This window comes from Megalobrama amblycephala, linkage group LG7 (assembly GCF_018812025.1).
Source record: "Megalobrama amblycephala isolate DHTTF-2021 linkage group LG7, ASM1881202v1, whole genome shotgun sequence".
Lineage (NCBI taxonomy): Eukaryota > Metazoa > Chordata > Actinopteri > Cypriniformes > Xenocyprididae > Megalobrama > Megalobrama amblycephala.
In genome coordinates, this window is record NC_063050.1 from 55,237,692 (window position 1) to 55,309,780 (window position 72,089).

The following is a 72,089-nucleotide window of genomic DNA, read 5'->3' on the forward strand; positions in this document are numbered from 1 at the left end:
AGATGCATAACATTTCACTAAACTCACTCTGGTCAGGTCAGTGCCGTATTTGCGGTGAAGCTCATCCAGCGTCAACTTGTGGTCGTCCTGCGTAAAAGAAAAGATCCTTGAAATCTCAGTTTCCCACATTATGAATATTGGATTATTGGATCAATGTGTATTTTCTAAATGCATTCATATATACACACCAGATCGACTTCTTTTTTAAGATCGTCCATGTCCTTTTGCTTTCTTTTCCCTTTTTTTGGCGTTTTGGCTCCATCTTCTGAAGTTGCCGCCAATTTGTACTTATCATTCCCCGTCTATCAAAAATAACAACACTTAAAATAATCAATAAACACATTGCTGATTTTTTAAAAGAGCAGAGCAAAAGATTAAAAAAACACAATTAATGGAGCAACAAGAGCAGGAAAGCAAACTGGCAGTATAATAAAATATGGTCCACTCACGCCAAGCCCCATTTTCCTCGTTTATTCCAAATAAAACTCTAGAGATTTTGGATTTTGGTTGCCGTAGTTCTCCTGATAGCCTCTCCGGAGACAAAAAGCTCCTGTGTGTCCTAGCCAGGTTCACAAAATTTATACCCTGCCAACTCACCTGTTTCAAGGAGGAGTTTTAAGGAGATTAGGGAGGAGTTTGGCTGCTGTTATGGAGCTTTAACATTTATTCAACCTTCATCCATACAGGTAGGTCATGTCATTGACACCAAGATAGCTTACTCAATATTTTAATGTCTTCTTATTAGATCTGTGGTAGTTTGCACTTAACAATTTACTAGTATTAAAAAAAAAAACTTTCTTGTGCACTGATTTGTCTTTAACATCAAGTTTCTCTGTGCTTGTGAATCATTTATTTCTTGATAATCGGGCACCACCTCACTTTTATGACCTCTGGCCACTTCATTTCAAAGGTAAGCGAGGAATGACTGTAAATTGTGTCCTTTGGCATTCAACACCAAGTAATAAATCTGATAAATCAAATTGCATTTTTACACTGCCGCAGACATATCTCAAGAATTCTGAATGTGGGTTTTGCATACGCTTTCTCTGTGTTTTGTAAACGGCTTGCTATCTTTTCTCTGTCAACAGTGGATTAAGTTTAGTCTATATTTATGCTTTTCAACAGCTTGGCACCACTTATATGTCTGTGAGCATGCATTGCACATTTCCTTTTGAATTTGCATCCATTTGTTTGGTAAATATTCCAGGAAAACCATGAGCAGCTGGTGCTCCTGTTAATGACAGCATGCTTTAGGAAGAAGGGGATGAACTGTGCAGATATTCAAGGTGAAATCAGGGTTGTGGGAATGTCAACAGTGACGATCATCCTCTCTGACAGTTGTTACCAATTCAAGCAGAAATCCATTTTTGTGGTTACATTTTAATATCTTTTTCCTCATGAAGGTCTGGCACTCATTAACTTGGGATCATGAAATGGGGCTTTAAAATAGCTGCCTAACCTGTTTTAAGGAAGCAGTCCAGTCTCTGAAAGGAAACATTATATACTAAAGTAGGCGGTGTGTGACTTAGGAGAGCGACCGCCCTTGTGTTACTCAGAATTCAGGTTAATAATAGAGAATATATTACTTTGCAACAAACAAGTCCAAATAGTGCCTGAATCAAATCAGGTAACAGCTAATAATATAGTCTTAAACAGTGAAAACTATCATTTAGGAAACAGGTTCCAGTGCTTCATCCCATAATTGGTCTGTCTGATACAGGGATTATTCGCTAAAAGAAAGGCCAATGTGTTGAAGTCGCTCGATCTGCAGAGAAATGTGAAGGGGGAAGGGCTCGTACTGTATCTCTCTGACACACATGATTACAGCAGGGGGCTTCATGGACGTTAGCAGAAATGGCAAACGAGCCTCGTTACTCGGAGTTCATAAAGGAAGAAAATGTCATCTACTGCCATTTTTGGGTAATAAATGTCTGGCCCATACAAAAATATAATATGATATTATGAAACTCGAGGGATGCAAAATAATATAATATAATATAATATAATATAATATATATAATATAATATAATATAATATAATATAATATAATATAATATAATATAATATAATATAATATAATACATTTTTGTCTGGGCAAAATGTTGTTGTGAAGCTGAAATAAATATTATTTCCTAATTGAAAATGTCATATAAAATATAGTTTAACCCCACAAATGTTACAATTTGCAAAATAAAATCTACTTTATTGGCAATAAATTATATAAATTTTAATAATAAATAATAAACACACACACACTACCATTCATAAGAGATTTTTTAAATGTTTTTTTAAGTCCCTTCCTGCTCACTAAGGCTGCATTTTTTAAATTAAAAATACAGAAAAAAAGAAATATTCTGAAATATTTTTACAATTTAAAATAGCTGTTTTCTATTTGAAAATATTTAAAAATGTAATTTATAGCCAATGGTCAAAGCTGAATTTTCAGCATCATTACTCCAGTCTTCAGTGTCACATGATCTTTCAGAAATCATTCTAATATGATGATTTGCTGCTCAAGAAACATTTATGATTATTATCAATGTTGAAAACAGTTGTGCTGCTTCATATTTTTTTCGACACGATGATATATTTTATTTTTCAGGATTCTTTGATGAATAGAAAGTCCAAAAGAAGAGCATTTATTTAAAATAGAAATCTTTTGCAACATTATAAATGTCATTACTGTCAATTTAATGCATTTTTGCTTAATAAAAGTATTCATTTCTTTCAAAACAGAAAAACACCTTACTGACCACAAGCTTTTGAATGGCACACACACACACACCAAACTGAGAGATTTCAGTCTTTCTGCCGTCTTTTTATTTCCACAATATGGATGTCAGCGTTGTAAGTGTACTCTTCTGCTCATCAGTGTGCAATAAGCACTGTGGAGTGTCTGTAAGAGCGGCTCGCTCTCTCAGGCACGCAGCTGTGAGCGAGGAGGGAAATGTCAGCCGCAGACACTGGGAGAGAGAGAATAATAAACATGACAACTGTGAAAGAAGGCAGTGTCTCTGTCTCGCACGACTCTCCGTGAACAACGCTGCAGAAAGCAGCAAGAATCTGATTTTAGAAGCTGGATGTCACTTCTAGTATGTCAGTGGCATTATGAGTCTATTCATATTCAATAATAGTTAGGAAAAAAATTAAAATAATTCACTCGCCCTCATGTCATTCCAAACCTGTATGATGTTCTTTCTTCTGAAGGACATTTTGAAGGACAATTTAACTTGCTTCATATGCTCTTGGTCTTCTGGAGCCATACCTTAGCTTTGTGTTGTACAAGCTTTAAGATAAAAAAAGTAATTGTTTTATGGGTATAATATAATATATGAGCAATGTGATATGGCTATATATCAGCATGGCTGTAATTCGACTGCAGGTAATCACAGTGTGCTGATATACAGCCATATTGCACAGCTATGAGTGTGATATTGCATTTATACAACAGTTCGACGGCACGAGTGTGTAAATAAATAAGAAACAACAAAGGAGTGTCTTTAAAACCCTCTTTTGTGAGGAACTACTTCCTTCCGCCACAGATTCAAATCTCAAGTTGACAGTTTTACAGTTGAGCCCAAGATCCGTTACTAATTCTAAAACGTCACTGTAGAAATACTAACGAAGGAACGTTGAGTCGCTTCATTGAAACTCACTGTAATATGTAGAGTATTATGAGAGAGCGAGTGTGTTTCCTGCATCTAGCTGATAGTCTTCAGGTCAATCTTATATTCATAAACACAAAATCAGTTTAAATGTCTGCTGAGGAAAGCGATATCTTTGTCCTTTTAACATTTACGAGGATTTCCCATGACAGCGCTAGTCAATGCATTTGTCAGTTGCGTCTCGTAAGTAAAAACAACGTCCTTGTTTCCTTGTTTCAGTCCATTTCAATATAAAAGTCTTTGTGACTGACTGACTCACTCATAAAGACAGTCTTTGCTGCCATCTAATGGCGTATTAATGTAACCTTCACTGAAGACAAAATCACTAACAGACTCTTTCTCAATACCAAAAAATACAGCATGTAATTTATATAAAATATTATTTATTGAACAATAATTTTTAACTGAACAACAATAGCCATTATAACAGTAAAAAAAGTAAAACAGGAAATAAACACAAGCAAACAGTTCAGTCAAACGTACAAAAGCAGCGCTCTAGTTAGTACAGGATTTAATTTCAATTTAAATATAAAGTTATTAAACTTAATATAGCCCTTATGCCAAATCTATTAGCTCTGAAACAAGTAATAGATTAATAAGACCAAAGATTGCCGTTTGATATACCCAAAATGAATTATACCTCATGTTTAAACACTATCTACACAAGAGCCAGCAGCAAATTCCCAAAGGACAGGCAGAGATGAAGCTGTTCTCGGCGGGTACACGAGCTCTGAACGGTCGCTAACAGCCTGGAGCTCACATCTCCAACAGCGTCTAAACAAATTTTCAAATAGACGCTATATGTTTACATATAAATCGCATATCTGAGGTCTAAACAACTACATTCTCACCTAAAAAAAACTCTTAAAACTACATTTTGTGACAAAATAACAGTGGTATCTATAAAAATATGGTGGGTTTGCTCGTCCGCCATGAATATCACATGGCTGGAAAGACCTCTCAGCCAATCAGATTCGAGAACCAGAAAGAACTGTTATATTATATTATATTATATTATATTATATTATATTATATTACATTATATTATATTATATTATATTATATTATAATTAATTGTAATTAACTCTGAGATATTGTCATATTTTATTTCTATTTTTTTTTTTAAACCATAGTGAATAAACTGTATTAATGAAATGTTCAAGGTGTCTGAATACATTTTGGTTTGACCGTATAATATAATATAATATGGGACAAAATATATTTGTTGTTGTAAACAGAATAGCTGAAATAAATATATTTTCCAAACTGAATATATAAATATAGTTTAAACATTCCTTACAATGCGCAATTAAATCTTTACAATGTGCAAAATATTTTGGCAATCATATATTATATATTTGTTGTTCTTATCATTCATAAGAACTAAATCTGGCATCAGTGGCAAAAACAGCCTCACGTTACATAACACTTGACTCAAAACAAAATTAATATTATAATAAAAATGTTCTAGCACTTTTAGGGTCCAAATTATTTTGTAAAATAAATATTTTGTATAAAATGTTTGGTTCAGTATATTTGCTTTACAGTAAACTTTTATGCTGAATAATCTGCTGAGTGTCTTCTTTAAAAAGAGGTCTGTATTCCAAAGCATTCATGAACCATTTAAAGGGGCAGTTCACCCAAAAATGTCATCAGTTACTCACCCTCAAGTTATTCCAAACTTGTAAGAATTTCTTTCTTCTGCTGAACACAAAGGAAGATATTTTGAAGAATATGGGTAACCAAACAGTTGATGGGCCCCATTGTATGGAGAAAAAAATACTATGGAAGTCAATGGGGCCCATCAACTGTTTGGACCATTTTTGGGTGAACTGTCCCTTTAAGTTCAGATCTATGCTCAAAAAGGGGGTTACAGTTACTGTGCTGATTAGATAAGCAGTGTTCAGCAGCCGTAAACATCTAAAATCTGCTTTGTGCCTAACAAACACTCTTTAATAACAAGTTCAGCCTCATCTTGGCTTGTTTGGGTCATGTCACACTCCATCGGCTGACACATTTTTACTATTGCACAATGATGAGTGACAGAATTGTGTTTTTTGGGGTGAAGCTACTCCTTTAAACCGTCCATTCTAAGGCACCTGTAATCACACCCCCCTCTGGGAAGCCCTCGAGGAAACTCAGCACATGATGTCCTCGGCTGCGCTCCGTCCCCGGAGAACCGACTCAGTCAGACGAGTGACTCGCTCACATATAAGGGATATTGTGTGCTCGATGTGAGAGAGCATTGTTCCCTCTCAGAGCCGTGGAGAGAGAGCGATCGAGAGAGGCAGAGTGAGTAGATTTACCTAAGATTGTGTCTCCAGGGTTCAGGTTACCAGACATCGCCCCCCGCCTCTGTCTGCCCACTTTGTCCCTGAACAGAATTTTCCACTCGTCTTTTTTCCTGGGAAGACACCTACATTCATCCGCTGCACTTCTCATCCTCTCATTATACACTCGCCTATAGCAAAAAATAGACAGTAATTGTGAGGGATTGAGTGTAAACTTAGAAAACCCTCCAGAAGAGTCAAACAATTCATTCTTAGTGATGAAGATCTGGTTCATTGTTGCATAAATGTGTATAAAACACATGTTGCACAAAGCTAAATTACATCTGACCTCTTGCTGCAAACAAACATCTTTTCACTAATTATATCCTTTAAGCAAAACAATTAAAATGTCTTGTGACGGTGTGCATTCTGGGCCAAAAATAAGCCCAAAAATGTTAACCAGAAGCTGCCCACATGCAAAAGTTTGTGGTCAAGATTTGTTTTTGTTTTTTTTAATAAATTAATACTTTTATTCAGCAAGGATGCATTAAATTGATCAAAAGTGTCAGTAAAGATGTTACAACATTGCAAATCATCATATTAGAATGATTTCTGAAGGATCATGTGACACTGAAGACTGGAGTAATGATGCTGAAAATTCAGCTTTGATCACTGGATATAAATTACAATTTACTATATATTCACATACAGCTATTATAATTTGTAATAATGTTTCACAATATTTACTGTATTTTGATCAAATAAATGCAGCCTTAGTGAGCACTTCTTTTTTTTTTTTTTTTTAAACATTTTTACTGTATTTTTAATCAAATAAATTCAGCTTTGATCACGGAAATAAATTACATTTTACAATATATTCACATAAAAAACAGCTATTTTAATTGGTAATAATATTTCACAATTTTTACTGTATTTTGATCAAATAAATGCAGTCTTAGTGAGCACTTCTTTTTTAAAAAACATTTTTACTGTATTTTTAATCAAATAAATTCAGCTTTGATAACAAAAATAAATTACATTTTACAAAATATTCTCATAGAAAACAGCTATTTTAATTGGTAATAATATTTCACAATTTTTACTGTATTTTGATCAAATAAAAGCAGCCTTGGTGAGCACTTCTTTTTTTAAAAAACATTTTTACTGTATTTTTAATTAAATAAATTCATCTTTGATAACAGAAATAAATTACATGTTATTATATATTCACATAGAAAACAGCTATTTTAATACGTAATAATATTTCACAATTTTTACTGTATTTTGATCAAATAAAAGCAGCCTTGGTGAGCACTTATTTTTTTAAAAACATTTTTAAAAAATCATACTGAACCCAAAACATTTGAATGGCTGTGTAAAATAGTGACGTTATAGTTAATAGTGAAAAAACAGCCCTTTTTAAAAATTAAAACAATTAAGAAAACAACAACAATAAAAAGATGAAAAAAATGCATGTGCAAAAAAGAAAGATACCTGAATCAGCTTAAAAGAACTTGAGAGATAATATATTAATTGTCTGTTAATATGTTACAGTTTTTATTATTTATTCTTTCCGTCATTAATCATTTAAATATCTAATCTCTTGCCAGCTAATTTATTTTCGTCACCCATAACGCTTCGCTGTGAACCTTGAACAGTTTTGCCCTCAAGACGTCTTTGCTTACCTATAAACAGCAGAAGAAAGCAGAGATGTATAAAAAGAGTAACACGAACGTCTAAACACAAAATGGCCAGTGAAAGTAAAGATTGTGCGCTAGAGCTGCAGGTTGACACAACAAACGCAAAATGTCACACGGGGTCATGAAAAAGCGCTCTACCGAAACCATTGTGAAACATTGTCCCATATGGGCTTGACAAAGTTCTCTGGTGAAATTGTTTTAGCCCTGATAGCAATTAACACCAACATTCCCCTGTTAAACACTTTATTTCAATAGTCCGCTAATAAATAACTTTGCAACTATACTGTATGTCAACTAATTATTTCCCATAACCTAACAGTGAGTCTACTAATACTTTAATGACTGCTAGTTGACATGTAGTTGCAAAGTTACTTGTAGTAGAATGTCTAAAGTGAACCTTCAAAATAAAGTGTAACCCTAAGCGGCTATAGCATTAGGCCTACAAGCACCATTAATGATTGATCTCATCCAGAACTTCTTGACTTGCCTAAGTCTTCCAAGCAGCAAAACCTCCTATATTGGTGTAGATATGTGGTTGACACCTGGCTGAAGCTTAAACCCATGACTGTTTACAGAACACAATGACCATAAACATGTAAATCAGGTTCACACGGGAACACATACAGGACACCTATGAGAATGAACTCAAAACATAACCCAACAAAACACTGTGTTAACAATGAATATATATTTTAAATTGATCAAAAGTGACAGTAAAGACATTTATAATGTTACAAAAGATTCTTACAAATAAATGCTTTTCTTTTCATCAAAGAATACTGAAATAAAGATGTATCAAAATGTATCACCACAAAAATATGAAGCAGCACAACGGTTTTCAACATTTTAATAATCATAAATGTTTCTTGAGCATCAAATCATCATATTAGAATGATTTCTGAAGGATCATGTGACACTGAGGACTGGAGTAATGATGCTGAAAATTCAGCTTTGATCACAGCAATGCATTACATATTAAAAAATATATTCATATAGAAGAGAATTGTAATAATATTTAATATTTATTTTTGATCAAATAAATGCAGCCTTGGTGAGCAGAAGAGACTTATTTCAAAAATTCTTTACAAAATATCTTACATAATTTTCTTACATAAAATATATACAGTGGGTACGGAAAGTATTCAGACCCCTTTAAATTTTTCACTCTTTGTTATATTGCAGCCATTTGCTAAAATCATTTAAGTTCATTTTTTTTCCTCATTAATGTACACACAGCACCCCATATTGACAGAAAAACACAGAATTGTTGACATTTTTGCAGATTTATTAAAAAAGAAAAACTGAAATATCACATGGTCCTAAGTATTCAGACTCTTTGCTCAGTATTTAGTAGAAGCATCCTTTTGATCTAATACAGCCATGAGTCTTTTTGGGAAAGATGCAACAAGTTTTTCACACCTGGATTTGGGGATCCTCTGCCATTCCTCCTTGCAGATCCTCTCCAGTTCTGTCAGGTTGGATGGTAAACGTTGGTGGACAGCCATTTTTAGGTCTCTCCAGAGATGCTCAATTGGGTTTAAGTCAGGGCTCTGGCTGGGCCATTCAAGAACAGTCATGGAGTTGTTGTGAAGCCACTCCTTCATTATTTTAGCTGTGTGCTTAGGGTCATTGTCTTGTTGGAAGGTAAACCTTCGGCCCAGTCTGAGGTCCTGAGCACTCTGGAGAAGGTTTTCGTCCAGGATATCCCTGTACTTGGCTGCATTCATCTTTCCCTCGATTGCAACCAGTCGTCCTGTCCCTGCAGCTGAAAAACACCCCCACAGCAAGATGCTGCCACCACCATGCTTCTCTACTGGGACTGTATTGGACAGGTGATGAGCAGTGCCTGGTTTTCTCCACACATACCGCTTAGAATTAAGGCCAAAAAGTTCTATCTTGGTCTCATCAGACCAGAGAATCGTATTTCTCACCATCTTGGCAAACTCCATGCGGGCTTTCATGTGTCTTGCACTGAGGAGAGGCTTCCGTCGGGCCACTTTGCCATGAAGCCCCGACTGGTGGAGGGCTGCAGTGATGTTGACTTTCTACAACTTTCTCCCATCTCCCGACTGCATCTCTGGAGCTCAGCCACAGTGATCTTTGGGTTCTTCTTTACCTTTCTCACCAAGGCTCTTCTCCCCCGATAGCTCAATTTGGCTGGACGGCCAGCTCTAGGAAGGGTTCTGGTCGTCCCAAACATCTTCCATTTAAGGATTATGGAGGTCACTGTGCTCTTAGGAACCTTAAGTGCAGCAGAAATGTTTTTGTAACCTTGGCCAGATCTGTGCCTTGCCACAATTCTGTCTCTGAGCTCTTCAGGCAGTTCCTTTGACCTCATGATTCTCATTTGCTCTGACATGCACTGTGAGCTGTAAGGTCTTATATAGACAGGTGTGTGGCTTTCCTAATCAAGTCCAATCAGTATAATCAAACACAGCTGGACTCAAATGAAGGTGTAGAACCATCTCAAGGATGATCAGAAGAAATGGACAGCACCTGAGTTAAATATATGAGTGTCACAGCAAAGGGTCTGAATACTTAGGACCATGTGATATTTCAGTTTTTTTACTTTTTTAATAAATCTGCAAAAATGTCAACAATTCTGTGTTTTTCTGTCAATATGGGGTGCTGTGTGTACATTAATGAGGGAAAAAAAATGAACTTAAATGATTTTAGCAAATGGCTGCAATATAACAAAGAGTGAAAAATTTAAGGGGGTCTGAATACTTTCCGTACCCACTGTATATAATTTAAATCACACATTTCAGAGAAAGAATAAACTTGAACCCTCTGGTGCTCTTCTGTCATCTTTGACCAAAAAATTCAACTTTTTTTTTTTTTTTTTAGAATTTGTTACTTCATCTGAATGGTACGAAGGTTTTGGCACTTGCTACTGTATGTGAAAAAAAAAATCATAGATATGTTTTGAAAAGTTTAAATGGTCCTGAAAAAAATATGCGCACATTGGAAATGATTAGAAAACAAATTTCATCTAGTGGAAACATTTGGTACTGCGGCCAAAAAAAAAATCTCACTCAAAGCTCATTTTTTGAGATATCAACCTCAAATTTTGGAACATAACTTGTTTAGATTAATGGCTTTGGTTTTCTCACAGTTTTAGAGTAAAACATATTTTGTAAAATATATAAATTGAAAATAGTGTTTTTGTGCATTTTTCATAACAATAAATGTAAAATTGTACAACTTTTTAAGTTTTTTGTTACTTTTTTCACATCTGCAATAATCTACTAAGTGTCTTCTCTAAAAAGAGACCAAACTTCAGTCTTTGCTCCAAAACATTCAAGATTTACCACAGTTTGTGTTGTAAAATTTAATTTTCAGGTCTATGTTTAAAAAGAGAATGAACAAACTATAACTATTGCATAAATATAATTTAGTACCATAAAATCCCCTAAAATACAAAATATTAAATATAAAACATTATAAAACTAAAATATAGTAAATTCTTTTCATTGAAATAAAGAAAAATCGATCGTTATTGAAATGTATATTTAACATACTGTTTAACTATAATCAAAAAAGATTAATCTGATGAATCTGTTAGCATTTTATATTATTAATTAAAATTATTAATGATCTTCAGTGCCTTATCCATCTAATTTTTGTGTAGCACTCATTATGCTTCACTCTTGAACAGTTTTGCCCTCGAGACGTCTTTGCTTATCTATAAACAGCAAGGAAGCAGAATTACAAAAGAAGAAAGAACACAAATGTATAAACTCAAAACAGTGAAAGTATAATTGCGCTGCAGGTTCACACGCGGGATCATGGTGGACACGCTGAGCACACTGAATGATGAAAAATCGCTCAACTGAAACCACTGTGAAACAATTTTACACACTTTTTTAGCTCTTTTAGTGCTAAAAGGTTACAGTAGAAGACAGTGTCTTTCAGTAGGCAACTAGATCAGATGCTTGAATCAGCAAATGCTGAAAGACACTTTTTAGGTTTCGACACGAGATGGTGCAAATCCAAAGTAGCACAGAAATACCATGGAAAGCATTTATTGTGAGTTTTCAGAGTTGGTCAGGACAGCTTTGGCAACCAAATGCTCTCAGAATAACACAGAAGTAAAGTCTGACCACTTCATAAGATTCAAAAGATGTATTTATTCACTAGACGGGCATTCCTGTTATACAAACTACTAATTTTTCGCAAAAATAGCATGCACAAAAAGGCTCAGTGCCCAATTAGCATAGCAGATTACAATCAGAACAAAGGTAGCTCAACATTTAAAGAGCTTTGTGCTTAAAAATGACTTTATTCATATGTTGAGAGAAAGGCAGAGAAACAAGCTGCATTGGGTTCGTTTAGGGACAGGTCCCAGCTAACAAAACTATGTTCTTTCAACGTTTTGCTAACGTTCCCATTAAGTTATAAAAATGTATGTTCTCTGAACATTCAAAACATCCAGTTTTTTAAATGTTTTAAAAGGGTTATGAATTGAGAAATCAACTTTTCTTTGAGCTTTTGATATATAAGAGGTCATTGTACTATAAGAATATCCTGTAAGTTTCAGAACTGAAAACTTCCTTGTTATTCCATTAAAAGCTTTTACTGACACCAGACCCAGCGAATTACTGATCCTGTCCTAGATAGGTGAAACTCCGCCTCCGCAGAAGAAATCAACGCCTACATCATCATTGCAGTGTTAACCCCGCCCACTGGTGTGTTAGTGAGATGAGGAGGAGAGAAGAGCGATACAGGACTAAAATAACATTACCTTTCAAAGGATCGTAATGCTAAGAATATGGTTATTTATTTTCAACAATGTGAATGTCTCAGTTGAGCTTTATTTATTAGTATTTGGTACATTTCACTGTGGATTCTGTTATTTACACTGTGGATTCTGTAAATAATCTGTTATTTAAACGGAGATTAAATTATAAATAGAAAACGATCAAAGAAAGCTCCCTTTACAATCGCTGGGGCTGTCAATCAAACAGCATGAGTTTATCAGTGACTGAGTTCTGGACTCAGACCAAAACTCCTGTTTTATTCGACAAAACTCCTAGTTACATCACGTTTGCACTGTTAGTTATGATGAAAGCATTCGTTAGTGTGCAGAAATTGAGTTACAATGACGAGATCACTGCTTTCATGAGATCAACAACATGTCTGTGATCAGCTACATGTTCATCACTGCAACCTTTAATGCCACAATCTAAATATAACGCCATAGATCTAAATGTAATGCAACACTTTTCATGATTAGTTAACCTTGAGAGCTGTAATAGTAAAAACGTGCTAAAAGTTTTCGAGAGAGTAATAATTAGCAATTTCATATTGCAAAGAGGACAGCAGTGAAATCTCACAGCAGACACGCCCCTTAAAACAGAGCGTTCAAATCAGAGGGTTAAAATCAAGGTAGGTAAAATGCCTTCTGTTTCAAAATTATTAAAATTTTTGATGTAAAAAGCATACTAACATTATAAGTGCACCCGGGGAAACATTATAAAACAGTAAAACAACGCAGTTCACGACCCCTTTAAAAATGTTTTTTCTTATATGTGAACATTCCATTTTATTGTTACTTTTGAATGTTCTCTGAACATTCTAAAACAAGTAGTTACATTTAAAAAATGTAAAAATGTTATATCATCATCCAACTAAACCGTTTCAGGAGAAAAAGTTCCATGAATGATGTATAAATGATGCTTTTGTGCTAACGATTTGAGAACATTATTTAAAAAGACCAGATTAGATCATTCTATTAATGTCACTGAAAGAACTTTTGTTCATAACTTGCCAGAACATCAGCTAAAGTTCTGAGAACGTTCCCTGTTAGCTGTGAGGTAGTGGACATGTCTTGTGTAATAGTTGGCAAAATCTGCATTCGGTGGGCTGGGCTGGTAGTTTACCCTCAGGCGGGAAGTTACTGAATGACTTACTGAGGGAACAAACCAGTAAAGCGAAGGAGAAAGGCATGTGTGTGTTTGTGGTCACTGTGAGTTTGCCATGTAAGACATGTTCCTGGTTCAATTTTGTTGATCCTGGAACAACACTCCTGTCCAAACATTTTGTCCTACCCCTAATCCCAACCCTACCCATGACTTAATACTTAAAATCAGAGGGAAATGATTGGTGAATAACACTGATGTAGAAGCACCTAACCCTGGTTGTAAGCCTAAACTTGGCATAAACTCAAATCTGATTGGTTGATTGGAATGTTGTTCCAGGATCAACAAAGATGTTAATCCAGGAATTTGGAGTACTTGGTGAAATCAGGTTCACTGCATTGGTCGTACATAGTTTCCACAAGTGTTTTTGTGAAAGAAGGCACCCTGTTTGTCCATGACATCATGAGCTTCAATCATGTCGAGGCGAGGCAAAGCCTGACTGCTTTCGATGAAGACTAGAGCAAACAAAACATTCAAAAGGTGAGCCGTTTGTTTACTTAGGCTTGCCTGTGTGATTCTGACAAAAAAAGCATTGTGTATTATCCCATAGGAAAGAAAAATCACACTTTTTAATATCTCAGTTGTTTCTCCAAGACAGCAGTGACAGTAAATGGAGAGATAAATCCTGTTTCAGGACTTTTTAATGTTACATAAATGTATACAGTCTATAATAAAGTGTATTATAAATGTATACCAAAATGTTTATTTCTCTTAATGAATTTTAAGAGAAGCAGCTGAGACAATCAATCTAAACAACTAATAAATTAATGAACTAATGTTCTTCTGACACTTTATCAACCCAAAAAGCAACATAAAGAACAAAACATGTCTAAACAGTTCTCCGGTACATGAAGTACGTGACCTTCACTTGCTACACTGTCTTTGTGAGTCCCTGTGAAAAACTCCAGGCCGGAGACACTGTGAGAGGGAGGAGGACGTGGAAAAGTTCCTCACAGGGGATCAGGAGGAGGTCCGGCGCTCACAGTCCTTGATCTGTAGAGGTCATTCCTCTGTTCCGGCACACTCTCGTTCAGCTGCGGATCTTTTCTTTCGGGATTGTTTACTCACTCCTCACGTTCCCATTTGTGCTTGAGGGGCTTCAGATTAGCGTGGCCTTCGCGGCCGTTTGACAGACGGGTGAGCTGTCATTGCACAATGTCATTTACAAACATGCAGCTAAAGTTACGGGAAGGCCAGTGATGTATAAATGGTTTTAGGAGATAATCCCTGACACATTCCAGGACGCGCATTCACCTCCAAACAGATGGCACTCTTATTAACATGCCTGTGTAACCGGGAAAAAGGGACACTGGGAGAGTGTTGACTTTATACGTCACAGAGGACACAATGAGAGAAGAAAGTTACTCTTAAAAACCAGTGAGACCCAAAACTATTCAGCTATAACTATAACCCAGCAAATGGGTTGTTTTAACCTAGCGGTTGGGCTGTTTTAACCCAGCTGTTGGGTTGTTTTAACCCAGTGATTGGGCTGTTTTAACCCAGCGATTGGGTTGTTTTAATCCAACAATTGGGTTGTTTTAATCCAGCGGTTGGGTTGTTTTAACCCAGCGATTTGGTTGTTTTAATCCAACAATTGGGTTGTTTTAATCCAGCGGTTGGGCTGTTTTAACCCAGCGATTTGGTTGTTTTAATCCAACAATTGGGTTGTTTTAACCCAGTGATTGGGCTGTTTTAACCCAGTGATTGGGTTGCTTTAACCTAGCGGTTGGGCTGTTTTAACCCAGCTGTTGGGCTGTTTTAACCCAGTGATTGGGCTGTTTTAACCCAGTGATTAGGTTGTTTTAACCCAACAATTGGGTTGTTTTAATCCAGCGGTTGGGTTGTTTTAACCCAATGATTGGGCTGTTTTAACCCAGTGATTGGGTTGTTTCAACCCAACAATTGGGCTGTTTTAACCCAGCAGTTGGGTTGTTTTAACCCAACAATTGGGTTGTTTTAATCCAGCGGTTGGGTTGTTTTAACCCAGTGATTGGGTTGTTTTCACCCAGTGATTGGGTTGTTTTAACCCAGCAGTTGGGTTGTTTTAAACCAGCAGTTGGGTTGTTTTAATCCAGTGGTTGGGTTGTTTTAACCCAGCTGTTGGGTTGTTTTAACCCAGTGATTGGGCTGTTTTAATCCAGCGATTGGGTTGTTTTAACCCAGTGACTGAGTTCTTTTAACCCAACAATTGAGCTGTTTCAACCCCGCAATTGGGTTGGGTTAAATGTTTGCCCAACTTGGTGGGTTTAATTTAACTTAACTATTGTTTAAAAATATCTTTTTAAATATTAAAATATTATTAAAATATTAAAAAAAATATAAAAAAATATTTTTTAACCCAGCATTTTTTTTAAATATAAAAAAAAATATAAAAAATATTTTTTAACACATTTAAGTGTATGATTTCCATACTAAAATGAAGACGGATGGGAGTTTCATCTTCATCATTCACTCACTCACCCTCATGTCTTTCCATCACTTTCTTCTACAGAACAGAAATTATATTGATGATGATCAAATAAATAATAATGTGCACTTCAATCATAAGATCAAGAACATGTATAAAGGAGGGTCAATTCTGACTTCATGTTGACTTTAAAGACTTTACAGTTTTGATATAAGAAATAAAGCTGCACCTTCACAGATTCAGTCCATGTGTTTGGTTCAATGATAATCCAGGTATGTGTAATCAGATTATGGTTCATTTTAATGTGAACTGTCGAACACTGTGCTAGCAGTGACATGCTGGTGTGTTAATACTCCTAATGACATGATTAACAGACACCTGCAGTCCCTGATCAGAGAGAAAAACACCATGGATGTAGTAATACTGATCACAAACATATTAATATGTGGCTAAAAAGTCCTGCAGATGAAGAATACGATGCTCTGAAATACACATAAATGAAGATGGGCATAAAGATGAGTCTGAATAGCCAAATTCAATGATTATAAGTGCATTTATACACCTCATGAACAGATATATATGACTACTGTTTAAAAGTTTGGGGTTGGTAAGATCTTTAATGCTTTTGAAAGAGGTCTCTCCTGCTCACCAAGGAAAAAATGTGAAATATTATTACAATGTAAAATATCTGTTTTATATGTAAATAGATTTTAAACTGTAATTTATATCCTGTGATCAAAACTGAATTTTCAGCATCAATACTCCAGTCTTCAGTGTCACATGATCCTTCAGAAATCATTCTAATATGCTTATTTGCTTATCAAGACAAATCTATAAATATGCATATCTGCAAATGAGTCAATAATTGTCATACAGTACAATCTAAAAAATGCTGGGTTAAAAACAACCCAAGTTGGGTTGAAAATGGAAAGTGCAGAGCCATCGAGATCACAACACATTTAGCCAAAGACTGGAAGATAAGAGAGAGAGGCGCAACTGCCCCCTTTGCACCAAACACTCCCGCCAACCTGCTGTTGCTAGGCAACCTGCGTGCATGCCAGAGATTAATGCGCGCAATCCATGAGACTCAAATGTCTTTACAATTACAACACGACACAAGAGGTGCAATCGGAACATTGTTTTCCTCGGTGAATGTAAAGGGTGGCAGAGAATGAATTGAACAGCTTGCTGCTAAAACAAGTGCAGATTGAACTTTTCCACGACGCAATGCCACATTCCACCGTGCTAATGCTCACAGATTAGATACGCATGGAGGGCCTCTCCTGTCATGCATTCGGGGACCGGGGGAAATTCCAGCCTCTGATACAGTGGACACAGTCCAGTGGCTATTGCATTACCTCAGTTATTATGCAAAGCTAAAGGAATTCCAGGCACATTGGACTAATGCAAAATGACATTGCATTGGTTCTTGCACTTTTAGCGAGAAGTTCAAAGTGAAACGCGAGATGCGTTAAAATCGCGTTCAGTTTCATAGATGAACAGATGAATCTGACGGGGAGAAAGTGCAATGCGCAATATGATGGAATGAGTCCCGCCTTCTAAATAAAAGAGCCAATCACTAATTGCTAAAGTCATTGCATCACTGCGGCTTCCTTTAGAAGTTCCGGTTGATATAGAAACAGTCAGGCTGTGTCCGAAATCACCCCCCTATACCCTCATTTCCTATTCCCTACATTACTCCACTAATATAGTTAACTTGAAGGAGTGACACCCGATGGCCAAGTAGCATGTCCGTTCTGCGCCTGCGTAAGATGAAATGCCTTTCTGTACCAGCAGGTGGCAGTAGCTGAACAGCCAATCAGAATGATCAGATGGCCTGACGGGCCGACGAGCTCCGACGCCGATTCATGTTGAATCGGCCGAAAAAAAGCCGACGAGGACCAACTTCAGCTGACGGTGTGGAACACACTGAGAAAACTTATTCGGCCGACGAACAAAAACTGCCCCGATGGCCGATCGTCGGCTTGGTGTGTTCCGGGCTTAAGATTGCTTTTTCAAGTTTTTTAGCTCTTTTAATGGGACTCGTACTTGAGTATTCAGCATATACACGATGAGCTATTGAGCAAGTTAACTATACGTTGAAAAAGTCATACGGAGCTGAATGTGATGCAAACGTCAACATGTAGCTTTTAGTATACAAAATCATGCACTATGGTAAAAGGGTTTTCTTGTACAATTAAGGGACTGTGCGAAAACAAGTCCTTTCATTAATCTATAATCTGCCACTGCAATCATGATTTGTGTGAAAAGTAATAAAAGTTGTTTCCTCTAGTGTTTATTTTAGCTGCAAATCACAGGTAATTTTATTTTTTGAGTTTTGCACATTTTTCCAATGAGCCTTTACAAGTTTATTTAAAAGAGCATCATGATTTACTGCCAGAATTCTTGCACGTTGCTATGCAGTTGGTTTATTGTGTTTATTTAGCATGTTTGAGTGGTTTGTTCAAATCATAACCCTAGCAGTACATGTGATGCCCTTTAGCAAACACCACTAATTATGGTCATTTTCAGCTGTTCTATCCATAAATGCATGTTAAAAGTGAAGAATGCATCATAATAACCAGTTGTGCCTACTTTCTGTTTTCTTGCTCCTTTTAATGGGCACTTGTTAGTCGCAGCTTTCTCAGTGTGTTCTGTTCACTCGTTCCCTCGCGATCACACTCAGTGTTCAGTACTGCAGTCCTACAGCTGTTCGCGCTGCATATTTTTATCTATAAAGATAGCATGAAATAACCCTGGTGGTAAAAAATAGACATTCTACAATCAGCCTGACTCTTGTGTTCACCTTAAAGACCAGAATCAAAAATTGGACTCTTGTGGTTTTTTGTTGCATTCATGCATTAAGCTCATCTATACTGCACTTCTAATACAACCCGAATCCCGGAAATGTTGGGACGTTTTTTAAATTTAAATAAAATGAAAACTAAAAGACTTTCACGTTACATGAGCCAATATTTTATTCACAATAGAACATAGATAACATAACAAATGTTTAAATGGAGAAATGTTACAATTGTATCCACTAAATGAGCTCATTTCAAATTTGATGCCTCCTACAGGTCTCAAAATAGTTAAGGCAACAAATGGCTGAAAAAGCAAGGAATTTTGAAAAGATTGTCCCTCAGACGACACCGCTTCACTCATTGGCATGATTGTGTCAATGACTTTACTAAATGGGCCCAGGAATACTTCCAGAAACCACTGTCGGTAAACACAATCCGCCGTGCCATCTGCAGATGCCAACTAAAGCTCTATCATGCAAAAAGGAAACTATATGCGAACATGGTTCAGAAGCACCGTCGTGTCCTGTGGACCAAGGCTCATTTAAAATGGACTGTTTCAAAGTGGAAAAGTGTTCTGTTGTCAGACAGAGTCCAAATTTGACATTCTTGTTGGAAATCACAGATGTCGTGTCCTCCGGGCTAAAGAGGAGGGAGACCTTCCAGCGTGTTATCAGCGTTCAGTTCAAAAGCCAGCATCTCTGATGGTGCATAAGTGCATACGGTATGGACAGCTTGCATGTTTTAGAAGGCACTATGAATGCTGAAAGTTATATAAAGGTTTTAGAGCAACATATCCTCCAGACGACGTCTATTTCAGGGAAGGCCTTGTGTATTTCAACAGGACAATGCAAAACCACATACTGCAGCTATTACAACAGCATGGCTTCGTCGTAGAAGAGTCCGGGTGCCGAATTGGCCTGCCTGCAGTCCAGATCTTTCATCTATAGAGAAAAATACGCCAAAGACGACCACAGCTGGAAACCTATATCAGGCAAGAATGGGACCAAATTTCAACACCAAAACTCCAGAAACTCATAACCTCGATGCCCAGACGTCTTCAAACTGTTTTGAAAAGAAGAGGAGATGCTACACCATGGTAAACATGCCCCCGTCCCAACTATTTTGAGACCTGTAGCAGGCATCAAATTTGAAATGAGCTCATTTTGTGCATAAAATTGTAACATTTCTCAGTTCAAACATTTGTTATATTATATATGTTCAATTGTGAATAAAATATTGGCTCATGTGATTTGAAACGTCCCAACATTTCCGGAATTCGGGTTGTAGTTGACTGTCAGATGTACTTTTATACATATTTAAAAATGACTTTTTCTTCTAAAAGAATGAAAAAAAATATTGATGCACCCAGGATATGCTATCCAAATGTTTGTCTAATAAACACAATGGCTGTGGTAAGTCTCTTGAATCACTCCACGCTCTTTCTTCTCACATAATAAGATCAATAACACTCAAATCAATATTTCATAATGACCGGCTAGCTGTACAATATGAGAATAGTACTGGATATTTGGAGAACAGGTTGATTTGAAGATCTAAAACAGAACTGTCAGTCAGAAGAGCGATGCTTAAGGTCAGTCGTGTCATGTCTGTGAAGCAGCCGAGAGCTCAATGAGACCCAACTGTCAGTCAAAATGATGGGCGGGGTCAGAGTGATCACGAGAGTCTGGCGTTTTAAAACAAACCGCTATTCAGTTTGATAAAGATGAATTCTCAAATACTGAGACAAAATCCCACCAGAGCAGCTTCTCTCCTTCTGGCCGGGTTGCCAGGTCTGCACAACAAAACGCACCTAGTTGCTAAGTAGCCCAACTCTGCGGGAAAACCGCAGACTCGGCAACACATCCGTTACTGTATCTGTGTCAAGGATTTCATTTTTTTTTTTTTTTCTGTCAGTTTACGGCTACTTCTTCATAATTTACAAGCCTGTCCTACTTATTGTTGTGGAATTTATAGGCCTATCAGTAAGCGGGGAGACTTCATGACTGTTGCTTATATTTAGGACCCCAAAATTCTTTTTGCAATGCAAAAAAATCTCATTTTTATTCATGCAAAAAAGGCATAAAGGTTTTATGTATCAAAGTAGTTAAATAAAAAAGTGCTATTTGGTAGGAAAATATGATTGACTGTCATTAAAATAATAATATTCAGTAGTTTCCTTCAGATTCTCCTACATGAACATTCACAGTCAAACTGTAGTTGAACTCTGTAAGAATAATCAATGTGTTTTACTGGAACGCTCTCAATGGAGTTACATAACCCAAACATGTTTAATTTCAACACTTGTGCATCTAAGGCTGAAATCATTACAGTGCTGCTGCGTTATTCACCTGGAACTAACAAAAATTAAAGATTAATTATCATGCATTTAATAGGACGCATATTGTTCTGTGACTAAAAATATCTCTCTCTGTAGATCTTGACCTCAAAGATCAAATGCAACTGGAGAATGTTAGATGATCTAAATGTCTTAAAAATGTAAAAATAGTGGATGTGGATGGAATGAAAAAATGGGAACAAAACGTTACATATTAAAAATGACCAATTACCTGAAAATAAACACCATCTATAGCCTGATTCCACCTCAATAAAAAGAAATTGTGGTTTATTTATCATAATTGCTACTTTATTTCTCATAATTGTGAGTTGAGTTGCAAATCAGTGTTGTTAGTATTAACTAAAGCTATTAAAAATAGTTTCCGTTGATTGAAACAATGCTGAAATAAAATACAATATAAACAGATAAAAACCTTAGGTGAAAATAAAAGAATACTGCCTCGGCAACAAACTGAAATAAAACAAGTTTCTGTTTACTAAAACTGACATTAAAAATAAATTAAAGCTAAATATAAATGAAAATGTATTATTTTATTCATATTTAATATGACTTCCATACCAAATACCTAAACATTTAATAAAATTAATAAAAACTTGAGAACTACTGCTCTAGTCAACTTCAAAAACAGAGCTCAAATAAAACTGATAAGACTGATAGACGTCATTTCAGCAGTTTTAGCAAATGCTTTTTTGAGAAAAAAAGTCTAGAATTTGATCTCATCAGCGATGGACACTCATCCATCCCTTCCTTACATGAACGTACAGAATTATAAGCACCATAATTTCATTTTACTGACATTTATACTGTATTCTCTCTCAAACACACACACACACACATATGTGAACTCTTTGTAATTATGGCTTAATGTGCCTCTCCAGGGACTCAGTGAAGAAGATAAAGGAAGTAAATATCGTGTCATGTCCCTGAAGTCATTTCACATCTGTGGGAGCTTTGTCAGCACACAGCCCTCTTGACCTGCGGCTTCTACTGGCTCATCCTTTAGGGAATCTAAAAAAAAATAGTGTGTTGTGGTTTATGTTTGGCTTATCATTGATCTGTTCTGCTGCATGTCGCGACCGCCTCGATGAGAAAACGAAAGTGGCTTCAGAACATGTGACGGAGTAATAATCTCACACATCTCAGCCCTTTTTAAAAGGCTTTCTGGTTTTGGACTTTGTCCAGAATAATGCGTTCAAATCCCAACATTTACTATTATAAAGTAATCTGCAAAGCTGGTTTCAAATCCGCTTTCAGCATCATAATCTGTTCCATATACAAAGCAAGGATGCGTTTCTTTAAATATATGACGACAGTCATTAATGTAACCCAGAATGGGGTCAAGATGATTTAAAGACACTGTGAATCTCCTGCTGTGGGAAACCGTGACCTGTTAGAATGAGTAATGAAAGACGCTTCCTCATGGATGGAGCAGCATCTAGTGGCTCCAGACCTCTTTAAATCATCTCTGTTGTTTAACATGTCTGCTGACATCTGTCACAATTGCATGACTTCTGATGTTCTGGCACTGCATGAACAAACCGGCATATTTTGCTCTCTCCCTATCATAGTTTTCACTTCTTTAAAGTCAACATGAAATTATAACTGTGGATAATTCATCATTGCACATTATTCTTTTTGGTTGACGTCATCAAACCCTCGTATTTTACAATAACCTGTCATATTTACATTTATTATGCATTTGGCATAAATTATCCAAAGCGACTTACATTACATTTATTGCATTTTTATATGCATTTTATCAGTTCATGGCATGCATTGCCTGGGAATCAAACCCATCTTTTCACTGTCCAATTAATTCCAGATTTATGCATGGGGAGATAATTACAATGAGATGAAATAATATTATATTTTAATCATTATTATTATTTCACTCTAATGCTAAAACTCTGTAAGACAATTACTTTATAAATTAATAACATTTAAAATACTGTCGCAGTCAGGCAGAAACAATCTCCATATCGTCATTTTATTTATGTATCTTTTTATTTTTAAATAAATCAATACTATCGGTCATATTTTACACCCATCTGTGGGTTTTGCAAATATTTAACCAATGAAAAGTATTAAAAAGAGCTTGTGACTAAACCTCGCAACTTCATTGGCTCCTCAAACTGTCAGTCAAACCGCATAACTCCACCCCCTCTATCGACCGTCGCTGCTTGTTTGCAATGCAAAGGCAAATAAAGAACTTTTTTTTTAATAAGTACAGCGTTTTCTTTGCTCAAGAAACACTATATGGCTAACGTTTTATGTATTTGAGGAGTGGAGAAATCTAGCATTTGCCGTCGAGTTATAGCCAAAAGTGTCTTAAATAGCTTGTGTGTAGCAGCTTCCTTCTTTTAGCCTAACATGAGACCGACAGAATCTCAAATGACAGAAAAACAACGTGCCCCCATAGCTACAGCTAAACTTAATAACCCAACATAATGCAATGCAAAAATTTCTTTTGCTTATGTCAAAAGAATTTAAATCCAGCCCTGCCTACAATATCACGTCTCACTTAGAAATAGGTCACATTTTTGGATAGAAGTGGGCTGTGAACACCATATTCATCCTCAAAGATCAAGAACAGGGTCTACATTTGCCAACGTTAGATGCAAGTCAGCTTTGATCAATAATAATAATTATAAAAAATCTACTGTTTCTGAAAGGTATTGGAAAATAATGCAAAGTTTAAATATCAATAAGAAGTCTGACCTTTGCAATTGACATGAACAAATACGCTACCAAGGTTGTGCATCTTCAAACTATTTTTACTGCAATTGCCTTAATATATGCCACTGGTGCAACCAAACTTGGATGGTGAGACAAAATGTTAATTTTGGACCTTGAGTAAAAATATTAAATTAATTCTGTATTGCAAATCCTTCCAAATAACCAACAGATACTAAATATATACTGTCATTTACTGCAAAGCAGCAATATTAGCAGTTGTTTTGTTACCTGTACAACAGCAAAGCTGCTAGACGGTTGGAGTTAATGAGCAGCAGGAGTTTATATTGTTTATGTTGCACTAAAAATGGTATGCAGAACTGTACACCGTAAACAGCTAATTAAAATTGCAATGCGATTCAATTAAAATTGCACACAGAAATGTATGCTGTATGCTGTTCTCACAGCTGACATGCAGCTTGTGTTGTACACTCTAAAAAATACTGGGTTAAAAACAACCCAAGCTGGGTTGAAAATTTATTTAACTCAACTGTTGTTTAAAAATGACTATATGTCTGGCTTAAAATGAACCTTAAATATGATGGAAATTAAAAATCAGACACATAATTACTAGAGGCAACAATAATAATCAATAGATGAACATTTATTAATAAGCAATTTAATAAATGTTTATTGTTTAATTATTATCCATTAAACGTATTAATAAATGTTCATTTCCAACATACTTTGTGTTCATTTTAAGCAAGCAGTACAGTAATTATTAAACAATAGTTAAAGAGTTAGAGTTAAATAAAACCCCCTAGCAGGTTGGGTAAACATTTAACCCAACCACTGGGTTAAAACAACCCAATTGCTGGATTAAATTAACCCAATTGCTGGGTTACAACAACCCATTTGCTAGGTTAAAACAACCCAAATGCTGGGTTAAAACAACCCATTGGCTGTGTTTGTCCATTTTTCAACTCAACTTGAGTGTATGATGTACTGTCACTTCATATTATGTGTTTTGTAACTTTTGATGCAAGTTTTGAAGTTTAAATCCTTGTTTTCCTCATTTTGCATTACATTAAATCATCAGTCACAGTGATTTCTGACGGCACTCATATCACGGCGATCATGTATGCTTTATGACTTATATAATATTCCCACTTCAGTGCACAGAACGTTTCTAGACATGGCCTGAATAACACGTCATTAAGGCCACTGCGTCACACGAGATGCTCACGAACATCTGTTTTACTAAAACACAAGATTCATTTTTTTTAAACAGGATTTGCCTGCCACAACTCTAATTAACATCTACTCCACAACGTTAATTATGCGCTTGCGGCCTAAAGAAAAAGCGGGATTGTGTTAATTAAGTTTTTAATCACTTGAATGCTCCTTGTACAATATATTCAAACAACACAGCTCAGATGAATGAAGCTAATCAGAATCAAACCGATAAAAACAGTGTTTCAGAGAACATTCAAAAGTAACATTCCCATAATGATTGCAAAATGGAATGTTTCCTTAACATCTGCATACTTTTAAACATTTAAAAAAAAAACTGTAGAACATTCAGAAATAACATCATTGCCTAATTGGAACATTCATTGAACAAAATATGTTCCAATAATGTTTGGAATGTTCCAAATGTTATTGGAACACATTTTTGTTAGCTGGGTAGTTTGTTCACTTGTTAGAGAAAGTTTATTAGTGGTTCTTGGTAATATTAGTTCAAAATCTTTTGACTTAGCAACCATCCAGAATCCAGCGACGTCCTAGAAACCCCCCAGAACACAAGAGCATCATTGGAGCTTTATCACAACAGACCTGTGACCCATTTTCAAGTTTGTGACCCTCTAGCCACTGTAATAGATCACCTGTATTTGTGTTTGCGTCTGCATGTGCTGGTGTTTCTCTCTCTCGTCTCATCTGTCTGCTTCCTTCTCTGAATGAGAGTATAGATTGGTGCTGGATGTGTCTGAGAGCTCAAGGGTGCTCATTAAAAGCAAACTAGCATGCTGCACTTCAGTCTGGAGATGTCTGGAGTGTGAATGTGGAAGGATATTGATAGATCTGTCTATAATGTCCTCAGTCTCGATGTCTGTGTAGCAGGAGCTGGTGTGTGATGAACAAAGCTGGATAAACATGATGAGAAACATTGCTAGGGATGACAAATGATATTCACAACCCAATGTACGGCCATAACATGATGTATTTTGAGTGCAACTGGATATTTAACACATACACACACAGCAGGTTGGGACTTTTATCCATGAGGAACTGACAGGATCGTGCAAAGACTCTCTAATTGTTTGGTTACCAACATTCTTCAAAATATCTTCTTTTGTGTACAGCAGAAGAAAGAAATTCATACAGGTTTGGATCATCTTGAAAGTGAGTAAATGATGACAGAATTTTCATTTTTGAGTGAACTATTCCTTTAAATATCTGAATACAGCTGTTTTGTTGAAAGCACTTATATTGGGATTTGATTCCCGTATGTGTGCACACAGGTTAACGTCAGCGTCTCTGGCCGTCGGATTGGTTCGTGCGCAGAGCTTATGACCCATTTTGGTTCAGTGGAATTCCGAGACTCATTGCCCTTCCCAACAGAGCACAGGTGCGGATCAGAACACGCTCCACAAACACTGGATCATCAGGGGGGAATCGCAGCCCCTCAGCGCTCTCGATGTGTCAATGCCACACGTGCAACATCAGCCTCTCGAAACTACATTTATAATGCTAAAGTGGATGATTCTTGTTTTAAGCATGATTTCACTTCATTTTTATACATTTTTCAAAATCAAGATTTGATATTTTCAGTCATATTGCCTCTCAAGAAAATGTATCTTGATGTAAAAATGTTGTATTGGGAAAACAAGACAAAAATATCAAATAATAAAATATTTTTTTAGCAGTGCATAATCAAGGCAAAACTGTGATATAATTCCCTATTACCAGTTTCCCTGAAATTTCACAACATTTCCATATTATCCACACAAAAAGGGCCTATTTTTGCACCAATACATCTAAGAAACAAATACATCCCATGGGCAAAAACAGTATATCAAAAGCATAATTCAGGGACAAAAGAAAGCTGCTCTGGGCCTGTGAGTGGTTTATTTAGGGTACATCAGTTTTCGAATACATTATCAAGTACTATCAAGCTCACTTCAAAGGCTTCAGGTAAAATGTTGGAGCACCTTATGGTTTCAGTACACAGCTAAAAGCTCTGAAGCCTAAAATCACCATACATTATGCAAAGTACTAAAGAGGCCTTTTCTCATTATCAAACATAAAACAGCCCACATATATGTATACTGATGCAACACTGGCTCGCTTTGATCATGGGGGCCAGTCACACAAACACACACATTTACATATTATACTTTTATAGCACATTTATATATAAATACTTGCTATTTTTTTGCCTTATGGTCCATCAAAATCTCTTTAGCTCCAAAAACTAGTGAGCTGCATAATCAGTTGCACTGGGTTATTATCATTAACTAAAATTAAAATAAAAAACTGTGGTGTCTGTCAGGAGTAAGTAAGCATTGAAGCACACGAGACAGGGATAGCAAACTTAATCCATTTTGTTTACTCCTTCACTTCCATTCTCACACATGACATCACTTCAACAGTTCTGTCTTCCTCAGTCAATAAAATATAAATAAGTGCTTCAAGTGCTTTAAAGCCCTTAAGCACATGCATAGGTATTATGTTTTAATTAGCAAATCTGTAACCATCTCGATCATAGATGGAAAAGACCATTTACAGACAATTTACCATAGGAAATATATGGTTTATAAAGCTTTTTAGCAGTTATCGACGATTCAGCCAAAAAACTAGGACTTCTTCGCCAAAGTTGGTTTTTGAAATAATCTCCAATATTTATCGAACGATGGATAGCGGCATTCCTAGAGGCAAAGATGTTGAGAATGAGTAGTTCAACCATGTGGTATGAATGTTGGGGGCGTGTGCAAAAAATTGCACAATATAAAATCCTTTACGCACATAAAAAAAAAAAAACTGCGGTGGCCAATTTCTTTCAAATTTCTCACAGGCCTCTAGGGCCGTGAGTCAAACAGGCCCAATCGGCCTCCATTAACCTTGCCTGATAGCTGCTCAAACTTCATTGGCCACCACCACCCGCATTTTTTGAGATACCCGAATATCCTCAAAAGCAGTCTTGGCACCTTGGTCAAAGGCACCGCGTGCCAATTTTCAAGGTAATCAGACTTCGGGTTGCATAGTTATAGCCATTTTTAAGTTTTTTCCATGTTATAGCAACACCAAGTTGCCAGTTGCCACATCCTTTTTCAAGTGACCACAGAATGAGCTCTTACATATGTGTGCCAAGTTTGGTAAAAATATCTAATTCCGTTCTTGAGTTATAGCCATTTTAGTAAAAATGGCTCCGCCCACTTCAAAAGTTTTGGCGGCCCTTAGGGACCGTGAAACGAAATTTCAACTTTTTTTGATAATTATTGACAATCAGACTCCAGAGAATCTTGCTGCACTGGTTTGGTTCCAATCAGGCAGGAACCTAGGACTAGTTTGCAAAAGTAGGTTTTTCGAAAAAATCCAAAATACCCGAAAATTTAAACCTTGAGCCTTGAGCCAAGGATTCCAACGATATAAGACACTTCAGCCTAACGGTTTAGGAGTTAAGAGCCATTTGCCTTGGTGACGTTGTAGACGGTGTGAGTACTACCAGCCCTCAAAGTTTCAAGTCTCTACGACTTATGGTTTGGTCCGCCCGATGACCTTTAGGGGAGAATGCCAATCCTTGGAAATTTTAACAATTACGATAGGGTTTCAGCGCTACGCACTTGAACCCCTAAAAATCACTTCTGGTATTGAACAACATATTGACAATCAACATTTATCTCAAATCTGTTTCACAATTGTGTCACAATGCATGTGGTGCCGCCTAAAAGCAAGGGTTCTTACAACTTTAAAATGCAGTCTAGGTAGGTTGCTCGCTTGGATGGAACAGAGCTTGAAAGTGAATGTCCGGTTTGCTATGAGAACTTTATTGGGATTTTAAGCTGTCAAAACGAAGACCTCCAATCTCCCATCGCTCACCCTGACAAAACAAAAACAGCTCAGCTGCACAAACTGGCAGATGTTGTTTTGCAAAGACTCAAAAAAGGCCCCGGTTTCCCGGAATCCAGTGTTATTTCACCCAGCGTGCCGAACGCTCGTCTCCCTGTGGAGCGAAGGTGCCTGTGGAGTGAAGGGGGCGAGGGAGGTCACGAACGGAGAATGCAAGACACTCTACACACACCTTATCTCGCGCTCGCTCACTCGCTCGCTCTCTATGTTTGTTCAGATGGGCCGATAAACTCTTCCTCCCACATGCACTCCTACTGATATTCATTAGCGCTTCACTTTATGACTCGAGCTGCTGAGTGCTTCAGGCCATCGATGATAATCTGAATGCATTTTAAATTTCCTCAACTATTTAAAAAAATATGAAACGCAGATTGATCGATCTTCATGTGGACTGACAGAAAGGCATCTCTCAGCTAGAATAAGTTTTCAAAATAAATAAACTGGGTTTCTGAATGCTGGATATTTTGTAAGTTGCATAGCAAATGTGCTTCAGTTTTTAAAAGGATGCAAGTGTGTTTTTGGGTTAGAATGTTCTCGGAACTTTAGCTAACGTTCTGGCAAGGTTCTCTCAAAGTTATGAACAAATGTTCTTCTAGTAACATTAATAGAATGTTCGTTCAAAGTTATTTGGTCATTAATAATGTTCTCAAAAACATTTATATATCATTCATGGAATGTTTGTTTTTTTTCTGAAATGTTTCGCTGGATGTTCATCTAAAGTTTTTTAAATGTTGCAACTTGTTTTAGAATCTTCAGAGAACATTCAAAAGTAACATTCCATAATGTTAGCAAAATGATAAAATGGAATGTTTCCTTAATGTTCACATAAAACCAAATGATACATTTTAGGATTTTTTGAAGGTTCAGAGAACATTCAGAAATTACTGTACATTTTTATAACTTAATGGGAATGTTAGCAAAATGTTCTTGGAACATAGGCGGGATTGTGCTGCTTAAATTGAAAATTAATTTTTGCTCTACATGCAGATCTCTGGCTGACTGAAACTGGTCTGTGTTTTGGTCTATCCATTGAGTTCAACAAGCATTCAGGTCTCTGCAGCTGAAAAGAAACTTCTGAACAGTGTTGCCACTACCACACTAGACAACAGAGTTGATTTTTAGGGGCCAAGCACAGAAGAAGCGATGGCACCTTTTGTATCCGTTGGCGTTATTATTAGTCAATGCATATATTAGACTATGGCGTATATTAGTCTATGGCAGCCCATAGAACCACTTGCGGGAAAGTTATGAAATTTGGCACACTGATAGAAAACAGTCCCAAAATTAACTACAGCAAATTTGGTGTCTTTAGATCAAACTCTCTAGAGCCACCACTTGTCCAAAATGTCACTCATGTGTTTTGCAAGCAAAACTGGAGCAAAACTTGGAGCAAAACTGTGCAGAGCTGTGGCCCTCCAGGAATTGAGTTTGAGACCACTGCTTTATCGTATTCAGACCAAACTTGGTACATGTCATCACAAGCATGATCTGAGGTTACATGCTGCATTTTGGCTTAGCACCACCTACTGGTCCGGAGATAGCAAAAATGGCTATTTTTGCTTAAAACTTCCAAATGGTTTGGCCAAAAATGATAAAACTTCAGAGAAGCATGTGGAGTTGAATGATGTCCAATCTTACCATATAAGCCATTTTGCAATTTGTAGCAAAATGCTATATTTTTTTAATGCATTAGTATATCATTATGAAACTCAGTATGGGTCATCAGCAGGATGCCCTGAAGGAGCCTGAGAAGTTTCCAGACAGCGCCAACCGAATGGTGAAATCAAATATTCATATGCTCATAACTTTTGATGTGGTTGACTTATTTTCATGGGAGTCATCTCCTAAGATTCCTGAATCCTTGCGGAGTCAAACGATACCTAACATGCTAGGTTTCGACTAGCATGGTTTGTGCGACTTATGGTTTGAAACCATTAGTCTGATTGAGACGAAACCACCGTAGGAAATTCGGAACAGGTCATTGGCGATAGGTTAAAGCCCAAATGCCAAAATTTTGACAGTAAGTGGCAAGAAAATGTAATCAAAGTCAATGCATGGGTCATTTTTATGTACTCAAACATGTCTATAATAGATATTTTCACCAAATTTGACACTTTTTGGAGGATATATAAAAAAGTGGTGGGATTGTGCCTGTTGGTGGCGGTACACACCGAACAAAATATTAAATTGCCACTAACTAACTACAATAAAGTATATGAAATAAAATGCTGTATTTTACTTATGATATACTTCTTGCTTGCTTCTTTGTGTTTGGCCCCTTAATGGCTGCTTGCAGCTGTATTTTACCTGGTTATTGCATTATAACATTTTGGTTCCAGGCCAACTCTCATTTTCGCTCAAATGCTTGTCACATGGCTTCAGCACACTGTCTGTCTGCCTTCATGTTAGCTTTTCTCAGCAGTGACGTCCTTCTAGCCGCTTCCCAAGAGGTGAATCTGTGAAGTGTTAAAGACACTGTTGATATCTGGACAGTTTTGGCCATTTCAGCCACTTACATGTCAAATCTGTCTCGAAAAATGTCAGCTTTTTGCTTCTCTGAGCAAAAACAATTCAGGGAAGAACTTCCAGTTGAGTCAGTGTTTATAATAGACATTATTTTCACTGTTTATCACTGTGAAGCTGCTTTGAAACAATCTGTACTGCATAAAGCACTTTATAAAGGTGACGTAACTCTTATCTTTTTACAACCTTCTTTCGAAGTTCATCTCAGCTCACTGATCTTTATAAAAGCAGGACTGATCATTCACTCGACATGTGAACTCAAACAATAAGTCTGTGCAACTCAACTGGGAGTTTTAATGATTTTAAACTATTTAAAGGAACTTATTCACAATGTTTCAAAGCAGCTTTACAGGAAATCATGATGTTAATCTTTATAATATCTCAAAATCTTATAGTCGCATTTAGCAGATCAGAGCTGGATGATGATAAAGTTTACATTTTGCAGCAATACAAGCGATCAAAGATTTGCTATATAGTATATATATATTGCTTTACGTGAGTGCAGAGTACATATGCAGATAAAGTTGGAGCGATTATGTAATTACATTTTGTGACTAAATAAAAAATCAGGTAGTTGAGATAAAGTGCAAAAAATAAAGTGTTTTGCCCATGCATTAACGTCTTCTTAGTATGTTTTTGGCCTGAAACCTCACACAAAAACAACCAAATATTAATTTTAAAATCATATATTAAGGATAAATCCAATTGGATATGCTTTAATTTACATTTGTTTTGCCAGTACTTCCAGTTCAGTAGCTGTGTCCTTTGGGTAAAGGAATTCACATTTTAAAACATTCGAGTCCCTCAGGGTCAAGATCTCAGTGCTGAAGTGACCAGTATTTCCAGCTGAGAATGTACGTGTACAATTACACTTACCATCTAAACATCTGACGTCAAATTCACATGCACATGACCCTATATATGTATGTGCAGAAGGCCTATTCTCAACCTCAACTCCCTAAACATTTCACAGCTAACAATAATGCTGTAGTGCCACCTGTAGGGCTCCGCTCGGCTCTTGCTTGGGCTTCCTCATAACATTGCAGATGAAAACACCCAGACGATCATCAACCGGACATCATAAAACACTTCAGTAATTCATTGAAACTCTGAACAAATGTAACGCCTGTTCCTCTCTGCCACACGCACTCGCTCCACCTTACAGAAGATCTATTGTATTGAGACATGATGACTGGAGGAGGATTCAATTAAACCAGAGTAGGTGGACGGTCTACATCATGACAGCACTTCAAGGGGGCGAATGTTTTACAGTTTGCATGTGAACGTGACATTTTCGACCCGTGCAGATTTGTGGGTGTTTTCTGGCTTGTTTTGTCTCTGCTGAGTCAGTCGACACAAAGACAATAACTGATGATATCACTTGTAACACACAGCGGGACTAAATCCAGATCAGTGAAGAATCAAGGGCCTGGTGTTGGTGAAATGGAAACCATCATTTGCATGGCCAAAATCTTTTTTTCCAAGCAGTGCTGACATCATGGAAATTCAGAAATGTGAAAGGTCACACTAACCATCTAATACTACACATATTTATGGGTATGAGCAAAAACATAACAGATAGAGAGAGATTTGCAATATCCACAGCTGTTATCTATATATTTACATAAATAAACACTCACAAAAAAACCCTTTCACAGCCAAGTGTAATGTTGTTGCGCCCTCTAATGGGGACTTTGCATTTGCTATAAAAATGTAATGCATTAAAACTGACATTTGAATATTATCATAAACCATTACACCAATATAATATAATTTTTCAATATTTTAAAATGTCTTTTATATTTATGAGTTATTGCACATAAAGATCAAGGATATATATATATATATATATATATATATATATATATATATATATATATATATATATATATATATATACAGTACAGTCCAAAGGTTTGGAACCACTAAGATTTGTAATGTTTTTAAAAGAAGTCTTCTTCTGCTCACCAAGGCTACATTTATTTAATCAAAAATACAGTAAAAAAACAGTAATATTGTGAAATATTATTACAATTTAAAATAACTGTTTTCTATTTAAATATATTTGACAAAGTAATTTATTCCTGTGATGCAAAGCTGAATTTTCAGCATCATTACTCCAGTCTTCAGTGTCACATGATCCTTCAGAAATCATTCTAATATGATGATTTGCTGCTCAATAAACATTTAATGATTATTTTCAATGTTACAGAACAGTTTGTGTACTTTTTTTTTCAGGATTCCTTGATGAATAGAAAGTTCAAAAGAACAGCATTTATCTGAAATACAAAGCTTCTGTAGCATTATACACTACCGTTCAAAAGTTTGGGGTCAGTAAGAATTTTTATTTTTAATTTTTTGAAAGAATTTAAAGAAATGAATACTTCTTATTCAGCAAGGATGCATTAAATCAATCAAAAGTGGCAGTAAAGACATTTATAATGTTACAAAGCTATTAGTATTTCAGATAAACACTGTTCTTTTGAACTTTCTATTCATCAAATAATCCTGAAAAAAAAATTGTACACAACTGTTTTCAACAATTGAAAATAATCATTAAATGTTTCTTGAGCAGCAGAATCATCATATTAGAATGATTTCTGAAGGATCATGTGACACTGAAGACTGGAGTAACGATGCTGAAAATTCAGCTTTGATCACAGGAATAAATTACTTTGTCAAATATATTTAAATAGAACACAGTTATTTTAAATTGTAATAATATTTCACAATATTACAGTTTTTTACTGTATTTTTATTAAATTAATGTAGCTTGGTGAGCAGACGAAACTTCTTTTAAAGATCATCTAAAAATCTTAGTGGCTTCCAAACTTTTTGGACTGTAGCCTACTGTATATATATATATATATATATATATATATATATATATATATATATATACACACACACATATAATCCTTCTATAATGTTCATCAGCTTTCTAGAACTGGTCTATATATATCCTTGATCACACACACACACACACACACACACACACACACACACACACACACACACACACACACACACACACACACACACAATCCTTCTATAATGTTCATCAGCTTTCTAGAGCTTCTCTGTGCCTTTAAAGGAGTTATTTCGTGACCTGGATGCGTTGCGGGATTGGTCAACTGGAGAAATGCGATTATTGGGGGAAAATGTTGTCAGCTAAAAATTATTTCGCATGAAATAAAGTTTATTCTTCTAGGGGGCGCTATATGGCACAAAAACCACTGAGCCGCATTTAAATCTCAAGACGTATTTTTGATAATTGGAACCTAGAAAGTAGAGTATTATAAATATCTATATAATCCCAAATATTGAGATCGGATTATATGCAATTAAAAAAATAAATAAATAAATAAATAAAAAATCACAATTTTACATTATAATTAATTAATTCTCACAGCGCTGAGAAAAGTAACATGTACCACGTGACAAATGTTGTTGATATTCCTATTATATCTAATACTAGTCTATTAAATGAATAATTGAACATCATTACAATCTTTTTATAGTTTAAATATTTAGACATGTAACATTTAAATTAACAAGTATTACATTAAAGCTGGTTGAATACATGTAGAGTGAGCGCAGAGAGCTCCGCCTCCTTCGGAATTCGGTTTCACACGCATTTCCGTTCTACTCATTAATTCGGTTCGTGTGATGTGGACACGCCTCCAGAGGTCATTTCACCGTCTCTTGTGGAGATTAAATAGAAGCAGCTCGAGCTGAGTTCAGATTTACCTTCACTCTACAGAAGAAATCATCATGATCAACTGGCGGGTAAGACGCATGCAGTTATTATGATGCATTTCAAAATAATATTATGCCAACTTTTTCTTACTTCGTTTGTAATAGTCTTACAATAAGTACCATGGTATTACTATAGTGTTTTGAGCGTGTACTGTGGTAATACTGTTTTTAAGAACATAGTACGATTATGATATCATAATATATAATTGTTTATAATAATAATATATAATATTTTATATAAATAGATAGATAAGTATTCTTGTATGTGTACCACTTACAAGAATAACATGGTAAAGTTAGTTCAATGGTCCTTGTCTAAATACATGTTATTGCCACAGTAAACCTTCAGAAAGCTGATATTGTGTTCAGACATGATGGTGCAATTCTTAAAACAACAGTGTTTTGCTCCGGGCACTGTATGATCCTCCAGTGCTTCAGCTGCTCTTGTCATGCAGAAACACTCTCAGGCCACAGACACTTCTATAACCTTCTATAACCCACTGAACTGCGCTGATGTGGGGGAAGGTCTTCTGTCAGTCTCATCTGTGAAGTGACAATGCTTTATACAGTTCCTGATGTCCACAGAGTGCCTTACAAACATTTACCATGGTAATCATAGTATTGCAGTACTTCTTAAACTTTAATAACAACAATAATAAACATGCTTGTGAAATATGATCTGGTCAGACTGAAGAATTTCAAGTTTATAATGTAAGTTACGTTATAATGAATAATGTCAAGAAAATGAAAACATATTTCTAACTATCTTACATGAGCACATCACAAAAACACTGTAAGATCCGCTGATGTTTGTGCAGCTGTTGATTTCCCTCTGATGAATGATGTCACTTCCTGGAGGTTTGTTTTTTTTGGGAGGAGGGTCTTTAAAAAGGACAAACAGGATGGAAAGTGAAATTAAGGATTAATGAGGAAAGGACAATATTCACAAGTAAACATTTTGTTTGATTTTTGCTTTGTACGTTTGGAGAAAGTTACCAAAGAAATTACAAGCCTTTAATTTTTAGCAAAAAAAAAAACTTCACCTCTGTGTTCACTTTATTATAATTTTGTCATAAATGTAAACAAACTAATATGATTTACTACTAAAGTTTTTTTTTTTTTTTTTTTTTTTTTTTTTTTGTCCAATATTTTAAAACATTTATCACATTATTATCATTCATCACTTCATTATTTATAAACTATTATGGTATTAGTACTTGAGATATATATACTTTTTTTTACATTTTCATTTTTAGTTCAAGTTTTAGTAATGTTATGTGCTTCTGCATCAGAGAAATATTATACAATATATATATATAACAATATTTTTTATATTAGTATTATTATTATTAGTAGTAGTAGTAGTAGTATTTTTAGTATTATTTATAAACTAAAGCTGATTCAAAATATTAAGAAATGCTACAATAGTGAAAGTTTAAGTTTTTATACCATTTTATATAGTTTTCATGTGTGATATTTTTATATATAGGTTTTTTTTTTCAAATAAACTTTTAATATTTAATTATTTACAGTTATATAACTTGAACTTAAAATGAAAACGTTTTAGTAAAGTTATGTGCATCTGCATCAGAGAAATATACAATATTTAGTTTTATTATTAGTAGTATTTTAGTATTATTTATAAACTAAAGCTGATTCAAAATATTAAGAAATACTACAATAGTGAAAGTTTAAGTTTTAATATTATATTTTTATTTTATATTTATATTTTTATATTTTTCATTTTATAGTTTTCATGTGATATTTTTATATATATAGGTATTTATAGTTTTTTTTTTTCAAATAAAATTTTAATATTTAATTATTTACTTATATATAAAATGTTTTCATTTAATTCGTTTTAGTAATTTTATGTGCTTCTGCATCAGAGAAATATTATACAATATATAACAATATTTTTTATATGATTATTATTATTAGTAGTAGTAGTAGTATTTTTAGTATTATTTATAAACTAAAGCTGATTCAAAATATTAAGAAATGCTACAATAGTGAAAGTTTAAGTTTTTATACCATTTTATATAGTTTTCATGTGTAATATTTTTATATATAGGTTTTTTTTTTCAAATAAACTTTTAATATTTAATTATTTACAGTTCTATAACTTGAACTTAAAATGAAAACGTTTTAGTAAAGTTATGTGCATCTGCATCAGAGAAATATACAATATTTAGTTTTATTATTAGTAGTATTTTAGTATTATTTATAAACTAAAGCTGATTCAAAATATTAAGAAATACTACAATAGTGAAAGTTTAAGTTTTTATATTATATTTTTATTTTATATTTATATATTTATATTTTTTCATTTTATAGTTTTCATGTGATATTTTTATATATATGTATTTATAGTTTTTTTTTTTCAAATAAAATTTTAATATTTAATTATTTACTTATAATAACGTTTTCATTTTTAATTCGTTTTAGTAATTTTATGTGCATCTGCATCAGAGAAATATACAATATTTTTTTCTATTATTATTATTATTTCAGTATTATTTATAAACTAAAGCTGATTGAAAATATTAAGAGATACAATAGTTTAGTGATGTTATCTGCTTTTTGTCACTTTATTAGTTTTTTTTATATTCCTATTTAGTAATTTTAGTACTTAAACTCAACTTAATACTCATTTTAGTCAATTTAGTCAGCTATTTTTTAATAGTTTATAATTACAACACTGCATCAAACAGAGAAATCAAACAGTATCTTCTTACACAATTTATTTTTTCAATGAGACTGCATATTGAGTTAATATGATTTTATAGTCGTCATAATTCTATGATGTGTGCATGTAAGGTTTATCATGTTAAAGGGGTTTCTTGTGTGCTTCTTGTCATAACGGTGTGTGTAATTGTGTTCTCAGGCTTTGGACAATGTGCCGTTGCTGCTGTACATCCTGGCGGCGAAGACGCTGCTGCTGTGTTTGGCGTTCGCTGGAGCAAAGATCTATCAGAGCAGGAAAGCAGACGCTGCTCTGAAACAGCAGATGGAGATGAAGAAGAAACTCGCACAGCAAACGCAGGAGCTCATCGAGAACAAGAAGGACGACTGACATGACACGGGACTCGTGAGGAGAAAAACAGGTGATGAAATGATGGTGAAACGCACACGTGAGCGCAGTAAACGAGCGTCTCTCTTTAACGCTGTGTTTGTGTTGCAGGAGTGACGTTTGATTGGCCTGTTGTGGATTCAGCTGTTGAACTTCTGTCTGCTGTTTACAACATGGATTGCTGCACAAGTCTTGTTTTTATACACAGTTTTTATTTATTATCTCAGACGTTTGTAAATAAAAAAATTTTGTATGTATATCCATCCTTGCTGTGTGTTCATAATTTAGTTTAAATAGCTCAGAATTTATGATTAAGAATAAAACAAAGTAGGTTTTTTTTTTTCCTTTGCTGTAAATGCAAACAGCTCATAATGAGTGGCAGGTGTAATATAAAGCATTTTGAGCCTAATAAACCAGGTAAAAGACTTAATGATATTTTTTCTGTTATGCACGTGCGTTACATAAAAAGTTGCATGTATCACAGTCTCACCAGCAGGTGGCGCTGTTAAAAGCCTATTGTGAAATGAATCGACAGAGCTGCAACACTGAAATATGACCAGGACAAGGTTACATCGACCTGTTAACTAATACACACACATCGCTTTCTGGAAAAACACCTGCTATAAATGACACTTAATTTAGAAGAAACGGAGTTAAACATGTTTGAGGTTATCTTATGATTATTTAACATATTATAATTAACATATGATACTTGTCTTACTGCCTTGTAACAATGTCACAATGCAAAAATCTTGAAACTTGTATATCTTTACATATTATAAAATATCTTTGATTTGGGGTGAAATATCAGGCAGAGACGGGATTTCCTCTTGTAAGAGTGTTTAACTTTTTAAGCAAATTCATAAGTAACTCTAGAAAGTTTACAGCATCCCTGCCTGATGTATTTTGCTGTCCTGACGTCATTCAAAAGCAATTTTAATTATGAAGCAGATCATTCTTAAGCTGCTGATCCTGCATTATCATGCAGAAAATAAGCAACAGCCATCGACACAGAGCGACTGTGAGTCTGTCCTCGTCTCCTGTGGAAAGTAGATTCGTTTGGTTGCTTGAATTTAGAAATCATAAAATATCCCATTTGGAAGATATCCCACTGTATTTGCATACTATATTTGATTGGTCTTTAGTCCTTTGACAAATCAAACACATCTGCTGTGGTTTAGGTGTACACGTTTGTTGAATGTATATGACAAATACAAGACTTTACACACATCTAAATGATTTTAGTACATATCTATCAGCTGCTGTATACGACAACCATCTTCTGTTGTCAAAGACTGGACAGAAATAAACGTCAGATTCCGTTCTTTGGTCAAGATAGTTTTATTAAAGGTAAATGCTTTTCCTCCCTCCATATTCTTACTACCTAATGAATAAGATTTAATTGTTGATAGAAATCCTGAAGCTTTTTTTTTTGTTTTTTTGTTGTTGTTTTTCTTAAGATATTGGCTACATTCAAACACATCAAATATACACAGTATGTTATAGTTGCTTAAAATCACTGGATGACATTAGAACGTCTCCTACAGTAATGGAAAAGAGGACAATATCTCCAAAGACAGTAGAGCACAACAGAGCGGTTCATTTGACAGGTCAAAGAGCGCAACAGTAAAATCACATTCATTTTCTCCATAGTGGTTGTTATGATAAATGTTTTTATAGAACTGCAAGTCAGTTTTTTTTTTTAAATTCAATTTAAGAGCTGAATTCTGCACTAGCTGAACAGAGATTCACCAATCAAGAGTTTTATGGAAATTGGAATCATCACAAAATCATTTAAAATCAACAGCTCTCTCTGCGAATGACCTCCTACACTCAAAACAACTTACATTACTCATCTAATAAATATATTTCATTTCATTTATACACGCAGCCAATGATTCATAGTCAATATTTAATTTTATTTCACTTTATTTTTACAGTCAATATTTTATTTTACTTTAAAGGGGTCATGAACTGCGTCGTTTTATTGTTTTATAATGTTTCCTGGGCTGCACTTACACTGTTAGTATGATTTTTACATCAAAAATTGTCATAATTTAGAAATAAAAGGCATTTTTCCTACCCTGATTTGAACGCTCTTTTTTAAGGGGCGTGTCTGCTGTGAGACTTCACTGCTGTGATTGGCTGAGATCTTTTCATTTGAAATACTTCTTTCGAAAACTTTTAGCACGGTTTTACTATTAGAGCTCTCAAGGTTAACTAATCGTGAAAAGCGTTGATTATTATAGCATTACATTTTTATCTATGGCATTATATTTAGATTAAAGGCATGAAAGGTTGCAGTGATGAACATGTAGCTGATCACAGACATGTTGTTGAGCTCATGAAAGCAGTGATCTCGTCATTGCAACTCAATTTCTGCACACTAACAAATGCTTTCATCATAACTAACAGTGCAAACACAATATAACTAAGAGATTCGTTGAATTAAACGGGAGTTTTGGCACAAATCCAGAACTCAGTCACTGATAAACTAACGCTGTTTGATTGACAGCTCCAGTGACTGTAAAGGGAGCGTTCTTTAATCGCTTTCTATATATAATTTAATCATGTTTAAATAACAGATTTTCATCCTACTAAGAGAAACAAGGTGAAGTTGAGCATTTAGTCATTGGTTTGATTTACTGACACAGACAAAAATCATCTGACTGTACATGAATCATTAATGTCAGATCAGGCATTAGAATTAACACAGTTTCTTACAGGATATTCTTATAGTACAATGACCTCTTATAAATCAAAAGCTCAAGGAAAAGTTGATTTCTCAATTCATGACCCCTTTAAATTATTGGCAGCATGTACAAATAAAACATTTTATTTAATTAATATTGACTCATAGTCATTATTTATTTATTTATTTTATTTTGATGCAATTATATATTCATACGGAGCCCCTAAAGGAACTTCATAATGGAAAAAATATGAGATTAAAGGAAGAAATATTTTTCAAAGCTTTTGCATTCGATCACAAAAGTGCAGCTTTCCCTCGAGAAACTTTGTGTTTGAAAACTTTTGTTATTTGCGAACGAACGCAAAAAATTTGTGAGAGAACACAAAGCATCGACATATAATTTTACCTCCAATCTCATATTTTTTTCCTTCCATACATTCACAATGATTCATTCCCTCATAACAGATTAGTACAATTGTCTTCATTTTTACCAATGTTCAAAATAACTTTTTGCTTGTGATTGATGGAGAAAACGAATGGGAAAATACGCGCGTTACCAAGGCGGAAAAAGTCGGCGGTCACAGTTGCGCTCTATATACAAAGACAAGTACTTCATGTTGTTGTCAGTTTACCACATTATAAGGCTCTATTTTTAAAGTGCATAATACTTGGAGGAGCTCGCAAAGAACTTCAGCAACAATAATAATGACTTTTCAAAGACTGTACGAGTGCTTAACTGACTAAACGTAGAGACGATACATGATAATGACGACGAGTACATGTTAGTGGCCCCGAACGACACACAATTCAGACACGTTTGTTTGTTTGTGCAACGCAAAAACGTTTTTCCGTATATATCAGATGCAGTCTCGCACTTTTCCTTCGCTTTTCTCTCGGTTTATTAAAATACACAGTTGTGACGTCAAGCAAATAATGACATTCATAATACGAGAGAAACTCTCCCAAGTCCCTGACTCCATCAGAGATGGATGTTAAGAAATGAAACGCGAGATTATGAGGATGGTCGACTCCCTCGCTAACTAGGAAGAGGATTTGACGCTCACCACCACCCCCGGTGGTGAGGATGACAAACTGCATGACTGCATGTTTCCTAGTTATTCCCGTGTTGGTCGCGGAGATGAAACGGCCCAGAATGTTCCGCTCACTGGTTAACGGACGGGACATAGTCTGGGCGACGGGTCTGGATGATCTTGGGTCGTGCGCGTTTGCCGCTCTCTGCTGCTTCCTCCTCGTCCTCGGAGATTTCGTCCTCGCACACGTGCACGATGACGCTGGGAGTGTTGGTGGTTCCAGTGTGGATCTCGTACTGCTCGCCTGCAAATACATGTAAGTGTCAAGTTAAAGAGGAACTTTCTACAACGAGCTTCTTCCCAGGTTACCCTAAAACCCTAAAATTTACATAAACCCCGCCCCCGAGAACATGCAAAAAAGAGGGTGAGGCCATGTTGGGTTGCTTTAGAGAAGAGGAAGTGTTGTTGTCATGCCGTCATTTTACGTCGGACTGCTTCACAAACGAGGGTCAATTCAACACTGGATTAACTAAAGATGAACATGACGGCACATGATAGTGCATGAGTTGAATCAACTCCACAGCAACTACATAAATTTATTCACTAACTATTCAGAAATGTCCAGATTCATTCTAAAAGTTGTAACTTCTTCCTGATTCTCTCCATCAGTGTCGACTCCGGTTTGAACAATGTAAGGCTGAACACCGTTACTGACAATCCTCATTTTGGCTGCGTGAGATTCTCCAGCTTTGTTTTTGTTGAGCTGTTAAAGCTCCGCCCTCTTCTGGAAAGGGGGCGGGAGCAGCAGCTCATTTGCATTTAAAGGGACACACACAAAAACGGCGTGTTTTTGCTCACACCCAAATAGAGGCAAATATGACAAGCTATAATAAATGATCTTTACATTTTCTAAAAGGGGCATTATAGGTCCTTTTTAAGAAAATGCATGCTGTGCTGCATTTATTTGATCAAAATATACAGTCAAAATAGTGAAATATTATTACAATTTAAAGTAGCTGTTTTCTATGTTAATATATAGTAAACTGTAATTTATATCCAGTGATCAAAGCTGAATTTTCAGCATCATTACTCCAGTCTTCTGTGTCACATGATCCATCAGAAATCATTCTAATATGCTGATTTGCTGCTCAAGAAACATTTCTGATTATCATCAATGTTGAAAACAGTTCCATATATTTGTGGAAACCGTGATACTTATTATTTTTCTGGATTCCTTAATGAATAGAAACTTCAAAAGAGCAGAATTTATTTGAAACAGAAATCTTTTGTAACATTATAAATGTCTTTACTGTCACTTTTGATCAGTTTAGTGCATCTTTGCTCAATAAAAGTATTCATTTCTTGAACGGTAGTGTATATGCCGCATATGTAGTTGATATATACAGTGCAGCGCTCTGTCTCAAAGTATACCATGGAAAAGAGGTAAATAGGTTATACCTGGTCCTAGTTTAGACACAGCACACAGCAGGTCGTAGTTGAGGACGGGCATAGCATCCTGCGACTGCGCCCAGCCTACAGGGGGCGATGCCGGCGGGGAGATGAGGAACTGCTTCTCTGGTTTAGGAGGCTCAAGGCGAGGACTGCCGATATGTACCGACTGTACAGGAAAAGAGACAGAAAAGGAGAAAGTTAAAACATATTTGCATTTACATTTATGCATTTATCTATAGTGATTTACACTGGATTACAGATATAACTTTTATCAGTTCACGCATTTCCTGGGAATGGAACCAATGACCTTGGTGTTGCTAGTGTCATGTGTTACTGTTTGAGCTACAGGAATCCACAAAGCTAAACCAGGTTACCAGGGCATTTCTATGCATTTTATTCTATAAAACTGTTACTTGTTATTGAATGGGGGCAATGCAATTTTGAAACTATTATTATTTTATTACAATTAATATTTAGTATGATGTCTTTATTTTTATATATATATATATATATATATACACACATTTAAAAAAAAAAAAAAAACACTATGAAAAATAGTAAAACATAACATTTTCTTTTTTTATTTAATAGTTTTATTTTCAAACTGTTTCCAGTTATTACAGCTTTTTCAGATTTTACTGTACGTTTGTGCTTTTGATAATGGATCTTTAATATCCCTAAATAGCATTTTATTTTGTATTTTAGGGTCATTTGAGCAAAAAGTTTATGCTTTCTGCAAAAGCAATTGTTACTTTCACCCATGTGGTAACAGTTAAAATGATCTTTGTTCATAAGACTTTATAATTAATTAAATCTGCTAGAGGTTCAGACAAAATGTTAATTGCTGAAGTCTATTTAAAAATATCTAATTAATTGGAAATAATTATTTAAAAAAAAAAAAAATCGAGTGAATGATTCAATGACTCATTCATAAAGACTTCACTTGTTTCATTGCTGGATGAATCATCGTTTTTGAATGAATCTCTTGAATGAATGATTCAATGACAAATACATTTTTCAGCAGTGACTTGTCACCATCTACTGGTGTAACAGTGTAATTGATACAATTTTTATTTGAAGCGTCAAGTTACTTTTAAAGGGTGATTTACTCTATTTTCGCTTCTGTAGACATCAGTGTTTATATCCAAATTATAAACTTTTGTCCCAGTACTTCTGTGATAATATGAATATTTGTAACACAGAAATAATGATACCGTGTTGTTAAAAAGACTGTTTGTGAAGCTGTTTCATACCTATACATGACAACGGCTCTTTCTGGCTCAGCGGTAGTGGCAACATAGATTAGTAAGGAATATCCTGGTGTGATTTTGTCAAAGGTTTAATAGACACAGGTGAATCATCATTGAGGAATGAGATCACATAGGTGTTTGAATCGAGATTGCAATCTTTTAATGATTAATCGTGCAGCTCTATAACACTACGGTATAAAAAAAAATATGGTACCATGGAAATAATCTGATGCCATCACCCTAGTACTTCTTTGTAAGAGTTATTACCTGAGCGAAATACAGACGCATCTCCTTTCCATTGAAGTCACTCTTATGGAGTTTGACTCGGGCCTCGGCTGCTGCTAAAGCATCGGTGAAGTTGATCCGAACCCGTCTGAAGCTTTTGAAGAACTGGAACGATGTGCCTGGATCAAATGCGCGGAACAAAGCCTCAAACTGCTCCTGATGAAGCAAAACAAGGGGAAAAAGGTGTCAAATAACTGGACAATCATAAACAACGTAATTTCCTCAATAAAAAACATATTGCAAGAGGGTTGCGAACATCATATATGGAAGGAAAACAAAGAACCTATGGGCCTCAATCATAAAAATGAGTAGAACAAAAATCATTTGCATTTAGGGCACTGCTGTAGCATGCAAGAAATCTTTTTATTTCAAGATTCAGTGAGTAATGTTTCCAAATATTGGAAATCCATTTATTTCAAGATTCAGTGAGTAATGTTTCCAAATATTGGAAATCCATTTATTTCAAGATTCAAATGATTTGTGTTTCTAAATATTGGAAATCCATTTATTTCAAGATTCAAAAGATTCACGTTTCCAAATATTGGAAATCCATTTATTTCAAGATTCAAAAGATTCACGTTTCCAAATATTGGCAATCCATTTATTTCAAGATTCAGTGAGTAATGATTCCAAATATTGGAAATTAATTTATTTCAAGATTCAGTGAGTAACCTTCCCAAATATTGGCAATCCATTTATTTCAAGATTCAATGAGTAACATTTCCAAATATTGGCAATCCATTTTTTTCAAGATTCAGTGAGTAACCTTCCCAAATATTGGCAATCCATTTATTTCAAGATTCAGTGAGTAACCTTCCCAAATATTGGCAATCCATTTATTTCAAGATTCAGTGAGTAACCTTCCCAAATATTGGCAATCCATTTTTTTTAAGATTCAATGAGTAACCTTCCCAAATATTGGCAATCCATTTTTTTCAAGATTCAATGAGTAACCTTCCCAAATATTGGCAATCCATTTATTTCAAGATTCAATGAGTAACATTTCCAATTATTGGCAATCCATTTTTTTCAAGATTCAGTGAGTAACCTTCCCAAATATTGGAAATCCATTTATTTCAAGATTCAGTGAGTAACCTTCCCAAATATTGGAAATCCATTTATTTCAAGATTCAGTGAGTAACCTTCCCAAATATTGGCAATCCATTTATTTCAAGATTCAGTGAGTAACCTTCCCAAATATTGGCAATCCATTTATTTCAAGATTCAATGAGTAACATTTCCAAATATTGGCAATCCATTTTTTTCAAGATTCAGTGAGTAACCTTCCCAAATATTGGCAATCCATTTATTTCAAGATTCAATGAGTAACATTTCCAAATATTGGCAATCCATTTTTTTCAAGATTCAGTGAGTAACCTTCCCAAATATTGGAAATCCATTTATTTCAAGATTCAGTGAGTAACCTTCCCAAATATTGGCAATCCATTTATTTCAAGATTCAATGAGTAACCTTCCCAAATATTGGCAATCCATTTTTTTCAAGATTCAGTGAGTAACCTTCCCAAATATTGAAAATCCATTTATTTCAAGATTCAATGAGTAACATTTCCAAATATTGGCAATCCATTTTTTTCAAGATTCAGTGAGTAACCTTCCCAAATATTGAAAATTCATTTATTTCAAGATTCAGTGAGTAATGTTTCCAAATATTGGCAATCCATTTATTTCAAGATTCAGTGAGTAACGTTTCCAAATATTGAAAATCCATTTATTTCAAGATTCAAAGAGTAACGTTTCCAAATATTGGAAATTAATTTATTTCAAGATTCAGTGAGTAATGTTTCCAAATATTGGCAATCCATTTATTTCAAGATTCAAATGATTTGTGTTTCTAAATATTGGAAATCCATTTATTTCAAGATTCAAAAGATTCACGTTTCCAAATATTGGAAATCCATTTATTTCAAGATTCAATGATTAACATTTCCAAATATTGGCAATCCATTTTTTTCAAGATTCAGTAAGTAACCTTCCCAAATATTGGAAATCCATTTATTTCAAGATTCAATAAATAATTCCAAATATTGAATTTTCCTGCTAGCTACAGCAGTTTGCAGGATGTTTTTCTCTTTTTTTGTATTATATCATGTGTGCAACACATTCAGTGTGAGGAGTGTTTAATTATTGGTCTCAAAGAATGATTTAGATAGAAATTAATTCTGCTGGAGTTTCATGAATGAGGTCCAACATAGACTATTGTTCAAAAGTTTGGGGTCAGTAAGATTTTTAATGTTTTTAAAAGAAGTCTCTTCTGCTCAAGAAGACTGCATTTATTTGACCAAAAATAAAGAAAAATTGGGAAATATTATTACAATTTAAAATAGCTGTCTTCTATGTGAATTTGTTGTAAAATGTAATTTATTTATTTGATGCAAAGCTGAATTTTCAGCATCATTACTCGAGTCTTCAGTGTCACATGATCCTTCAGAAATCATTTTAATATGTTGAAAATATATTGTGCTGCTTCATATGTTTGTGGAAACTGTGGTTCATCTCAGGATTAGTATTAAATTCAAAAGAACATAATTTATTTGAAATAGAATCTTTTCTAACACCAAATGTATCAATTTAATGCATAGCTGGATAAAAGTATGAAATTCTTAAAAAAAAAAAAAAAAATCGTATTAACCCAAAACTCAAATATGTAAACAAAAGATTCTGTTTCAAGCTACAAGCCTCTAACCCCATTGTTGAAGCTAGTATCTGAACCAAACAGGGCATCGAAAACAGGAGAGCAGGGAAAATAAGAGCTGTGGATCATCAGTGAAGAGCAGCAGATTAACACGACCAGGTTAATTTAAGTAACAAACTAAACCAAATCTTTAAGCTTGTGGGAGACCAAATATAAAAACAAAAACACAATGCAACAAAGATTAGTTTAATGCAAAATTAGCAGCAGAACCTTGTGAAAGAGAAATACAATCTAAACATACGAATGACACAATCAGTCTTACCCGAATCTGTGTCCGACTGAATATGTCATCATCCACTGGTGTGGCCACCAGGCAGAAGTTGTTGCACTTTGTAGTCTTAAGATGCATAATTCAGTTTTAGAAGAATGAGCAAATTACATGCAAAACACCGCAAATGTTCAAATGCCTCTATTGGGATTTCCAACACAAGACCTAAATGTTCAAAGCGGAGTCTGTTCCAGATGAAACGCTTCTGAGAAAAGCCACTCCGCCGCACGTGCCAGCAGAAGTTTCTAGCAGTGCTCCGAGGTCACGGCTTTACCGGCGGGTTTATCTGTTGCTGCTTATAGTCCAGCTCATACTGTTGAGGACCGCCTCTCTCTCTCTCTCTCTCTCTACCTTTCTAACCTTCAGCTCCTCCTTTCGTTTCTCTCTGTCCGTCTCTCATTCCTTGCTGCTGACTAATCCTAATGAGGAACTGGAAACTCATGACATCACTCAGTCCAACATCCTCATTCTCTCCCTTCAGCCTGTTTCCATGTTGGCCTTTGGCAATCCTATTGTCTCTCACCTTTCTATCCCACCATCTCTAAGTCATTTAAGCACTTTCTAACATCATGATTTTACAATGTGACATCCTGTTTGTTTGCAGCTTTTGTCCAAAAAGCAGGAAGTGCCTAGACCTCACCTGACACCAAAACTATTTCACAATAATCAGACTATTAAACCATGGCTTCCCACTAGAAATTTGCAAAATGTCTTTTTAGCGATTATCAAAAGCAACATGTGCCAGCCATCTTCACATACTCATAATGAGAAGCACTTATGAACAAAAAAGAAGCTTTAATGGTTCCCTGTGATTAACATTTGACATTGAGTAAACTAAGACAGCCACAAAAGATGAGAATACTAATTTTATAGTTTATGAATTATATATAGTATATATACACATAGTATTATTTTAATATATTATTATATTTTATTATAATTTTTCCTTAAATATTAGGTTTTTACTTTACAGTAAACTATCACAAGTAATATTTTTATTTTGTTTTTATTTAGAATTTTTGTATTTAGTAATTATTATTATTAATGTTATTTTAAAGCCATATTAATATATAATCACAAAACTTTGTCATATTCTGCAGCCCTAAAAACAAGCAAACCTGCAATTTTTTTTAAAGATTTTTTTCCTCAAATCATGCAGCTCTTGGTAAAATTTTGTACAGTAAAAATCTGTTAATTGGTTAACTGTAAGTAACTTTACCATATATACGGTGAAAAACTGTTTAATGTCACATTATGTGATTTTACTGTAAAATACTGTCAAATTTATGGTTTTTGCAAGTAAAACCTATGAGTTACCAAATAATTTAAAGTGAAAAAATCAAGTCAAAAGACATATCCAGAGATCCCTGCGTGATGATTTTATTTATTTGATGATTTTATTTTCTTATTTTTCTTCTCAGTAGAGTAAAATTGTGGTGTTTTGTGTTACATTTTCTGTTATTTAGTTAGGGTATGTTTACATTAAAATAATGCACTAAAAATGGAAACGTTTTTCCTCTGCATTTTTTTTGCATACAGACGACAAAACGACTAAAAACGACTAAAAACGCTGTATTCTGCTGCCAGGCCAGTAGATGGCGATGTGACTTTGTAAAGAAACTACGCGCCTATAGACTGAACACAAAATACACATGTATATGACGTCACTGTTTTCACAAGTTTGCGTTTTTGTAGTTTACATGGAGATGATAACAGTTTCGTTTTCAAAAACACCGTTATCGTGTAAATGAACGACCAAAACACATAAAAGTTTTCCGTTTTTAGTTGAAAATGTGTTGTGTAAATGGCGCCTTAGTCATGTGTGTTTTGTCTTTGTGTTTATGACCATTTATTTGCAAGTATTGGCCATGTTTAATGGACAGGCCACTTACTGATTCATCGTGTGGCTTTCTATTGTGCCACCTGTACTATTATGGTGGTTATTAGTATATTAACATTATTAACAGTGCACACTTTTTCACCAGTCAATAGAGAATACTGGTTAATCAGTTTGATTCATACCAATTTTCTAATGATTGACTATTCTGTATGTGAACTGACCACTAACTACCTAGAAACCACCCAGATCAACCTAGCAACTATATAGCAACAACCTAGAACACCTTAGCCACCACATACATTTTGATTCATAACAATTTGCTTATGATTCATTGTGTGAACTGAAATGAATTCATTGTGTGAACCTAAAATGACTCATATATCAGACATCACTATGTGAACAACTTTCCACAAAACTTTCCATGACTTTTAACATTTCTCAAGATTATTCCATGCCTGAAGAATACAACCAACATTTTCAGGTTTTCAATGACCGTGGGAACCATTTACACCAAACAGCAAAAAAAAAAAAAAAAGCTGACTGTGGTGAACTCATTCTTGTTTGTGTGTGTAAATGTGTTGATGATAAAGACTGCATGGTTAGACAGTAACCCACAAGTCTTACTTGTTTAAAGATTACACTGATCACTCATTTGTGTACAAGCACTGTGTGTGTATTGCGGAAGGACTGTGCATCTCTGACTCAATGGAAAAATGGAAATATGAAACCGAAATAAGGTGATGGAAAAAATGCAAAGGGAAGCAGACACTAGATGGGTGTTATGCAAAGACATGTGGAGGTGAGAAGCGGAGAGTTGTGCTGATATGTAAGCAGTGGTACACATAAGCCTCAGGAGGATATTTATATCCAGCTGCACAAAAGAGCATGATGATGTAACATATGAACGATTTACATATTATCAACAGTAGCCCCATAAATGTATATGGACACTTAAGCTACTTTAAATGTCAGTGCTTTAAATAACAGCAATAGAAAGCCAACATACTGATATTCGCGTTAAAACCACCCAGATTACCTTAGCAACCACATAGCAACAACCTAGAACACTCCAGCAACTGCATAGTAATCACCTAGCAACCATCCAGAACACCCAGCAACTGTATAGCAGCCTCCTACCAACCACCTAGAATACCCTAGCAACTGCAGCTTAACGACCTAGCAACCACCAGAACAGCAAGCAACTGCATAGAAACCTCTTAGCAACCACCCATAACACCCAGTAACTGCATAGCAACACCCTAAAAACATCCAGAACACCCAGCAACTGCATGGCACCCTCTTAGCAGCCAACCACAACACCCTAGCAACAGCAAAGTTACCAACTAGCAACCACCAGAATACCCATCAACACCTTAGCAATCACACAAAATACCCAGTAACTGCATAGCAACACCCTAACAACATCCAGAACACCCAGCAACTGCATGGCACCCTCTTAGCAGCCAACCACAACACCCTAGCAACAGCAAAGTTACCAACTAGCAACCACCAGAATACCCATCAACACCCTAGCAACCACCCAGAACACCCATGCATCCACCAGAATACCCATCAACACCATAGCAACCACCCAGAACACCCTAGCAACAGCACAGTTACCAACTAGCAACCACCAGAACACCCAGCAACACCTTAGCAACCACACAAAATACCTGGTAACTGCATAGCTACACCGTAGAAACACCCAGAACACCCAGCAACTGCATAGCAGCCTCTTAGCAACAACCCAGAACACCCTAGCAACTGCAAAGTAACCACCTGGCAACCACCAGAACACCAGGCAACACCCTAGCAATCACCCAGAACACCCAAGCAACTGCATAGCAACAACCTAGCAACCACCAGAATACCCTAGCAATCACCCAGAATTCCCAAGCAACTGCATAGCAACCTTCTAGCAACCAACCAGAATACAGTAAAATCTGTATGTCCTTCAAACTTCAACATATTCTACTTCAAACTTTCTGTCCATGCTTTCTCAAGCCAACATCAAATACTGTCTTGACACACTTTATCTAGTTGTAATATGTGTATAATGTGTATGTGTCTCATTTATAATGCGTACCATTTATTATCCTGTATTATTTACTGTATTAAATACATTCTGAGTACTGTAGTTACATCCTGTCCGGCTTTTAATGCATCAACTGAAGAAGTATTTCATGTCGCATGTGGCCATAGGGTGAACAACACACCATCTGTGCATTAGCTTCAAAGCTCACATCACACCTGGTATGAAAGGTGTCAGAGAGGGCAAAATGCAGAACAAAGAGGTTTACGGTGCTGCACCGAGCGCTCATGCATACGGGACAGAGTCAATCCCGGGACAGAAGCTGAGTCACATGTGCGCTCAGCCATAGTGCAGAACAGCTTAAACATTTCCCCATGCTTTCTCACAGCGGAGAGGAATGGTCCTGTATTCTCACTTGCACTGTGTTCTGGTGGCTCTTTAATAATGATTAAGATGATTTAAGTTGCTGGTGGTCAAACATCAACCATGCAGACATTTCCATAGAGACACTGAAGCAGGTGAAGCTTTTCCTTTCAAAACAAGCTGGTGGAATAAAGTGACCTGAAATGTCTAATACTTAACCGTAACACACACTATCATTCAAAAGAGTTTTTCTTACTGCACCTTTACTTTTATAGCACTTTACACAATAGAAACTGTTTTAAAGCAGCTTCACAATGACAAACAGGACAGTAACAGAATTACGATGCAAACTTCATCAAATAATGAGACAGATTCAAATTCTGCTGTGAAGCAGCTGCAGCAAGATAATAGTGATCATGTCACTTTAGAAGACTTATAGATTCATTTCACACATCTTTGTCCTTCTTTGGTGCTCTGCAGAAGAGAGAAAGCCATATGAGTCTGGAAAGATATGAGGGTGAGTTTTCATTTCTGGATGAACGATGCCTTTAATGACAGACCCACACGATAATGACAATTCAGCAAGTATTTCATACACAAGCATAACCATAACACGGCTTCGTTTCACTTTTGTTGTAGAAACACTGTAAACATGGTACAAAACGTCAAACATATACAAAAAAGTCTGTTTTTACTGTGGCAAAACAAAACAGTAAAATTTGTAAAATCAACGTTTTAGATGAAATATGACCAGCTCGCTCTTAAATGTGAGGATTATGTGCTTATCTGTATGTTTTCGATTTAGTTACTCAAGTTAAAAAAAAAAAAAAAAACTATTTAAAAAGTACCATAGATACTTAAGGATGCTAAAATTAAAGGTGAAGTGTGTCATTTTTGCAAACGTCTTACAGATACAGATAGCCGATTATTGAGAATTATATGTAGTTTGATTTTTCTTAAGGAAAAATAATCTCTCCTAAATAATGCTGCAAACTACAGGAAACGCTCTCATTTGGTACATTACTACAATATTAGAGGTTGCAATTAACAGAGCTATTATATTCAAATACTACTTATTTTAAGATAATAATTACACTCAAATAAAAAATGAATTATTTGTATACAACTCAGTTGCACAAAAGGGAGTTTTCATAAGCACTTGTCTTCATGGCACGTTTTTTCAAACATATATATATATATATATATATATATATATATATATATATATATATATATACAAAATTAACAGTAAATAAGCTCCTCTCTGTTTTTTATAGCTAACTAACGAACTGTGAACACTGGAAAACATTCCTGAGGTAAATGTACATTTAAATGACATTGTTCACAAGCTGTTTTAATTACATCTGTCCGCAGTTGAAACCCTGATTACACGAGACACGATTCATTTCAGTAAGTTGTACTGTATATTTCAACATACCTTCTGATGTTCATGCACGTTTTATCGTGCTGTAACTAGTAGTAAAGTGGAAGAAAAAACTACAGCAATCGGTCACGTCACAAGCGTCAAACGCCATTTATCGTTTGAATTTTGTGATAAAATGGACAATCTGAAAGATAACACTTTGTTTCTTATTAGAAGTAACACGGATGGGAGACGTGCTACAAAATAATGTTTGGCAACCCTGCTTTACATCGCTATTTTTTAACTGTTAATGCTAGGTCGCGTTAAAGGCACAAAATATAAAATTTTTAGATTATAATATCCAAAAACCACTAGAACAATGTTATATATTTGTGTTGACTTGTGTTCTTACATTACCAAATGTTTCCAACAATGTTTAAATCCAGAGAAATCAGCAATTTTAACCAGGACACGGACCTTGTCATTTCGTCACCTGTCAATGATATCATATCCACATTATCATCGATTTCCAGTTGTACTTTAGTAGAAACCATGGAAACACAAAAGACGCTTTAATATATTATGTCTCTTTATACAGATGAGCAACAAATCATTATTATATAGTTCAAAATAGTTAGTCATTGTTTGAATCGCTTGTTTTCTTGATTTACCACGAATACCATGTTTTTACCATGCCTTAGAGACAACACTATTTTGTCAAGAGGCTAACATATAATCAGAGAGAGATTAAAAAATACGTTAGCTTCACACCATGAACATGATTTCCCGTAGGATTTTTTTTTCCCCCAGCTGTAAGGTGAAGACAAGATCTCCCATGATTCCACGCTCATTCATGGCATCAACAAGCTACGCCTATGTTTCTAATAATCGACATCTAAGTGGCGTAAATTACATATTATGCCTTTAACTTGGCCTAAATTCAACACAAGATAGTTTTTCTTCAAACGCAGTAGGAGTTGCAGTCTGAACATGTTTTTCCGCCCTTTTGATTGACAGGATATAATCGGCCCCGATGGCCAATAGTCAAAATAATAGCTTTTATCGGTCGATATCGATTATTGACCGATGCATCTGTGCATCTCTAGTTTTAACATAAAAAAAATTGCACACTTCACCCTCACATCAGATTTTTAATACTGTACAGTGCTCTGACTTATAGAAAGGTTTAAATTTAGTAAGTCTGACAGACACCTGGCCTTCTTAGCCAACACATTTTCCATTGTTCTTATGGGATAGTTTCAAATTCCACACTTAATCCAAGTTCCTGCTAAAAATAGATGTCTTTGGAAATGATATTACATAATAAGCCTAAATTTAAACAATACTGATATGAAAGTCATGCACGACAGAGAAAAACAAATGCTTTATAAGTGGCTTCAAGGGATAGATGAGCGAAGACTGGACCTTTGACCTCACACTGTAAGTGGAAAAACACAAAGCAACAAAGGTTTATTTTATTTTCCGTGTCAGCAGCTGAGGTCAAGGATCTTTCTAAGAGTTTGGTTCCTCACTGAATGTCCTTTTGTAGCAGTAAAGCAGGTGTGGCGCTAAAATAAGCCAAGGCTTTGTGGAAGCTTCAAACAATCTCACCAAAGAGAGACACCAATGGGTACTAGTCATATTATTAGAATGGAAAATAAGGGAGAAGTTGGAAAATGGACCAACAAGTCACAGCAGAACCAACTGCCAAGTCAAGCATAATAATTATCATTGCACATACTTTAAACAAACCTCAACTAACCCTTAATATAAATTTCAGTGCATAACTGTTTGATACTAGTCTGGCTATCACCAGACCAAGCTCAATTTAAAATTGAACATTGGTCTGGAGAGCCTGTATGGATTTTCTGCTGCACAAGAGGCGTGATCAACGAGCATTATTCACGCAATTGGATAGTCCTTCAACCAATCAGATCAACGATCCGGGTGTTTGCAGAAGCAGCAATGGCATCGAGCGATTTTTGCAGGTTGTGCCAAAAACATGAAAGTGAGTGGTATTTACACCCAGTCGAGCGATTTTTTTGCTAAACTAAAGAAGTCATTCAGCATCGTCGAGAGGTTAAAAGGCGACTCTGATGTTCTGGTTCAGTGTAACGTTAAATGAACGCGGAATATAGCCGCCCTAAACTACGTCATTGTCATGACAACCAAAAAGAATTCCAGTCAGCTCAGGCGGCGCGAGATTCAAGAAGCAGGAGACGAAAACATATAGAGCAAATAATAAAAATATTGTCTACCAACAAGGGGCATTGAAGTAAAAGAGTCCTGTACTCACATCGTGAAGCAAACCACCAAAATAACAGCAGAGAATCGTCGTGTGTCATCAATTGGCTTTCGCCGTTTGTAATCCTCCTATGAAGAGACTGTCGGATCAACGCTCTGCTACGTTTCTCTCAGATAAGGTAAATGCTTAACACAATCGGCGTTACTGTGATTGTGCATTGTTATATTCGAGTGACGGGTAGATCAGATTGAGTTTGAAAACTGCTTGCCGTCGCTTCTCTATCGTCATCGTGTTATACCCGCCAATAGCGAGCAAGGTGGATAAGCCAGTCTGTGATTGGTTCCCGCAAAAATGTAAGAGATGCAGCAGAATTGAATGTACGGGTTTCCAGACTGAGTTGCCGGGCGAAATCAAATCGCCGGCAGATCAGGCTGGGTTTACCCAGACTAGTTTGATACCTCAGATCTCCTCTTGTCAAAGAGAGGTGTGCTAGTAGTTTTCTAAAAAAACAGGTGAAAAAGGGACCTGATCTAGAGACCAGCACTTTCCAAACACTGCTTCGTGAAGCTTTGAAACCTTTGCAAACTTTTCAATTTCAATGCATTTACACCTTTCTGACCAGCAGACATCACTAGAGTTTGGTGTATTTTTTGCTTCAAAACAGTGGATTATTTTGCAAAGCAATTGATTTCGAAAAGCTTTGTTTCTCCCATCAGGCCTTAGGATGGGTTCTTTTGATTTGGGCCAATAAGCAACCAATCAAAACCGCATAGCAACCACTCAAAAACACCAGATTGCCATCGGATTGGCAACCACTCAAAACACAGCCAAGCACAATGGCAGGGAGTTTTTGGCAGGTTTTCTAAAGAAAATGTAACTACCTAGCTTGAAATACTGCTCTATAATGTATGTAACACCACTTATTATAACCATATTATATCAAAATGAATTCAGAGTGGCTTATATAGTGGCATCAGGGTCTCACATGGTTTGTTTAGTATATGTAGAAGATATTCAACGAATAGGCATAATATTGTGTTGGTCCCATTTTGCTGCCAAAACAGCCCTGACCCGTCGAGGCATGAACTCCTCTAGACCCCTGAAGGTGTGCTGTGGTATCTGACACCAAGATGTTAGCAGCAGATCCTTTAAGTCCTGTAAGTTGCGAGGTCCATGGATCGGACTTGTTTGTTCAGCACATCCCACAGATGCTCGATTGGATTGAGATTTTGAATTTGGAGGCCAAGTCAACACCTCAAACTCGTTGTTGTGCTCCTCAAACCATTCCTGAAGCATTTCTGCTTTGTGTCAGGAGCATTATCCTGCTGAAAGAGGCCACAGCCACCAGGGAATACCGTTTCCATAAAAGGGTCTGCAACAATGCTTAGGTAGGTGGTACATGTCAAAGTAACATCCACATGGACGGCAGGACCCAAGGTTTCCCAGCAGAACATTGCCCAAAGCATCACACTGCCTCCGCCTGCTTGGCTTCTTCCCATAGTGCATCCTGGTGCCATGTGTTCCCCAGGTAAGTGACGCACACGCACCCGGCCATCCACGTGATGCAAAAGAAAACGTGATTCATCAGACCAGGCCACCTTCTTCCATTGCTCCGTGGTCCAGTTCTGATGCTCACGTGTCCACTGTTGGTGCGTTCGGTGCCCTGACTGGTCTGCGGCTATGCAGCTCCATACGCAACAAACTGATTCACTGTGTATTCTGACACCTTTCAATCAGAACCAGCATTAACTTCTTGAGCAATCTGAGCTATAGTAGCTCATCTGTTGGATCGGACCACACAGGCATCAATGAGCATTGTGAGGGAGCAAACCAAGGATTTAAAAATAAGACCAAGACAAGTGAAATCACAATGCATTTCTGTTAAAGTTAAGATGCATGTCTGCTATAATAAACTCACAAGGCCCACCATCAGACCTAAAGCTATTCCGCATTTGTTTGCGCAGGACATGGACTCGTTCAAATGAACGTAGATTACATCTGTGCAGTCTTACAAAAAAAATATTGTGGTACTATGTAATATGTCCAAAGAATACTATGGTTGTAATATAGAACGATGTCCGAAAAGAACAGGGTACTTTTTGGAGCATTTTAGTTACAAAATACATGCCATTCCCAAGGTAAATATCCAAAACATTATATTACCATGGTACATACACAAAAACCATTATACTGCCATGGTGCAATGTCTAAAAAAACATGGTAATGCCATGTTTTTAGACATGTACAATACCTTGTTTTCTTGGACATGGCACTGACATGTTTTTTGGACACTGTACTATAGCAGTAATCGTATTTGCATGGTAATACAATGTTTTGGACATTTAACTTGGGAATGGCATGTATTTTGTAACTAAAATGCACTAAAATGGTAGGCCTACATATCCACAAAGCAAGGTAGTACCATAGTATTTTTAGTGCAATGCTCATGTCCCACTTGTCACACTTGAGTAACTGAATTAGGACCCATTTTAGGAACAATTTAGTTCTATATGGCTTTGGTGACACTCTCACTTCCGCGACATCAGGTTCCACTGTTGCGGTAAAGCGGGTAATAATCGGGGTAAATGCAAAGCGCGTGCACGCCTACCTTTAACTGCTGCTCATTAAAAACCTCTTCGGCCACTTTACACGCGATGAGCGCGCTGGGTTGGTCGTTGAGCTGGACTTCTGAAGTCGCCGCCCCTCCGCCGCTCTCTGACTGCTGCATGGCAACAGATGTAACCGCGGCGTTCGGTGCCTTTGATCTCAAATGCGGGTGCCTTTGATCACAAACGTTTCAGCGCTCAGCTCATGGCGCCATGCTCTGCGTTCTACTTTCTCGTCTCCGAAGCAGCGTCACACCGTCAAATTGACACACACTACAGTGCTAGTGCATGCATAGTGCTACTACTAAAACCGTGATGTATTCCTGAAATGAAAATGACGTCTACACTTGCGACAGACTGCACTGGGGGCCAAAACAGCTGATATGACGTCATGGTTTCCGCTTACGCACGAGCGCTGTGAAGCGTTGGTTGATGCAAGTATTATTTGTGACAATGATATAGATCGTTCAAAATGTAACCAGAAACACGGGAGACACTGAAGACACGGTTAGGTTTGTGTAATGTGTGCAGTGCATGGATTTTAAATGTGATTATGACAAAGATTATCACTGTAAAGTGGTCTTTGACTGCCCTCTTTTGGTCAGATTTGATGCAATGCAGGCAAATGGCAATGTGGTCGTTGAATGCATTGCACACTGCTTAAAATACAGTGGCCAAAGAGTATTTTGATACTCAAGTTACACTAAAAATGTCAGAATGTCATTGCATTAAATACGAAGATATTAAAGACTGCAAAATCACACTTTACATACAAAACAGCAACAATCTTTCAGTTTGAATTGAGAGATCTAAAGCAGGAAATGAAGTCTGGTGTGACTGGTTTTATGGTTAGTAGAACATGTTCATGGTTAATCTGCTGAGCTACACCCTTCTAATTTTAACTAATTTATATATTTCCCCTGTGTTCTTACGATTTATAACAGAAATGCAATGTGACTTCATTAATGTATAAAATGAATCTATGAAGAGATTTATTTATGGATCTATCCATACATCCCTGCATCCAACCATCCATCCATTCATCCACTTTAGCATACTTTTAATAAAGAGTACTTATTATTGAAATAATTTACTTTAAAATAAAATACTTAAGTGCAAACTATATATAATGTTTTTGGAGACTCAATTGCATGTTATTTGCAATTAAATTAAAGTGTAAAAAGTTTACTTCTTTAAAGCATGACAAAAGATTATTAAAACATAATGATTTTAAATGTACTTTAAAATAAAACTTTCAATTTGACATTAGAAAGTGCACTTTTTAGAAGTGTGTTAAGAAACATTGTCAATAAAGTGTATTCTCATTGTCATTAAAAAGTATTCTCTTTAAGCATATTTAAGTAGCCTTTTATTTAATTAATATTAGGCCTATATTACCTGCAGGTACAGTTCATATTTATTTGAGGATATATATATATATATATATATATATATATATATATATATATATATATATATATATATATATATCAGTTAATTTGATTCTACTTCATTAAGATAGCAAACAGGATAGAGAATTAATGCATGCCGTACCCTTAAACCGATCATCTTGAGCTGACCAGGCTCCCATTGGAGCGGATTTGAGAGGGCAGGCAAGTCATGTGGGGATCAGAATCCGAAATTTACCATAATCCTCGAGAGGAAAAAGGGGGGAGAGAGAGTAAGTCCTAGTTACCTCTACAGAACGTAGACTGGAGAGGTAGACACAAGAGCTGTGGTGTGTTAGTTATACAACAAGTTCCACACAGTCATAGCGAACTCTAAACACCCTTCTGGCTTTTGAATTATGGCCCAGGCCAAAAGTGATACGAGTATCAACATGGAGATTTCTAATGGAGCTGTTATCCACTGTCCTGCAGGATCATGCATGGAGATGGAAGATCGGCGGACTGGGGAGGAAGAGGAGGAGGAAGATGAGGTTGAACTAGCTGAAGAGGTGGATGAGTATATGGACGATGGTGGAGAAGACAATGTAATGCCCTCAACAGATGTGATCATCCATAAAACAGAGCAAGAGGATATTATGGAAGACCTGGAGGACCAAGAGAGAGCGATTCTGCAAAACAAATCTACAAAAGAGATAAAGGATGGAGAGACAGAAGATGAAGTGAACATAACTGCCAAACTAACAAGGTCTAAGCTACTAGCTGAACTCTCAATTGCAGCGCAAACACAAGTTTTGAAACTTCAAAATGAAGCTGAAGTGCGTGCAGGAGCGTTCAAAGAAGTGGACGAGAATCAAGCAGATCACAAGTTGGAAACACTGTACGAAGATGAAAAGGAAAGCGATGAACAACAAGTGCAGACTTTGAGTGTAAGTAACACGGAGACACAAGAGCTGCTCCTCTTTGAGGTAAGAGAGGTCACTTGTTGCCTTCAAGAGAAAATAGAAATCGAGTACAGAGATGATCAAATGCAGCAAGTAAAAAATGAAATGGTTTTGCAAAAAGAGGAGCATGAAGAGGTAAAGGCAGAAGGTTGTCATGATGAGGGTGTAAAAAACGTTGTGGATGAAGAGCCACAAATGATTTCTACCAGTGAAGAAGAAAACATTCAGAGTCTTGGGGAAGAGGAAGAACCAGCAACATCTGATAACATTGGCAAAGAAAAGCCTATGACTGAGGTGCCTTTATTTGAGGACTGCAAAGCAATTGGAGATCCAATGCACAATGATGCCTTAGCCACAAATAATGATGAAGAGACGTCCACCATTAACAAAGCAGCAGATGAAAAGGCAATTGACTGGATTGCAACAGAACAACCTTCTCAAACTGATCTGTTTGGTGGAACGATAGAGGAGATGGTCCATAATTCAGATCAGTTGGTGGACAGCATCGTGCCAGAATGTGAAAGATTAGAGTGGATGCAACAGGTGGTGGGTGACACAGATCTAGAGTGCTGTGAGAGAATTGTGGCGGATACCCAATCAGCCATTGTCAATGGACCCGAGGAGACAAGAGGAGATAAAGAAGCTGATAAAGAGGAAGAGAGCATTGAAAGGATTCAAAGAGGCGTGGAGATTACCAAGGAGCCAAAGCAGGTCAAGAAGGAGGAGCTTTCAGCAGAGGAGGGAAGCTGTACAGAGGTAGAAGAGCCACCTGATGCACCTGAGATTGTAGAAGAGGAGGCGTGCAAGAAGCAGGAACACCTCGGCAATGGCAAATGGGAGGTCGCAGAAGGAGGTGACACTGAAAAGGAACAGCCAAGACAAGTCAATGAAGAAGTGCCAATACCTATCAAAGGGGGGGCGTGTAAGGAGCAGGAACAGCTCAGCAATGACAAATGGGAGGTCGCAGAGGGAGGTGATGCTTCAAAGGAACAGCCAAGACTAGTCAATGAAGAAGTGCCAATACCTGTAGAAGGGGGGGCATGTAAGAAACAGGAACAGCTCGGCAATGGCAAACGGGAGGTCGCAGAGGGAGGTGACACGGCAAAGGAACAGCCAAGACTAGTCAATGAAGAAGTGCCGATACCTGTAGAAGGGGGGGCACGTAAGAAGCAGGAACAGCTCGGCAATGACAAACAGGAGGTCTCAGAGGGAGGCGATGCTTCAAAGGAACAGCCAAGACTAATCAATGAAGAAGTGCCGATACCTGTAGAAGGGGGGGCATGTAAGAAACAGGAACAGCTCGGCAATGGCAAACAGGAGGTTGCAGAGGGAGGTGACGCGGCAAAGGAACAGCCAAGACAAGTCAATGAAGAAGGGCCAATACCTGTAGAAGGGGGGGCATGTAAGAAACAGGAACAGCTCGGCAATGGCAAACGGGAGGTCGCAGAGGGAGGTGACACGGCAAAGGAACAGCCAAGACTAGTCAATGAAGAAGTGCCGATACCTGTAGAAGGGGGGGCACGTAAGAAGCAGGAACAGCTCGGCAATGACAAACAGGAGGTCTCAGAGGGAGGCGATGCTTCAAAGGAACAGCCAAGACTAATCAATGAAGAAGTGCCGATACCTGTAGAAGGGGGGGCATGTAAGAAGCAGGAACAGCTCGGCAATGGGAAACGGGAGGTCGCAGAGGGAGGTGACGCGGCAAAGGAACAGCCAAGACAAGTCAATGAAGAAGGGCCAATACCTATAGAAGAGGGGGAATGTAAGAAGGACGAACAGCTTGGCAATGACAAACTGGAGGTCACAGAGAGAAGTGATGCTGCAAAGGAACAGCCAAGACAAGTCAAGGAAGAAGTCCCTACAAAAATAGAAGCGGGGGCGGAGAAGTGGCTAGAAGAGCTCAAGGCTGTCATTGAAGATGAGCCAAGGAGGAAAGCCCAGGGGGGGCGTAAAGTGACCATACCTTCCTGGTTGAAGACCAGCGAGAGCTCAGATGCCCCTTTCCAAGAGCCACCGAAGATACTCGGCAGTCAGATCAGAACCATGAGTGGGGGCAGTGAAGGGGAACTGAATATCAAAACCAAAGGACAGGAGGTCACCATGGCGAATGGGTTCCCTGAGATACCATCTTCTGTAGTTCAACAGGAAGACATAAAACCCCTTGTAATGCCGAGGAGGATGGCAACTCCAACTCAACGGGAGGGCGATCCTCATGACCAGCAGATCTCCCTATATGTGAAGGTACGTTCTATTGTTATTTATAGCCAGATGATGGTCAAGATTTCTATTTGCATGTTGTAGTTTTAGAAGGAAATGAGAGTCACGTTGGTTTTCTTGTGACTCTCATGATAACCACAGGTTCTACTCAAAAACGGTAGACCTGCTGTAGTCAATATGCAATCTGGAAACTATCAGAAGCTTTAATAGCAAGTTACCACAGTTTTACTTTAGTAACAATAAATGTTTTAGTATTTTGGTGAGAACTATGATTATTGTAGTACATTTTACAGGGAAGGCAGAATTTTACATACCATATAACCTGTCAAAAAGCAGACAAAATTCTGATTTTTGTAGAAACTCTGAGAGAAATAATGAATTGAGCCCTGTAAAGTCATATTTTAAAAAGACAATGATAAGACTGTCTTGTTAGCCATGTTAGCATACAGTTTCCTACAATGACAGCATGTCCTTCTGCTCAGCAGATGGTGTTACTATCATCAACACTAATTGTATTAGTGTCTTTGCTCTACTGGTCACTTGGTCAGCTGTCATCCCGCTTCTAGAAAACCAGACTGTAATTCCCAGTCCTGGGCAATGTTACTGGAACAAGCTAATTAGGCAGGTACACCAACTTGACCAATGCTGAGCGACTTGCCAAAACCAGCATGAAAGTGTCTAAAACATACCTTATACTGGTAACTAATAATGCATTTTAACTGAACTTTAAATCTAATCATGAGCCAAACCTTCTTATGTCACCAGGTTGTTTTAAACTGTTTTAATTATGGTAAACTGGTTCATATGACATAAACAAAGAATCAATTCATGTACAATAAATTTAAAGTGATATATTAGGACTTGGAGCCTGACCCCTCCAACCATAATTCCAACCCTGTTTGTGATGTACTGTATAAATGGTTGTTGCTGGTGATATAATGCACTTAGTTAATTGAGGTTATTCTAAGCAGTGTGTTAAACTGATGGATTGATCAGTGAGCTAAAAATGAATCTGACACAACAGACACAACTTGATTCTAGAACAGTCCAATAGAAAGTACCATATAAAGTATAATTTCAAAATATATTAGGAAAAAACTGGCTTATATTATACAGTGCTCAGCATAAATGAGTACACCCCCTTTGAAAATTAACATTATAAACAATATCTCAATGAACACAAAAACAATTTCCAAAATAAGACTAAGTTTTATATAACATCTGTTTAACTTATAACATGAAAGTAATGTTAATAATATAACTTAGATTACACATTTTTCAGTTTTACTCAAATTAGGGTGATGCAAATGAGTACACCCCACTGAAGGTCTCTGGAGCAAAGCTAAATTTTAGACTACAAATGTCTAATTTAACAAGAATTCAACCACAGGTGAGTCTAATTATTCATTACACAGGTGTCCAGCAGACAGTTGACTATAAAAGAGTGTTAAAACCCCAACCCATTTCATTCTGTCAGCAATGGCACTACATGGAAGAGAAATGTCACAAGACCTGAGAAAGAAAATCATTTCTTTACACCAGAAAGGTGAAGGCTACAAAAAGATCAGCAAAGCTTTACTTATCAGTCAGAATACTGTAGCAAAAGTGGTACAAAAATTAAAAAAGATGGAACTGCAACCATCTCACAGAGACTCCCGGGTCGTCCACGGAAGTTAACACCTTAAGACAGGAGCGTCTTCTGATGAGAAGGGTTGAAGAAAATCGGCATGCAAGTTCACTGCAGTTATCTAAAGAAGTAGAAAGCCAAACTGGGGTGACTATTTCCCGTGACACAATACGGCATACACTGCAGAGGAATGGCATGCATGGGTGCCGTCCACGAAAGAAGCCTCTCCTAAAGCCCAGGCACAAAAAAGCCCGCCTAGAGTTTGCCAGGACCCATGCTGAACAAGATTTAGACTACTGGAACTCTATACTCTGTAGTGATGAGACCAAGATAAATGTTTTTGGAACTGATGGCTTCAAAACTATGGCGTCGCAAATGTGAGGAATACAAATAAAAATGCATGGTGCCTACAGTGAAACATGGTGGTGGCAGTGTCCTTGTATGGGGCTGCATGAGTGCTGCTGGTGTCGGGAGCTGCATTTCATTGATGGCATCATGAATTCACAGATGTACTGCTCTATACTGAAAGAGAAGATGCTACCATCACTCCGTCCCCTTGGTCGTTGTGCACTATTCCAACATGACAATGATCCTAAACACACATCTAAGGCCACTGTTGGATTTCTGAAGAAGAACAGGGTGAAAGTGATTCAGTGGACAAGTATGTCTCCTGATCTGAACCCAATCGAACACCTATGGGGAATTTTGAAGAGACAACATGAGCATCACTCTCCATCCAGCATCCAGTCTCTAAAAGAGGTCTTTCTTGAAGAATGGAAAAAGATAGATGTTGCGAAATGTCGCCAACTTGTTCATTCCATGCCTAGAAGACTTGGTCTTGTCATTAAAAATCATGGAGGCCATACAAAGTACTAGATGTAATAGTTTTTGTTGTTGGGTGTACTCATTTTTGCATCACCCTAATTTGAGTAAAACTGAAAAATGTTTTCTCTAAGTTATATTATTAAAGGGTTAGAGGCCTCACGGAGCCATCGGATTTAATCAAAATATCTTAATTTGTGTTCCGAAGATTAACGAAGGTCTTACGGGTGTGGAATAGCATGAGGGTGAGTAATAGATGACAGAATTTTCATTTTTGGGTGAACTAACCCTTTAACCTTACTTTCATGTTATAAGTTAAACAGATGTTATATTAAACTTAGTCTTGTCAACATTTTGGAAATTGTTTTTGTGTTCATTGAGATATTGTTTAAAATGTTACTTTCAAAGCGGGTGTACTCATTTACGCTGAGCACTATATATATATATATATATATATATATATATATATATTAATCTTTTTTTTTACATGGAATTGTCTAAAACATTTGAAAACAAAGCGCTCAGCCAAATTCTTGTTATATGAAGGAGGTTGAGCAGCGGGACGTTAAGCCTGGTAAAAATGTCCTTAAATCCCCCCCATATGTTTCTGCAGAGCAATTCCCGTAACAAAGACGCCCTTTGTGCAAGTTGCAGTGGAACACAGTGAAAAGTGCAACTCCCACAGTCTCTGTACATTTCAGATCACAAAAGTATCATTTTGTGTCTCATCATAAGTTTTTGTATGTTGTCATAGTTTTGCTTTGGTGAGCAGGATCTAAGCGATGACATGTGCTCACAATTATTATTAAAGATGCACCTGTGCCTGTTATTCAGTGATAAACAGCTGTTTCTTCATGTGTTTTGCCTCTCTGCTCTTATATTGAACAGTGAATAATGTGTTTGTATTTGAATATGAATTACTAACTGCACAGCTCTATGCCTCTGTCCTGATAGAGAAGCTGAAGTATAGTGGGTTAATCTCCCAGCATTCCTCTACATACTAATCTGATTAAGATGTTTGTTGGTCTGAGTTGACTGTGAGAAGGATCTGAGATTTTGACTGAGTGTTTAGGCGGTGGAGTGACTCTGTTCAGTCATAATATGATTCCTACATGTGCAAAACTCAATGTCATGATGCTAGAGTGTTGTGTGTGGTTATCAGGGTGTTCCTAATGGTTGCTAGGGTATTCAGGATTGTTTCTTGGGTGTCCTGGGGTTCATTGATTGGTTTTTAATATTTTGCTGTGCGATTGCTAGTGTGTTCTGAATGGTTTTTAGAATGTTTGTAGGGTTATTTGAGTGGTGTTTAGTATTATCACATTGCTATGGGGTTGCTAGGGGATTCTGGATTGTTGCTAGGGTGTTCTGGATAATTGCTAGGGTTCTCTGATTGGTCTTTAGCATTTTGCTATGCGATTGGTAGGGTGATCTGAATAGTTTTTAGAATGTTGCTAGGGTGTTCTAAGTGGTGTTTAGCATTAGCACGTTGTTATGGGGTTGCTAGGGTATTCTGGATCGTTACTAGGGTGTTCTGGACAGTGCCTAGGGTTCTCGGATTGGTTTTTAGCATTTTGCTATGCGATTGCTAGGGTATTCTGAATGTTTTTTAGAATGTTGCTAGGGTTTTCTGAGTAGTGTTTATCATAAGCACGTTGCTATGGGGTTGCTAGGGTATTCTGGATTGTTGCTACGGTGTTCTGGATAATTGTTAAGGTTCTCAGATTAGTTTTTAACATTTTGCTATGCAATTGCTAGTGTGTTCTGAATGGTTTTAGAATGTTGCTAGGGTATTCTGAGTAGTGTTTAGCATTAGCACGTTGTTATGGGGTTGCTAGGGTAGTCTGGATTGTTGCTAGGGTGTTCTGGATAATTGCTAAGGTTCTCTGATTGGTTTTTAGCACTTTGCTATGCAAAATTGCTAGAGTGATCTGAATAGTTTTTATAATGTTGCTAAGGTGTTCTGAGTTGTGTTTAGCATGTTGCTATGCGGTTGCTAGGGTGCCCCTTTGGTATTCTGGTTGGTTGTTAAGCAGCTGTTTATTGGCCCACAAAATTTGACATAAAATGTGACACATTTTACAATTTAATTATTATAATTTAATTGCAGTGCAGTTACCAGAGTGCTTGTATTCAAATGTTCCTTATCAAATCAGGTTTTAGAGTCTCTCTAAAGATGATGCACTGCCCTCTACTGGTGTTATGTTGGTCTGGTTTACCCTCATGTCCTCATCTCTCTCTTAGCTTATCTTCAGGTGACCAGACCTCACATAATCATTCCACAACCTCCAGACTCATAAAAACAGTCACACAGTAGTAAATCTACTCTATTCTGATGGCCCTTTAGAACACATACAAGCAGGAGACACACAAATACACACCACTGAACTAAACTGTTGGATGGAAATGTATAGCTTATTGTGCAATGTTATACTGTATACTGGAAATCATAATAGCGATTCCCATCATCATAAAGAACTTTTTTTTTTTTTACAATGATGATCTCTAAAACTCTTTCATAATGCACATCTTATGAACGGCTTCTCTATTGCTGATAACAATGAACAAACGTCTCAGTGTCTCGTCCTGCATGTTTGACCGTGTTCTCCAGCCCAAACACCCACAGAACACGAAGACAGACTCTTACCAAATGAAATCAGTCATTCTGGATTCACAAAGGCATTTTCATGCATTCAGAGAATTTGTTTTGAGAAAATATTCTGCATTTAATTTTATTAGACATGTAAAAGCAGTGTATCTGCAGCATTTCACAATGGCTTGGTTTGATGTAGCTGCTAAAAAACTGGGATTTCCTAGCATTGAGCTGTTTGTGAAGGTAAGACGCTCTCACATTAAACCTTCAAAGAAATAAAACATTTGTTCTTATTAGAAACAAATCGTAGGAAGACACAATATAAATAGTTTTGCATTGTGTTTTATTATAAAATAAATGTCACAAAGAAACTCTTTTGTGCGGTTAAACTGTAGCCTTTTTTGTGTGTGCAATCAAAGCTTTGCTTAGCATTTTCCCAGTCAAAATATTTATTCAAAAATATTAATAACTAGTAACTATTTGTCTAAACAAGCTGCCTGCTAACAAGTGAAATCAGTTACTCTAATTAATTTGCAACTTCATGTAAACTAACTCTAATTAATTTGCAACTACATGTAAACTAACTCTATTTAATTTGCAACTTCATGTAAACTAACTCTAATTAATTTGCAACTACATGTAAACTAACTCTCAGTAATTTGCAACTACATTGTAAACTAACTCTAATTAATTTGCAACTACATGTAAAATAATGCTAATTAATTTGCAACTACATGTAAACTAACTCTAATTAATTTGCAACTAAATGTAAACTAACTCTATTTAATTTGCAACTTCATGTAAACTAACTCTAATTAATTTGCAACTACATGTAAACTAACTCTAATTAATTTGCAACTACACGTCAACTAACTCTCAGTAATTTGCAACTACATGTAAACTAACTCTAATTAATTTGCAACTACATGTCAACTAACTCTCAACAATTTGCAACTACATGTAAACTAACTCTAATTAATTTGCAACTACATGTCAACTAACTCTCAACAATTTGCAACTACATGTAAACTAACTCTAATTAATTTGCAACTACATGTAAACTAACTCTAATTAATTTGCAACTACATGTCAACTAACTCTCAATAATTTGCAACTACATGTAAACTAACTCTAATTAATTTGCAACTACATGTCAACTAACTCTAATTAATTTGCAACTACATGTCAACTAACTCTAATTAATTTGCAACTACATGTAAACTAACTCTAATTAATTTGCAACTACATGTCAACTAACTCTCAACAATTTGCAACTACATGTAAACTAACTCTCAGTAATTTGCAACTACATGTAAACTAACTCAACAATTTGCAACTACATGTAAACTAACTCTAATTAATTTGCAACTACATGTCAACTAACTCAACAATTTGCAACTACATGTAAACTAACTCTAATTAATTTGCAACTACATGTCAACTAACTCTCAACAATTTGCAACTACATGTAAACTAACTCAACAATTTGCAACTACATGTCAACTAACTCTCAGTAATTTGCAACTACATGTAAACTAACTCAACAATTTGCAACTACATGTAAACTAACTCTAATTAATTTGCAACTACATGTCAACTAACTCAACAATTTGCAACTACATGTAAACTAACTCTAATTAATTTGCAACTACATGTAAACTAACTCTAATTAATTTGCAACTACATGTCAACTAACTCTCAACAATTTGCAACTACATGTAAACTAACTCTCAGTAATTTGCAACTACATGTAAACTAACTCTAATAATTTGCAACTACATGTCAACTAACTCTCAATAATTTGCAACTACATGTAAACTAACTCTAATTAATTTGCAACTACATGTAAACTAACTCTAATTAATTTGCAACTACATGTAAACTAACTCTAATTAATTTGCAACTACATGTAAACTAACTCTCATTAATTAGCAACTACATGTAAACTAACTCTCAGTAATTTGCAACTACATGTAAACTAACTCTAATTAATTTGCAACTACATGTCAACTAACTCTCAGTAATTTGCAACTACATGTAAACTAACTCTAATTAATTTGCAACTACATGTAAACTAACTCTCATTAATTAGCAACTATGTCAGCTAACTCATTAATTTGCAACTACATATAAACTAACTCAAATTTTGCAACTACATGTCAAATAACTGCAGTATTAGTAGACTGTTAAGTTAGGGTTAGTAGAGTAAGTTGACATGTATTTGCAAAATTATAGTCAGTAGAAATGCCTGTTGGGGTGCATCAAAATAAAGTGTTAGCAGACAGTCTACTAATGACTGCTAGTTGACATGTAGTTGCAAAGTTACTTACATTATAGTTAGTAGAATGTCAGACTATCACAAAGCTGCTGAAATGAATGGCCTTGTTTTTCAGATTTTGAGCGTTTGAATGGGAAACACCAACATTTCATTCTTGTGTTAGTATCGACTCAAGTATCCTGCTCAGAGAAAACATCTTGTGATGTTGTTTGTTCTGCAGCTGAACAGTTTAAGCTTATTTGGCTCCTTATTGTTTTTTCGTCATTTATTTTGGGGTTCAATGAGGATGAAAACTCCCTTGGGGAAAGCTGTCCTTTTTCCCCATTTAATTTTTGTGGAACAAGAAGCTTCTTCTATTTAAAATCAAGTAAATATAAAGGCTCTGTAGCTTAGTAATTTTTATTTTTTTTTTTTTTTGAATAGCCTAAGTAACCACTTAAACTTAAATGTGCCTAATTAAATCACTGGTTATTTCTTTAACCATGCATAATCTGTGTGCATGTTGTGTGTCTGACAGGCCGGCAGTGATGGAGAGAGTATCGGGAACTGTCCCTTCTCTCAGAGACTCTTCATGATCCTCTGGCTGAAAGGAGTCATCTTCAACGTCACCACTGTGGACCTCAAGAGGTGAAGCACAATATTCACAGATACAGACACAAGCAGACATATTTCCCATTAGGACAGTTATGATTCCCAACAGGATCAAATGCCCCTGAAGAACAGAATTTTAAGCCTCTGGAAGACATTATTCTGTTATTCTGATCAACTAAATCATATAGAAAGATTCTTTTGCTTCCAAATAATGATTTTTTAATGAAGGGTAGTGTTATTTTAGTACTATATATATATATATATATATATATATATATATATATATATATATATATATATATATATATATATATATACACAGTTATTGTATTTTGAATTGATATTTTCAGTTTTCATTTTTATTTTAGTAATGCATTTGGGTCTGTTTTGACCTGGAAGAGTACATCAAAATAAAAAATATAAATAAATAAATAAATAAAAATCAGTCATTTGCTTTCGTGTCCATTTTGACCCATAAGTGAACTGTGGACCCATAAGTACACATGAAATTATGCTCTCTCTTTTTTTTTTTTTTTTTTATGTATGTATATTAGTTACATTTTTCTCAAATTGCTTCTGTAAAATACATTTAGCCTCTTTTCTACACTTTCCTACACACTTTCCTTCCCACTTCAACTGCATTTTGTTTATAAACAAAATGCATAATTGCATAATGTCATGCATAATTCTGAAATTAAAATAAAATGACAAATTTAATGTCTGTTTGTAGATCAAACATTCATAGACCAAATAGTGTAATTTAAAAAAAAAAAAAAAAAGGAAAGCGTGTTCGAAAAAGAAGTCCAAATTTCACTCTGCTGCCACCTGTTGATGAACCATTGAAGCATGAAAATGAGATTCAAGCTGTTTATCATCTTCTTTTTTTCATCTGAAAGTAACATTTTGTGCAATTTAAATTAATATATTTTGTTTGAAACATTACAGAGTAATACTGATGTTGTTTTGATGTTGTTTTGTTTAAAAAAAAGAATGTGTAGTAAGTTCAAAGGAATTGAATTAAATCCATTGAGGTCAATGGAGTTCATACTGGTAATTCTCATATTATATGTTCTTATAAATTTCAAATAAAATTTCTCATAAATATTGATAAGCATTTTCTTGCACTAGTGTTTATGATTGTTCTTATTTTAAATTTCAAAGAATTCCTCAATTTTTTTATTTTTTAATTAAT

The 72,089-nt window shown here is 36.0% G+C and overlaps 4 protein-coding genes and 1 long non-coding RNA gene across 9 annotated transcripts in view; 3 read left to right on the forward strand and 2 right to left on the reverse strand.

The window, feature by feature from the left end:
- Positions 1 to 596, reverse strand: part of LOC125272947 (sodium/potassium-transporting ATPase subunit alpha-1) — an 8,826-nt gene extending 8,230 nt beyond the window's left edge. Inside the window, exons 1-3 of the mRNA XM_048198154.1 lie at positions 450 to 596; positions 189 to 302; positions 28 to 87 (exon numbers count right to left, since the gene is read on the reverse strand). Of these exons, the coding sequence (XP_048054111.1) occupies positions 28 to 87; positions 189 to 302; positions 450 to 461 (186 nt within the window). The 5' untranslated portion in view covers positions 462 to 596. The remainder of the gene's footprint in view (positions 1 to 27; positions 88 to 188; positions 303 to 449) is intronic.
- Positions 597 to 24,516: 23,920 nt separating this feature from the next.
- Positions 24,517 to 26,727, forward strand: LOC125271487. The gene is made up of 2 exons (XR_007185647.1): positions 24,517 to 26,200; positions 26,320 to 26,727. It is a non-coding gene; the product is annotated as an uncharacterized LOC125271487 (long non-coding RNA).
- An 8,361-nt stretch (positions 26,728 to 35,088) lies between these two features.
- On the forward strand, positions 35,089 to 38,539 carry LOC125272948 (small integral membrane protein 11-like). Its single transcript, XM_048198155.1, has 3 exons — positions 35,089 to 35,239; positions 38,097 to 38,316; positions 38,394 to 38,539. The coding sequence occupies exons 1-2, from the start codon at positions 35,225 to 35,227 to the stop codon at positions 38,283 to 38,285; spliced, it is 204 nt and encodes a 67-aa protein (XP_048054112.1). The 5' UTR covers positions 35,089 to 35,224; the 3' UTR covers positions 38,286 to 38,316; positions 38,394 to 38,539.
- A 2,564-nt stretch (positions 38,540 to 41,103) lies between these two features.
- On the reverse strand, positions 41,104 to 58,825 carry rcan1b (regulator of calcineurin 1b). 2 transcript variants are annotated; one of them, XM_048198156.1, is made up of 4 exons: positions 58,425 to 58,825; positions 44,975 to 45,148; positions 43,464 to 43,623; positions 41,104 to 42,309 (listed from the first exon to the last, which is right to left on the reverse strand). In XM_048198156.1, exons 1-4 carry the CDS (start codon positions 58,542 to 58,544, stop codon positions 42,137 to 42,139), a joined length of 627 nt encoding a protein of 208 aa, XP_048054113.1. In that variant the 5' UTR covers positions 58,545 to 58,825; the 3' UTR covers positions 41,104 to 42,136. The 2 variants fall into 2 exon arrangements, with proteins under 2 accessions (XP_048054113.1, XP_048054114.1); XM_048198157.1 differs by lacking the exon at positions 58,425 to 58,825 and adding an exon at positions 47,968 to 48,358.
- Positions 58,826 to 60,014: 1,189 nt separating this feature from the next.
- Positions 60,015 to 72,089, forward strand: part of LOC125272950 (chloride intracellular channel protein 4) — a 14,308-nt gene continuing 2,233 nt past the window's right edge. Inside the window, exons 1-2 of one of the 4 annotated variants that reach the window (XM_048198158.1) lie at positions 60,015 to 63,013; positions 70,824 to 70,933. In XM_048198158.1, the coding sequence (XP_048054115.1) occupies positions 60,230 to 63,013; positions 70,824 to 70,933 (2,894 nt within the window). In that variant the 5' untranslated portion in view covers positions 60,015 to 60,229. Of the gene's footprint in view, positions 63,014 to 67,918; positions 68,272 to 69,831; positions 70,465 to 70,486; positions 70,674 to 70,823; positions 70,934 to 72,089 lie in introns of those variants that run through there. The other 3 variants (XM_048198159.1, XM_048198161.1, XM_048198160.1) reach the window with 3 other exon arrangements.

Bases quoted from the DNA above. Each gene is read 5' to 3' on its own strand.
- rcan1b (XM_048198156.1), bottom strand. From the start codon at position 58,544: ATGCAGCAGTCAGAGAGCGGCGGAGGGGCGGCGACTTCAGAAGTCCAG. The intron at 45,149-58,424 runs GTAGGCGTGCAC...TTGCTTCATCAG, and splicing joins TTAATGAGCAGCAGTTAAAG to GAGCAGTTTGAGGCTTTGTT. The intron at 42,310-43,463 runs GTATAACCTATT...ATGTATTTGCAG, and splicing joins TGTGTCTAAACTAGGACCAG to GCGAGCAGTACGAGATCCAC.